Source organism: Podarcis muralis, chromosome 4, assembly GCF_964188315.1.
Source record: "Podarcis muralis chromosome 4, rPodMur119.hap1.1, whole genome shotgun sequence".
Classification (NCBI taxonomy): Eukaryota; Metazoa; Chordata; class Lepidosauria; order Squamata; family Lacertidae; genus Podarcis; species Podarcis muralis.
Window position 1 is genome coordinate 20,716,637 of NC_135658.1, and position 60,948 is coordinate 20,777,584.

Here is a 60,948-nt window from a genome sequence, read left to right on the forward strand (position 1 = left end):
GTGGCAAACAGCTGAAGGGAAATGCTGACCTTATATCCGTTAATGGCTCTTGCCACCAGGTGCTGTGAGTTACCAATCAGCCTCACCTGTGCAGCCGCGCCTTGCCTCTTCAGAACAAACTTAGGAAGGCCCCAGTCCTGTAGAGTCCTATTGGTCACAGGGCCTGGCTCCTGCACACACACCTGACATCTAGTCCAACTCCCTGCAGTGCAGGAATCTGCTGCTTTCCCTTATGGGGATCAAACCTGCAACCTTGGCGATATCAGCACCATGCTCTAACCAATTGTGCTATCAGAGAGAGATAGAGAGAGAGAAGCTCCTTAAGAGTAAAACCTGATACCAGTTACATTGAGACTAGGGAAAGGAGCCTTCTTGGTAGTTTCCCCCAGACTCCCCTGGGAGAATATCACCATTCCCCTCTCTCTCTCTCTCTCCCTGTCTTCTGTTGTCTGCTGAACGCCTCTTTTAAAAGAGCATTGGAATAAGCCCTGCTTCAAGCCGCCTGTTAATTATTCTGCTACTCTTCTTGCTGCCGTTGCTTTTATGGAATAGTGGCTATGCCCACAGCGCAATGTGATTCTACCTCTCTGTTTTAGGCTCTTTAAATTGAGCTTTGAATTTTAATTGCCTTTTATTGCTGCTGCGTGTGTGTGTGTGTGTGTGTGTGTGTGTATAAAATTTTGTGTTGTAAAGCTGTCTCGCCTTGGGAACATTTTTCAGGAAAGGCAGTTTCTAAGTAAAGCTGCAGAATTGGCTCAGCGTTCATGCTTAGCCACCCAGACATGCATAGATATCAGAAATAGGCTCGGTAACATGGTAGATTTTTAATGGTTGATGTTCTATTGCATTTATCATATTTTGGGGGGAGCTGCCCAGAGTGGCAATCAGCCCTGAGTGCTCACTGGAAGGACAGATCCTGAAGCTGAGGCTCCAATACTTTGGCCACCTCATGAGAAGAGAAGACTCCCTGGAAAAGACCCTGATGTTGGGAAAGATGGAGGGCACAAGGAGAAGGGGACGACAGAGGACGAGATGGTTGGATGGTGTTCGTGAAGCTACCAGCATGAGTTTGATCAAACTGCGGGAGGCAGTGGAGGACAGAAGTGCCTGGCGTGCTCTGGTCCATGGGGTCACGAAGAGTCGGACACGACTAAACGACTATACAACAAAGCCCAGAGTGGCTGGGGCAATCCAGTCAGATGGGTGGCATATACAGTAATTATTATTATTATCATTATTATTATTATTATTATTATTATTATTATTTATTTTGTCGAGGGAAGGAAAATTCCCAACAGGTAACAAATTGGAATTTCTCTGGATAATTCCCCAAATGGCAATATGAATGTACAATTTAAAGGAGGGGGAACACAGGAGACTGGGCAAGTGGGAGCTGTAACAAAATGTTGCAGTATAGAGTGCTCCTGTTCAGGATTCCATTCGCTCTTGACTTTGAATTCCATGGCTACTGAGCATGCTCAGTCTTCATTGGGCTTGGGGGGGGGGAGTGCTCATTTACGGTATTTATTTTTTGTACTTCTGCCAACCTGTGAGGTTCCCCAAACCTGTTGATCCCTCGTTTCTTTGATAAACATTTTGGTTCACCTTATTTGAATAGGAGCCCATTATTTTAATACGAGCCCATATTTTAATAGGAGCCCATTATTCAAACACAAAATATTGCTTTACTATGATATGAAGATTTTGAAACCAGGTTGTGTCCACGGCATACATTGAAAGCATATGGCTTTCCCCCAAATAATCCTGGGAACTCTTATTTTGTCAAGCGTGCTGGAAATTGTAGCTCTGTGAGTGGGGAAAACTACAGTTCCCATGACTTTTTTGGGGGGAGGGGAGCCATGTGGTTTAAATTAAAGGTAAATATGTGACTGAAAATACAACAAAAAAATGATCAAGAATGGTGAGCAGGAACCCAGACATCTCTTTTATTTTCTGGCAACTGGCCCAAAAGGAATTCATCCAGACTTTGTGTTGAGGTGAGGGGAGAGTTAGTTAGCAACCCTCACTAATACTACTGCCAAGGGTGCTGTGCAGACCAGGGAACTGGAGGGAGAGCAGCTGGGAGTGTCTTGCTTTGCTCCAGGCACCGTTGAACATGCTTCAAGAGCAGCTGAGACAGGGCAGCAATGCACCGTTGACAGAGAGGAGAGCCCTGTGCTCTAATAGAGTCATTCTTTTGCTGCCTGGAACTGTTGCTTTTCCTGCACGGTAGTTGCCACTGTGCCTTAGGCCTGGCACTTTAAGCCCCTCCTTGTCCTTGCAGACAGCAGAGGAGGACAGACACGGAGGAGGAGATCCTAATGGCTTGACAGATCCCAATGCTTGACTCTCCTTCTGCCTCTTCCTGCTACTCTTCCTCCCTCCCCTCTGTCAGCCCCGCCTCTTCCTCTTCCCCCAGCCCCTGTGGATGCCACAGACACTCACCCCTTCCCCTAGATTCCCCTCCAGCCCCCTCACCTCCTCTACACAACCCTCAGAGTCCTGCCTGTCCTCAACATTGGGGTGGCTTTCTACCTCATGCCACTTCTTCTGTGGACCCCAAGGCAGGCTGGATGCCTTCCTTGTCCCCACAGCCTGTTCTGACTGTCCCTCCATGGCTTGCCTGCACAGGCCATCCACCGCCTCTCATTGCGCTGCAGCTCACAGCGCCATCTTTCTGTGGCCACGCAAACTGCAGGGTGACGACACTCTTATATGCTTATTATATTGGTAAGAAAAACAGCTTGGAATAGCCAAACTTTTAATGCCTGTTTGAGTCCAACCAGAGAAGAAGCTGGACATACCTCGTGTGAGCAAATACTTTCTTTTGTCTGCCAGTCAAGCTCCATTTGCTTGATGGTGACAGCAAGTTAAGCGCATTTCCCGAGTTTGGTTTATTTTAATAGCATGTTGATATTTTCAAAGCATGTACAGTACAGATATTTCCCACAGCATGCTTCCCTGTTTCCTGTTTCAAAACCTGTGACCTTTATTCCTGAGAACCTCTTTAAATAGATTCCAGAGAAGGGTATGAGCTGATGTTTTATCATCAAGGGAAATATGTGAAGACAGCCCCCACATGACATAGGAACTGGCGGTGGAGGAGGAATGTTCCCATTACTCCAACATGATAAACAATTGCGGCATTTTCTTTTAAAGTTTGCACAGTGTTAGCTTTCATGTGAAAAGGAAGCAAATTCCTCGTTTTCACAACACTGTACGCTGCTGCATCATCTGACGTCAGTCTGCTAATATCCAGAACTAGCGTGTGTCTTTCTGGTATGCACTCATCCTCGGAGCAAAGAGCTTTCAGAAATAGATGTCAGCAGGTTAATCAAACATCACCTAGAACCAGTTGGTTTCAATCCCAGCAATGCCAGGGCTCCTAAACCATTGGACATTCCTTACTCATTGATGGAGACCATAAGTCAGGCTGGTATTTATTCTATGAAAGATGAGTCAGTGCTGGGAACTGCTGGGTTCTTTTTTAAAGCACATTTGTTTGTTGAGTATATCTGGAAAAACCAAGCCGGGGTGATCAATAAAGCCCCAAAGGGATAGACCGGTGAACCAAATAAACAATTCAACCAATAAAGCGGCCCGTGGGCCTTCCCTTGCTCACTTCCAGGCAGCAGCCCCAAGCAAGGGAAGGCCAATCGATTTATTTATTTACTTCATGGCAATCCACATAAATGCAGTCACACATGAGTGGAATGTGCATAAGGCAGGGTTGCTCGTACAGTGGTACCTCAGGTTACATATGCTTCAGGTTACAGACTCCGCTAACCCAGAAATAGTACCTCGGGTTAAGAACTTTGCTTCAGGATGAGAACAGAAATCGTGCTGCGGCAGCGGGAGGCCCCATTAGCTAAAGTGGTACCTCAGGTTAAGAACAGTTTCAGGTTAAGAACAGACCTCCGGAACGAATTAAGTTCTTAACCCAAGGTACCACTGTATTGGACATAGCAGCTATCCTCGTAGTGTTTGTTGGCATCCGTCTTTCTTGGGAGGTAATGGAAGAGTCCTCCTTTGGGGTGTGGTAGTTCGATCCACTTGTCAAGTGATACAGTGGTACCTTGGTTGTCGAACTTAATCCGTTCCAGGAGTCCGTTCGAAAACCAAGGCGCCTTCTGATTGGCTGCAGGAGCTTCCTGCACTCAATTGGAAGCTGCAGAAGCTGCGTCAGACGTTCTGCTTCTGAAAAACCTTTGCAAACCGGAACACTCACTTCTGGGTTTGCAGCGTTTGGGAGCCGATTTGTTCGGGAGCCAAGCCATTTGACAACCACTGTACTCTAGTTCCAAGCACCCACTGAAGCAGGCAGACAGTGGTTCATTGACCACTGGTTGCCCAGCTTAAGGCAGGCGGTAGCTGACCAGGGAGACACAATGAACTCTCCCACCAAGGAAGGCAACCCATAGTGCTCGTACCTGATGCCGATCAGGTTGAGTGCATATCTCATAACTGCTGGCCTCCTCGTGCTGTTTTTGCTGTGTTAGCGTCACCAAAGTGACCTCTCTGGGGCGCAAGCCTAGTCAGTGTGTATGGAGGTCCTGGGCTGCCCAGACGACAAGACCCCCCTCTGGGCCACGCTGATGTGGTCCAAAGGAAAGGAAAGCAGCACGTGTGGTGTATTTTTATTTATTTATACCCCATTTTTCCACAGAGGAGTTTTGAGATGGCATACATGGTTCTCCCCCTCCTCAATTTATCCCTGCAACAACCCTTTGAGGTAGGTTAGGTTGAGATATAGCTGCTGGCCAAAAATCACCCAGTAAGCTTCAAAACTGATTAGTCCAATACTCTAACCACTACACCATACTGTTTCTCCTTATCTCCAGTCCTAGCGTAAAGGGTATACAGGTTCTGTGAATCTCATGGGCGGCCATTTTGATAAGAGCATCAATCTCTTGTTCATTCTTGTGGTTCTAAAGTTCCCTAATAATTTTTCTTCTTGATTCTCATGAACTACCCATTTCTTAAGAAAAATAAATTGTTTAACTACACGTATTCACCCTCACAACAGAAAGCTAGAGGAAAGGGTCAAGCAAAGCCCTTGGGTTTACACAGGAAACTTCTCCTTAGCTGCCCAGATCTAAATAAGAAACATGCATTTTCCCAGCATGGATAATTTTAGACATGGCAATCTCCACTTAAGAAAACCAAATGTGATTGAAATCTTTCAGCATGCAAAACTGTACACTTGGCATGCTACGGATCTGGATAAGCTCTGTTTATCAAGGACATACATTTTTCATTGCTTGTGATAATGAGTTTTCCACTTGGCACTCCTAAGAAAAAAAGATGCCTTCTCAATCTGCTTTAAAATAATAATAATAATAATAATAATAATAATAATAATAATAATAATAATAATTAATAATAAGAAGCAATATTCCTTTTGAGTCAAAACATGGCATTCCCCATAGAATGAACAGGACCTGGCCTTGCTTGCTGATGAAGTTATGCAGCTCTTTTTAAAAGGGGAGCCATGTGGGTTTTAAAACAATGTTGTTATGATGTCTGTGCTTTGTACACTACCTTGTGAGAGCGATTGCCTTGTAAGGCGGTTTATAAATCTTTTCAGAAATAAACAAGCTGCTCTGAGCTCTTTCAAAGGAAGGCGATAAATGTACTACAATAAAATAAATAACAATAGTAAATTTTATTTTCTTCCTCCAGCCCCCCCCCCCTCTTGTTTTCCCCTCGTACCTACAGCTTTTTAGCTTTTTTTTCCCCAAGAGGTTTCCTCCACACACATTCCCCAGTTAGGATTGTTGTTTGTTATGCCCACATAATTTTTTAAAAACAAAAGCTTTAAAGCTTTCCTTCATATTCTGGAGAAAGAAGACTGCTGTAGAGTTGGCCACGAGTGCAATCAATCTACACATTTATTCTTTTCCTTTGCCTGAGCAGTTATTTTGGGTTTCGATGACGGTGTGCATGTTAGACTGGCCTTCATGAAACCCCACTTGATATATGTGCTTGTCTTTCATAAAACGCCTAAACTCCACAAATTGTCTTGTCAAAACTTATAAGCTGCCTGTCATACCTTCGACTGATTAATGTCCCAGAGACACTGTATTCATAAACCTATTCAAGGCCTTTGTGTGTGTGTCTGTGTGTGTGTGTGTGTGTGTGTGTGTGTGTGTGTGTGGACAACGTTCTGGGAAGGTGGTTTCAACACGTTGTCAACCTGCAGGCTTTGGGCTGTCTGTCTCTCGGGTTTATATCCTGCAGAGGAGGGGAAAGAAGAAAAGTCTGGCTGGAAGATGCTATGACTTCATTTCCATAGGCAATTAGGAGAAGAAAATAACGGGGACATCTCTGGCTTAAGGCTTATCACTGGCAAGTACTGCAAGGAAAAGATGTTCCTTCACTTGTTCATCCATTGAGGGCATGAAGATAATGCTATGGGAACTGAGCTTCTCATAGCCAAAGGAATTTATAAAGTCATTTTTAAAAAAGAAAAAAACAGGTAGATTTTATTTAAAAAATTATGCTGTCCTAAGCCAGGTATGGGGGAATCTATGGCCATCCAGATATTGTTCGACCACATGGAACAAGTAGCTGGGTACCCTTCTCCACTAGGTGCCCAGTGAAATTGGTTTCACTGCCCTCAAATTGCCTCTGCCCTCACCGCCATACGGTGGGCCCAGTTATGAGCCTGAACATGTACTCAGTAGGCTCCTGAGCAAGGTATACAGTGGTACCTCAGGTTACATACACTTCAGGTTACATACGCTTCAGGTTACAGACTCCGCTAACCCAGAAATAGTATCTCGGGTTAAGAACTTTGCTTCAGGATGAGAACAGAAATTGCGCAGTGGCAGCGCAGCAGCAGCAGCAGGCCCCATTAGCTAAAGTGATGCTTCAGGTTAAGAACAGTTTCAGGTCAAGAACGGACCTCCGGAATGAATTAAGTACATAACCAGAGGTACCACTGTACACCACTTACACCCAGCCCTTGCCCAGTCCATTGACCACAGATTCTCAGTATACCAAGGAGCGAAATGGACACCACAGCACTGGAGTGATTGTGTCAATGGCCCTACGAGTTCCACAGTCCCATAATGAACCTGGGGCCTCAACAAGATCACTTGCTCCATCCACTGGAAACTCCCTCCAGAGCAGATAGGGATCTGTCTGATTCCAGTCTCCAGAATATGATGACCATCCTAGCTGGTCCCTCAGCCTTTCAAGGGAAAATCATCACTACAAGTCCAAACCTCACCAGGAAGTGGTCAGACCATGCCCATGGGGTGATAGTCAACCCCACCCCATGTATGTTGAAGTAACTCCAAATCACAATTCTGGGTTCCTCCAACATCGCACTTGAGACAACCGGGTACCCAGGTGGGCAGAGATGAGTCGAATCTGACCCGCTCTGTGATGCTTGTACTTCTGCAAAATTGTCTTAGGCTGTTTTTTACTACATATTAAGCAAGATGACTCGCAGCCTGAAGTTTGGAAATTGAACAGTTGAGTGCTTATGCACATAAGGTATTTGGCTAAGCCTGCTGTAAAGTCAAATCACGTTTAAAGTTTTGCTTTGGCCCTTAGAATAAAATCCAAGCTCAATCAAATTTTTTTCTCCTGTCCTTTTCAACCTTGCAGAATAAAAATATCTACACTTGTGACTCAGATTAAGATGTAAAGATTTCCACTACTTGACATAATACAAATTGCAAAACACATTTCTATTTTTAGTTTACCATAAATAGCTTCTGAATATTATCGTTTTTTAAAAATGTCTTTATTTTCATTCTGGATCCCTTGCTACATACCTCAGCTAGAAGTGCACCCTAAATAAACTCCCTAGAACATACGTCTTGCTGAACGCAAAGAAACTAACTTTCTAGCAAACATGAAGTGAATTGCACTGTAAAAGTTAAACCCTGAATTGCTGAGACTCGGCTGGAAACAAACCTACCTAAATTTGCATTTTCTGAAGCAACACACAAACCAAAACACCACCATCCTTTGAAACTTGCTGTTACAGTAAAAAAAAACTTGCCAATGCCTTAAATGAGATTTTTTGAGGAATAAACACTCAGGGTTATTAAGGCTACAATCATAGCTTCACCTACCTGGGAGTAAACCCCTAAAGGACTGACTTTTGAGTAGGGATGGGTGAATCTATCCATTACGGTTTCTCTCAGCTTCTAATTTTTCCAATCTTAAGTCCAGTCCTGTGCATTTCCAGCTTGTGATTTTGATATATATTTTTTTAAGGTCCTTGTGAAAACTCATCTGCATTTTAGTGCAAATATCTCTTAATATACACATGTCTGTTTGCATTCTGGCCTAATATACATATTTTTGCAAAACAGTTATTCCATGATATAATGCATTTTGTACGTTATTGTCGCCAATATTTGCATTTTTATCGATACTTTGCCCAGTATATGCATTTTCGTGCACATTACTTGGCAGGAGAACTGCACGTTTCTCAGCACTGTAATGGGGGGACGGGACATCTTTTGACATTTTTTAACTCACTCAACTGAAATTAATTCTGATGGCTTGCAAATCCCCTTTACACAAATCAGAACGACAAGGCTTTGTCCGGGGACTTTGTGCTGGGGTCGTTGTGGGGAGGATGGAGAGAATCCTAGAATTGCAGAGTCGGAAGAAACTCTAAGGGTCATTCAGTCCAACCCTTTGCAAGGCAGGAGTCTCAACTAAAGAGATCCACCCCTCTGTTGGTCTTGCCCCTTTCCCCCAGGGAAACCTAAGAGCTGAATGAGAACGAACAGCAACTGGGTTTTCTGCAGGCTGCACTTTGTTCCATATTATCGCTAAAGAGTGGGTTTTCTGGGGGGAAGCAGTGGGACAAAAGCTTGGGCCCGTGTCCAGAAAGCACAGATCAAGTGGGAAACTTCCTAGACTCGCGTTTTCTAGCCACAGGGCAAGGGGAAGTGGGGACGAGATCCCAGTTTCATATACATGGGAAGCCATCTGTATGGATGTCAGCTGGTTGTTGTATTTGCTCATGGGACGTGGGTGGCGTTGTGGTCTAAACCACTGAGCCTCTTGGGCTTGCCGATTGGAAGGTTGGCAGTTCAAATCCCCGCCATGGGTGAGCTCCCGTTGCTCTGTCCCAGCTCCTGCCAACCTAGCAGTTCGAAAGCATGCCAGTGCGAGTAGATAAATAGGTACCACTGCAGCAGGAATGTAAAAGGCATTTCCATGCATTCTGGTTTCTGTCACGGTGTTCTGTTGTGCCAGAAGCTGTTTAGTCATGCTGGCCACACAACCTGGAAAGCTGTCTGTGGACAAACGTCGACAAAAGCAAGATGAGCGCCACAACCCCAGAGTCGCCTTTGACTGTAACCGTCCAGGGGTCCTTCACCTTTACCCTTTTGTATTTGCGCTTCACTCGATACTGAAATATGCCTGTGATGGTTGGAGTGACTGTTATGCGGCTCTGAAAATCTAGTGGGCAAGAACTTCAGGATACAAATATCAGAAGTGATATTGATACACATGAGAGTAATAGGATAGGGACTCCAGTGCCAGAGGGAAGAACATTCTGGCCTCTGTCACTGAGCAGAGTCACTGGGGTGCTGCACTCCCTGACTCCCTGGAAGAAGGTTATGCCAAGGGGAAGACCAATCTGGCCTCATACATTGGCCAGAGAAGGAGCAGCAGCTGGGTGAAGTGGCAGACCAGACCAGCTTCATTCATCAGCTGAAGAAGAAGGAGCAGCTGGAGGAAAGGCGAGAGCAGGCTGGCCTCATCTATCAGAGGAGGAGAAGCTGCACAAAGCTGGAGACCAGGCTGATCTCATTTGAAATATACTCATAGTCGAGAGTGGATTTCATGCTCTTTATTCAGCTCATAGTGGTGGGGAGGAATGGAAGTTCTCCCAGAATGTCTGCTTTATATACATTATTTACACAATGGGCCCCACGTGATTGGCTAATTCCAGGATTCTCCTGTAGGCCAATCAGGTTGTGGATTCACTTCCACCTGGATCTGGATTGGGTGGCTCCTGTGGACCAATCAGACTGCTGCATTCTGAATCCTATTGTTCTAGGACCAATCAGACTGCTGCCTTTTGGGTCCTATTCAACTCAGTACATAACATCATTCATCAGCCAAGATGCTCCCATTCTACACACACACACACACACACACACACACCCAACACAAACACACACACAGCTCTAAACAGGGGGCAAACCTCTATCAGGTTCCAGTGGGATGGAAAGTTTGTTTTCAAGAAACAAAAAAATTCACATCCCCCACCCCACCTTCTGCCCTGTCAGCACAACCCCAGATTTTCGGATTTCACAAGAAGGTAGAATAATTTGCTTTTTGGATTTTTTTTAAATGTTCTTTCATGCACAGCAATATCCTACATATTACAGTCTGGGAGCCAGTCCTTCTGAGCAGCTCAATGCAGCATATAAAATGTTCCCACCAATCAAAGTATTAACAGACTCCCATCCGCAAAGCTTAAGCAAAGCGGCTGCATCGTACGCCCGCAAAGCCCTCGGCCGCCGAAAACTTTGAAATCAATCCCAGTGTGCTGTGCTAGATACAAATCGCCGGAACATAGGGATGCTAACCATCAAAACTTCGATATTTCATATTTAGTGTTATTGGGAACAGCCAATTATGGTTTCCATCCAAACCCCTAAAGAGCAGCAATGATCCAGAACTCTCTGCATTGCATTTACAAAGGGTTCTTGAACAGCGCACCCTCCTGCACACTAATAAGAACTCAGGTGTGCAGATCCCTAGCCAAAGCAGCCCAATCTATATGCAAAAGGGGTGTTTGGGAAGTCACAGGGTAACCCCAAAGTTTGCAGCGCTGCAATAAGAACTCAACTTGCTTGATAGTTCTGCCAACTTCAGAAGTGCATGGAAGGGTAGCCGGACCAGGAGAAGGGGTTTCTCAGCAGCAGTCCCTAAACTGTGAGCTCCCCACACAGGTGTGTGTATCTTGCATCTCCATTGTCTAGCTTTCGGTGCCATGCGGAAGATACATCTCTTCACTCTGGCAGTTGAGCTGTGATCAATTCGTATAAAGCACTTGGTTTCTTTGCTTCGGCTGCCACCTGGTGGCTCAAATTATTACAAGCGTTTGGCAGACAACTGGAGAGGGAAGCCACGAACTCTAACTGAGATGTTAAAAGCTTGCTTCTCATATGAGGCGATTTAACCCCCAGATTTAACCCCCAAACCAGGCTTGAGAGAACTTTGCCCTGTTCTCTAGTTTACCTGTTGTAGCTGAAATGGCTATCTGGTGGCAGCTTAAAGCTAACCAGCCTGGAGAGCTCAGTTGGTTAGACTAGCATAGTGCTGCTGATGTCAAGGTTGCAGGTTTGATCCCCGTATGGGACAACTGCATATTCCTGCATTGCAGGGGGGTGGACTAGAATTCAGTGTTCCCCAACCTTGGGCCTCCAGCTGTTTTTGGACTACAATTCCCATCATCCTTGACCACTGGTCTTGCTAGCGAGGGATGATAGGAGTTGTAGTCCAAAAACAGCTGGAGGCCCAAGGTTGGGGAACACTGGACTAGATGATCCTCAGGGTCCCCTTCCAACTCTATGATATAGATGGAGACAATTTATTTTTCCGTAATTGGGCAAAACGTACTTTGGCAGCTATGGCACATTGAACTTCAGGCTTAAGACAACATTTAAAATTGCTCAGACATCTTGCTTTCTTATTTTTTTAAAAATGCCCAAGACTTTAAAATTTTGCCAGCCTTAATGAATAGGTGAAGAATCTATCCACACAACACTGGCATAAAAACCCTGCACGTAAATGAATGAAAGTTTTCTATTCCCCTTTTTTCTCCCCTATTCTCTCTCCCCACATCTCTTCTGCCCCAACATCATGCAGCCGATAACAGGAGTGTCTCCTATTGAATGTACAGTGGTACCTCGGGTTACAGACGCTTCAGGTTACAGACTCCGCTAACCCAGAAATAGTACCTCGGGTTAAGAACTTTGCTTCAGGATGAGAACAGAAATCAAGGCCCCATTAGCTAAAGTGGTACCTTAGGTTAAGTTTCAGGTTAAGAACGGACCTCCAGAACAAATTAAGTTCTTAACCCGAGGTACAACTGTAACTGATCTGTAGAAAGGACTCTATGAATTGAAAACAGAGGCATCCTGTGTACTTTTGTACACTGTTATGTACTGAGCTTGGATCCTAGAACAACAGGCAGGTAGGATCCTAGAATGCAGCAACCTGATTGGTCTGTGGGTGCCGCCCAATCCGGCTCCAGGAGGAAGTGACTCAGCCTATTACTAGAACAATAGGAAGAAGGCAGCAACCTGATTGGCCTGAAGGAGCAGCCCAGGAGGGGAGTTGAATCAGCCAATCACATGGGACCCATTGTGTAAATACTGTATATACTGCCAGAGGTTTGGGGGGGGGGGGATTCATTCGCTGTTTACTATGAGCTGAAATAAAGAGCATGAAATCAATACTCTACTCCGAGTATATTTCATACACACAACCTCTTACTGCTGTATGGCTGGAACATGTCCCACTGAACAAAGGTAAGAGTCTCATCCCTTTTGCGCATAAGGGAATGTGACTCTCTGGCTGAAAAACGTTCTCCCATTCCTGCAGCATAGGTTTGACTAATGCCGATATTCCCAGCACACGTGCCTCTCTGGTTTTGGAGCAGGAATCTCCCAAGGAAGCCTATAGACCGCTGTCCTTAACTTTATCACTCCCTGGTTATGTACTGATTCTGGATTTGGGGGAGCCAGGGGTGCCAACTTGAATAAAATAGGGGGGGAAGCAAGCCCCATCCTGCATAATTGATCACAAGATGCAGTGCACACACACCATTTAGGATCCCACAGCTAATTCCCCCCTGGTCTCCACGCTGGCCCAAATAGGACTAATTTACCCAGCTAGCCCTGGTGATCATCTAATGTTTATTGGATGGATTTCCCCCCTAAATTGATTTTTGAATTCTGAATTTATTGTTATTCACGTTTTATACTGTATTTTATGCTGTTTTTTGTTGCATCAATTAAGTGTTTTAAATTTGTTGTTAGCCGCTCTGAGCCCGGTTTTCTGAACTGGGAAGGGTGGGGTATAAATAAAAATTTATTGTTGTTATTGTTGTTGTTGTTGTTATTTGAATGGCAATGCCCATCAACTTTATGAAGGGTGTCCCCCTCCAAATATTTTTATGGAGGGGAGTCAAAGGATTTCGACCCCTAGGAGTTGGCTCCTATGGGGGGAGCATCCATTTCTTCTTTTTCTTCCAGAATTAAAATCCACCATAATGTCTAATCATCTCAGGGTCATGGGTTCGAAACCCACACAGGGAAAAAGACTACTGCATCACAGAGGGTTGGACTAGATGACCCACGAGGTTCCTTCCAACTCAACAACTCTAAGATCTATGATATCACGTATCCGCTCCTTAACCTAGTACAGTGCAAATGCACAAACAATTAAGTGTACGTCAATACATTTTACAGGGAGGAATTCAGCTAACTCTATTTATAACGCAGATGGGCACAAACACTAGTCCTTTTGAGTACATTTGCAGAGACTGTGCAGCCCAGACAAAAGGGTTTTCGGAGCAAAAAGGAAACTCGTTGGACGAAAAGACTCTGTTCTTTCCAGATGTTTAACACATTGAGTGTCTGCTGCCACGTCGGATGGAGTCTGGCTGTACACTTTCCCACTTGCTGCAGAAACAATTTTTTCCGCTGCTCAGTGACACTAAAAGACATCTTGTATCCGAGACTTTTCACATGCAAAGTTTCCAGTCTAGCATGTGTTAGGACTGAGAAAAGGCACTCGTGAAGGAGGCTGCAGGAATGGAAGATTTTCATTATATTTCATAGTTGCAGTCCTTCTGCCGCCCATTACCCACTTCTGATCCTGTGCTCACTCTACTCCAGCTACCGATGCAGGAATATATATATATATATTTACAAGAAAATACCAATTTTCACTTTCAAAAATGACTTGTGACCCCCAAATGCAGCCACCCTTCAAAATCTCCACTTCCGAAATCTGACTTTTGTGATGCGCATCTCCTAGCAAATCCATAAAAATGTGTATGTTATGGGAAATAGTGTCTAGAAATGCATATATCCCTGAAAATAAAATAGTATTCTACCAAGGAAAATGTGTGTATGGGGGGGCACAAAAATGCTGGTGAACTTTCGTGAGGACCTTTTAAAATACAGTGGTACCTCAGGTTACATACGCTTCAGGTTAGACGCTTCAGGTTACAGACTCCGCTAACCCAAAAATAGTACCTCGGGTTAAGAACTTTGCTTCAGGATGAGAACAGAAATCGTGCTCTGGCGGCGCGGCAGCAGCGGGAGGCCCCATTAGCTAAAGTGGTGCTTCAGGTTAAGAACAGTCTCAGGTTAAGAACAGACCTCCGGAATGAATTAAGCACTTAACCGAGGTACCACTGTAATAATAATCACAAACTGATGTGGAAATGTGGAGAACTAAAATGATTAGAAAAATGAGAAACTGCGACAGATTTATCTGTTCCTACATCCAGTCATCTTTCTCCTTAATCTTCCTCTATGCCACGGGTGTCAAACACAAGGCCCGCGGGCCGAATCCGGCCCACCAGACCTCGTCATGTGGCCCGTGTAGCCGCCAGCGGCCGCCAGCCTTCACCTTTTATTCTCACTTTTGTTTTTGACACAAGAAAGCCACCTCTTCAGCGCATGGGCTGCAGCCTACAAGCCAGAGAACGTCTGCCCTCTAGCGGCGCCGGCCGTTCTACACAGGAAACCTCCACTTTACATGCATTCAGGAAACCTCCACTTGTTTTTATATTGAGCGCATATTGAGTCCTATAGATACAACCGGCCCTTTGAGGGTGACCAAACTGCTGATGCGGCCCCCGATGAATTTGAGTTTGACACCCCTGCTCTATGCCATGAAAGAAGTGGTAATTTTGATATATTTAGTATTTTGACTTTCGTGTGTTTTAAAATACAGCTGTGAATTTTTCTGAGTTTTACTGTTTTGTCTTCTTGTAACCCACTTGTGTGTGTGTGTGTGTGTGTGTGTGTGTGTGTGTAATCAAGCAGCATATAAATTTCTCCAGCTAAGTCATACTCAGAGTATAACTAATGATATAAATGGGCTTAAGTTATGACTAATCTGGGATATTGGCCACAGTTCCTGCTAACAATCAAGTGATTGCGTAAGCAAGAAAACAGATCCTGCTCTCCCTAAACAAGAAAGCCAGGTTACCCACCACTGTGATGGTAGCAAATTACACGCAGGTTGTTGGCATCTGTCTGTCTTGAGAGACAATGAAGTGCACCTCCGGGTGTGAAGTTAAACTGGTAGAGAATCACAGCGTCTGCCGTGGCTGCAGAGACTGGTACCTTGTAACTGTTACCTCCTGCATTGTTTTTGCTGCACTTGCAGCACCCAAGTGACCTCTCTGGGGTGCAAGCCTAGGCAGTGTGTATGGAGGGACTGGGCTACCCAGACGAAAATAACCTGCTCTCTGCCTTGCTGGTGTGGTCCAAAGGAAAGCCGAGCAATACGTTTGGCTGGAGTTGCCAGAAGGAGGCATACATGGCGCCATCCAGTTGTCAGGGACTGCACTCCGGAATTGTGTATGGTTTACTCCTTAGCCTTTTCTTCTCCCAAAGATGTCCAGCAAGGCAGAGGGTACATAGTTTTCCCATAGCCTTTTCTTCTCCAGAAGATATATCCCACAAGGCAGCAGAGGTTGAGGATCAGAGTTTTCCTTCTCCTAGATGGGATACCTTCCCAGGTTAATGAGCCCCATCTGCCCCGCATTTCTCTCTACAGAATGTGCAGAAACTGCCTTCTTGACCATTGGACCCACTATTGGTCTTGTCCGCTCAATTCACCTGTCTTTGCATGCAGGGGAAGTCCCTAACTCATGGAGGGTCTGAGACCCATCTGCTACCCTCACCTGGTTTAGCCGGCCAGCCAAAGCCATTTCAGAGGGTGTGTCTGCTGTCTCATGCTGACAGCATCTAAGAGCCACAGGTGAGAGCTGAGTGGCAGGATGGGGACCAAGGGTGGACAAGCTACCCCTGAAGGAGCACAATGTGTTCCCCACCAGAGGTACTACCCCTCTGTTAACACCCCATACCCACAGAGAAAGTCAGGAAATCCCCCCCACAAAAAATTTGCTCAAACGTGGGTTGTGTGACTCAACACTGCCCAGAGAGTGGGGGAAGAGAAGAAAAAGGAACATATGCTATATTACTTTATTATTATTATTAAGATTTCCACAAAACAGAAGTTTCAAACACACACAAAACATTTTTTTAAAAAAAGAAAGACATTGGGAACAATGTTAATATTCCTTCCTGCTGGGAAACATTCAATCAAACCGCAGCAAGTTGTTTTATACTTCAGAAAATAATGATGTGAAAAGCAAGCCCTATCATTTTGCATAATTATATAAAATAACAGTGTGGTGGCTTAGCACTGTGCATGAACCCTATCAGTGCTCCTAACTTCAATGATTTTTTTTAAAAAAACAACCATCTGTTTTATTCATATATCTCGGGGGCAAAAATCCTAAACAAATTGGTGGTACCTTTTGGAAGATAAGAGACATAATTTTTTGGATATAAGCGAGTACCTGGGCATTTTAAACAATGAAATAATATTCATGTTCTGTCAACACTCAGAAAAAGTGTGCCCATTTTAGCCGTATATCTTTGAAAAGTAAGTGCTTCAGAAATCTTTGGGAAGGAAATTTTATGATGCACAATAAAAAATACCCTCCACCACCCCTTAAGTGATTCCTTTTTATTTTCTTTCCAGAAGAGAGAAATAGCCTTGTTGGTTTCCTTTCCTGGGGCTGAAATTAGCCCCAAAGGGGCCAATTAAAGCACATTTCCTATTATCTGAGTCTATCTGGCACAATGGTCAAACAAGTGTGGTACCAGCGAACAGATTTCTTTTCTGTGAATAAATATGCATGTACCTGATATGCCATCTCAGAAGAAAAGCGGCTTCTACCCAACTCACACCACCTTCTCCCTGTTGCCTCACTGCCTGAGGAAAACAGGCACATATCACTCTTCAGTGGGTAAGATTCCCTTCCAAATCAGATCCCCAAATGCAAGCAGTCAGGTATGGATATACCAAGAACACAGGAAGCTGCATTATAACCCAGTCAGGGCACTGGTCCATGCCGTTCAGTATTGTCTAAACTTCCTGGCAGTAGCTCTCCAGGGTTTCAGACAGAGGCTTTTCCAGTCCCACCTGAGATGGCAAGGATTGAACAGGGGACCTTCTGCATGCAAAGCAGATGCTCTCCTTCTGCCTCCCCCTTTCTTCCAAACCTTTTCCCTTAGGATGACATCCTAGATGTTAAGTTATGTTGACTCATTTTAAAGATAAAGAAGGCTCAATTGGCAACGCCGACCAAGCTGGAATTGTAGAGATCGATGCTTAAGGCATTGTGATTAAGCCAATAATGGCATCCAGGTATTTAGTGAAAATATTAGAAAAGAAGCTACAACATAGTGGGATTATAATTATGTTGTGCTGGAAAGTGCTGTTGCAAAGTAAGGTGTGCAAAATGCCTCTAACATTTCTAGAAATGGACTGCTAAACTAAAACTTTGCGTGCTACAGTCTGAAATGAGCTACCAGACAGCCTAATTTCAGAAAGTCAGGCATTGTTCCGTTATTTGAAATATGTTCTTCTGATTTTCATTGAAACCGATCTAATTTTGACTGGTTTGTCATTCACCGTCCAGGTTTCCCACCGAATCCCCGTTGCCAGCATCCTCCTTGTGACCCGGTGAACACCATTGAGATTTGCAAGGCCGCACTGGCTGAACCACCAGCCTGTTTTCTCACTAAAGTTACTGCAGCTCTTCACGGGCTGCTCCTGGAGAGAGCAGGCTGGATTGCAGCCATCATTGTCCATATCAAATGTACTAAAAGGTGACGTGTTCTGGTTGTCTTGTTTTCTGTATCCCCGAAATGCATCACCTAAATTATAGGAACAAAGAAATAGGGGAAAGTAATTGAACACATCTGAATTAAGCATTTAACAGTGCAGGTCCTGACTAACCTGGGCCCTACATACTTACTAGCTAGTAACCACGAAGGCAGTAATGCTTCTGAATACCAATTGCTGGAAACTGCAGGTGGGCAGAGTGCTGTTGCGCCCAGGTCCTGCTTATGAGCTTCCCCTAGGCATCTTGGCCACTGTGAGAGCAGGATGATGGACTAGATGGGCCATTGGCCCAGTCCAGAACACTCTTATGATGATCTTGAGTGATGTTCTTACATAAATTGTCATTCTCCTGCACTTCCTCTGCACGTCACAGATTCAGGCAGAGGATGGGAAAGTCTCTGCTAATCTATATTACACTTAAATAGACACAATAGGAAGTGCTTCATTCATGAATTGCTCCTAGCAGCAATATCTGGAAGCAGATTTATAGGGCAACTTTCTTTTCTGTGGCCTGTTGAATTATCTAACACTGACTTTTACTTCTGCTGTGAGCGAAGTATGTGTGATGTCACCGAAAAGCTCTTTGTGCCTATGAAACATCTACCAAATACTCTTCTACTGGAGGACTCCCACAGCCTAAGCAGGAACTTTTTCCAGAATTCACACACTACCCTTGTAGTATGAGCTGGCTTTCTGTGGCTAAGTATCAAAATATACACAGCTTGACTTTGACTGCCTCAACTTGTTTGCTCTAGTCTCCCAGCAACACCTATGGCTTCTAGACTGGCCAAAAAACATCATCAGTGGAGTCTTAAAGAAGACTTTAAGTAAACTCTTCACTTGCCTTGAAATCATTCTGCCTATTAACTAAACTGTGTGTAAGGTTTTGACTTAGATTATTCTGAAATAGCTGGCCTAATACATTGCCTTACCACCTAGCTCCGTGCTATCAGTAAAATCTCAGTTATCTTTTCCTCTAAGAAACAAACAAGGGATTAGTAATGGTGGCTGAATCCTAGTTTTAGCAACTGCTTGCAACACAGCTTGCTCCAATTCTTGGCCTATATTAGCTTTCCACAACCTGGCACCCTATAAATGCTAACTCCCATCAGCCCCAGCCACGTGGCCAATGATCAGCAGAAATGATGAAAACTGTAGTCCAAAACATCTGGATAACGTCAGGTTGGCAAAGGCTGTCCTACATTATGGATGCTCACATTCGTCTATATACACATGTAGTCTTACATTACTAGAAAGACATACAGTAAACTGTGTGGGGGTTCTCATGCAATCCCTTCCAGTGTCCCCAGTGTCGATTAAATTATTCCCTTTCCAGATTTACACACCATCTCTCAGCAAAAGGTTCCCGAGGCAGTTCACATAAGCAGCCATAATGTGTAATATGGGAGCTGAGTACCTTGGCCATGACAATGTCGGTGATCTCAGAGTTTGGAAAATGTGCCTCTGAAATCATGATACTTGCTCCAGCCAAGACACAGGAGCTCCTGGCAGATGTTCTATAGTTTATTGTCTATATTTGTTGACTTGCCACCCTATTTTCACATTTGCAGAGCCTATCATTTTAAAGTTAGACTGCTGCTCCCGTCTGAGTCTTACCGGCATTTCCAGAGTAACGTCCTAAATGTATTTTAAAAGAGCACGCTTCATCCTCTAACCAAAAACTGTCATACGATGCATATGCATACGTGTCATCTTCAGCCTCCAAGCCCACATAAAGCATGAAGCTGGCTGTTTTCTGGTTTGCTATGTGGAAAATATTTCGGAGGCCGAGCCAAAATTCCCCTGTAAACAGAATTAAAATAAAACTCTAAAAGAACAGAAGTGAAGATTTATCCCTCCCCCCCACACACACACACCTTCAATCTGTTTGCTATTAATCCTGAACCAGTTAAAGGAAGCTATGTTTAATTATTGATTTATACCCCGGCTTTTTCCTCTGACACACACACAAGGCAGCTTACAGATAAAAATGAGAACCGTTAAAAACACAGAAAAAACTATTATTAAAACAATCGTTAAAAAACAATTATATATTGATAGAATTAAACTAGCTACATAATCAATCTGATCTATTTAGTTTTTCTACCATAACAAAACAATGATCTGAAACTTCAGCTGAACAACAATCTGCTCCCTCAGTCACCCCGGAAGTGGGAAATGCTCAGTACACACAGTGGGAAATATCAGTGTATTGTGCTTGATATGGTTCCATTAGGATGCTCTGCCCTTGGAGGCCAATGGATCCATTGAGTTTCTAAGCAGCTTGCGGGGGGGGCGTATTTTCCAGGTGATATGACAAGCGTTCCTCTCGGAGGCCTGGCTCCCGCCCATTATAAATCATACCCCACTTCCCACAGGTATACAGCTCAGGACCTCCGCTCTTATTAACTCTCAGATGTGTTGGGTTTCTATTCCTCTCACTGTACAGATATTGTGTAGGATTGATTCATCACATGTCTGTGTTATGCATTCCAGCACCGACTGTTGGAATCACGGGAGTGGATGTTTACTGTACTCTGTTTCCGTTTGTTGTTGCTTTCATTTCTGACTTCTCTCCGAGGAAGATCAGAGAGAGGAGACATGTTTTCTTTGGTTCTGCCTTATGCTTAATAAAGGAGCTTCGTGTTCACAACCCCAGCCTAGCTCTGACTGCGTTTTATCTCTGCTGGACTCTGGATGTGTGCTCAATGTCTCCAAGATGTGAGTCACTATAAATCGCTGGGGAAGGCTGTCGGAACTCCCTAGAGCTGCATGTTGATGGGAGGGACAGGCTGGATAAGACCCAATAAGAAGAATCAACCTCACAGGGTTGTTGAAAGGATAAAATGGGAAGGGGACAACCAAGTGTGTCACCTTGAGCTACTTGGAGGAAAGGGAGTGATATAAATATAATGACAAAAACAAACATGGACACACCAAATTTGTATGCCCCTAGCTGGAGTAACCAGAAAAAAGTCCTAACAAATAACAAATTGCTACCTTCAAGGTCACCAAATCCAGTCAAATAGTCAGACCATGTCCTTTGAAATTCAACGAGCCCCTCAGTTCTCTTCTGGATCACTGTCCATCCCCCTCCTCGAAAATCCATCTCACACAATACCTGAAACGTATATAGATGATGGTGGTGAAATCTTTTTGTAAAGAAGCTGGCAAATTCCCACCGCACACACACACACCCGGCCAAATTAAGCAAACACTAACATTTGTACACAATATGGATTTCTACAAAGATTGGCTTTCAGTTTTTCACAGTGAGTTCACTAATTCTTCTCATTTCCCCTTCCCTTTAAAGAGGTCTTGGAAAAATTATTGGAAATAATTTGTTCAAGCTAGGTGCAGCAATGTTATCAACACAGGGCACACACACACACACATATATGTATGTATATGTATATGTATATGTATATGTATATGTATATGTATGAAATAAAGAAGCTTTTCTGAAGCTTGCAGGGATTGCACCTTTGGCATGCATACCTGGGGCTTAGAGTCAAATATTAGTCAATGAGTGTATAGATTCAAAGCTAATTTCTTTATTTTCTTTTTTAGATGTCGATAACATTGCTATAGTTATATATAAACGGAGCAAGGGTATTTTAACAGTGTGTGAGAGAAAGAGAAAAAGAAAAAGAAAGAGAGAGATGTTTGGACCAAATCCAGCCCTCTCCCAAACAGCTTAGTGGGTGGATATCAGCTTTTGCAAAGGTACACAGTCCTGATAACTAGACCAACCAGAAATGAGGGACATACATGTGGCACCCATTTGTGTATGCTGTTTCCAATTGAATTAGGTGTGCTTTCCATGTGAATGGCCTCTAGCAGGCAACTGCTTTTCCTTTTCTGCAATTTAACATCTATTCAAGAGTGAGCCGTCAGACTTTTCTGCACCTCTCCCTTCTCTGTTCTGAAGTGTCTTCATCTGGCCCCCTCCAAAATTCAAAATCCTAATTTTATTTTCAGTTTTAACCTCCTCCTTAGTTGCTACACATCCTATAACCATGTTTTTCCATTAGTTCTTGATCTCCGGCCAGTGTCATAAGCAAACATTTTTACTTATTTGATGACTTCAACTTCTGTAGACATTGGCAGTCATTCCTAAACACTGGAAAGGTTTTTATTTTTTTTAACAAAGGAAATATGGAAGTTAATTATCTTAGTTATTTCAAAAGTATCCTCCAGTGCATGCTAAACTATTTCATGATTTATATATTTAACTCCTGCAAGCACAAAATTGAAGTAAGGATTTAAAAAAACAAAACACCATGGGAATGATACTGTGAATGTTAAGCATTTTCTTTTCAGGCCACAATGTTAGACTGAATCGGGGGTGAGGAACCAAGCCTGGGAGCCAGATGTGGGACTCCTCTTAGTCTAAACCCTCTCCTTACCCACACCCGCTCTTCCCAGGCCATGCCCTTTATCATCTCTGTTCACACCCTCCTTGAATGTTTTTCCTGGCTGTAATGTACCCTTGTAGTCCAATAGTGCCTCTTGCTTCCCTGGATGGAAGATAAAGAGATGTGTGTGTATATATGTGTGTGTGTAAAACTAGTCTACTGTACCAAAGTAAAATTTACATTTGTCGCTCTGTCCACTTTTGCTTCTTGAGTGCAACACGCCTACAAAGTTGGGAGGGAGTAAGACTGGTTTGACAACCTTTCGCTCACTCAACGTGTCCTGACTGCAGCCTAGGTGGCAAAGCGAGGGGTGTGGGGGTGAGCTCCCCGCTTCTCCCCACCTTGCTTCTTCCAGGATACCCACAATGGCAATATCACCAATATCAGGGCACCATAATTTGCCCTATGATGCAGTTGCGAGAGAAGAACTCTGCCCCCCCCCCGACAGCTCTCTTAGTATCTGCTTCAAAAAGCTTTAGATTGGTTGTGACTAGGGATGGAGGAGAAATTTGATTCAGTATACATTTAAACCCAAATCTACCAAATCTGCACTTTCTGAAATAATATGTGAATCAAAACACAGCTATCATTCAAAATTTGCACTTATCCAAATTTTGCAATTCAGCCAAGCAATGTGAATAAAAATTATACCATATTTTTCACTCTATAAGACACACTTTTTCCCTCCTAAAAAGTAAGGGGAAATGTGTGTGCGTCTTATGGAGTGAATGCAGGCTGCACAGCTATCCCAGAAGCCAGAACAGCCCCTTCTATTTCTCCTCCCGCTTTGCTGGAGAGGCGCTGCGCAGAGAGGGAGAGAATTTTTTTTCCCTTGTTCTCCTCTAAAACTAGGTGCATCTTATGGTCGGGTGCATCTTATAGAGCGAAAAATACGGTCTATGGATATGTTAACTATAGTGTGCATTTGATTGACATCCTATGCTCTTTTAAAATGAATTTAGGGGGGGTTATTAGGTTGTTGTTTTTATTTTGATTATGTATTTTGTGGTTTTATATCTTGATTTTATTCCGTGAACCACCCTGAGACCTCCGGGTATAAGGCGGTATATAAATTCAATAAATAATAGTATATCACTGAAAATAACATACTAAAATACATTGCTTGCAAAAATGTGTACATTAGTCAAAACTGAATATAAATGTTAGGAGAAATTCACACTAAAAAGCTGGATTTAAGATTGGAAAAATGAGAAATTGAGAGAACCAGAATTGACAGAACCTTCCATATCCGACTGTGACACTGCCACTACAATGGCCATGGGAAAGAGACCACCTCCATTCTTGTGGCAGGACTTTCTTTCCAACCTGTCCTTTATAGTGCCAGGTTTGTACCAATGAGAAGTTAGCTAGAGTTTCTGTAAAGAGGCCTTTTAAAAGTTCAGTTAATTGTGAGTTCTGAATAACAGTTGTAACTCTGCAAGTACTCCTTTAGCCTGTAAACACTTGCCCACCTTTTATTCCTTGTGTTCTCGCTACATAGTCCTCCAATTAAAGATCTGGAGTGCACAATCAAAAGCACATTTTCTTAAGTCTTTATTAGTCACACAAGGCTGATCTGGCAAAAGCAACGATACCAAGACTGATCCCAAGAGGGAGCGTTTGTTTGGCAGGCCAGTTCAGATCTCTGGAACAGTATTCTGTGCACTGCTGTGACAGCATTCTTGGTTTTCAAAATCATAGTGCAGCTAAGAAGCAAAGCCCCATGTTAAACCCTTTTTTCTCTCTCCCATAGGGGTTGAGGAGAAATTCGATTCTGTTAATTCGCACTTTCCAAAACGCTATGAGAAGTGAAACACGGTTATCCTTCAAAATCTGAACATCTTGGAATTTTGCAATGCAGTTCTCCTGCCAAGTAATCTGTACAAAAATTCATATGTGCATATAAATGCATATATAAGTGAAAACAAAATACAAAAACACATATTAAGGGAAATTGCTTTGCAAAAACGTGTGTATTAAGCAAAGCTGCAGGCAAAAATGTGTGTATTAGGCAAAGCTGCAGATAGAAATGTGCATATCAGCAGAAATCCACACTAAAATGCTGGTGAATTTCCATGAGAACTTTTTTGGGGGGAGGGGGATCAAAAAACTGATGTGTAAATTTGGAGAAGCAAATTTAAGAATGGAAAAATGAGAAACCGAAACTGACATGTTTATCCATCCAGGGGCTGTGAATGCAGCCTTGGCAGCCACTTTGTCTTTACTGTTAAAGTGTCATATAAAAAATATGTCACATTGGTATTTATGATTTTTCTTGTCGGCTACACAAAAGGAGAGACAGAGCTTTGCGCTGTGACAAATAGGTATTCTATCTTGTTGGCATTTGTAAATGAATTCAGCGTTTTCTTACAAGCATCACTACTATTTCATTTACTGTTATTCTGCAATTCAGCAAAAGATCAGCAAGCTTATATAAAACATAGTTAAATAATTAAGCCCCCTCAATTTCAAAGAGACAAATTTACACAATGCATTTCTTGCTCCCATAAGCAGACCTAGTCTTCCCCTATATTTGTGTGGGCAAATGAGATAGGGTCATACAGTAAAAGGCTGGAGTTCTGTGGCAGAACACCTGCTTTGCATGCAAAAGTTCAATCCTGCACATCTCCAGGAAGGACTTGGAAAGACTCCTGTCTGAAACCCTGCAAAACCAATACCAACTGGATAGTCACTCAGGACTAAACTACATGGCCTAATGATTCAGTATAAGTCAGTTAGTGAACAGCAGAGGAAGTCAAAGACTGCTCCTTGGGGTAGTTGTGTGCTACTCCTAGGTAATCCTGGGACCCCTATATCTGCTCTTCCACCTACTGCTAGTGATAGCTCTGAGCCCTTGGAATACTGCTCAAAGAAAAACAAATTGGCATAGCTAATGAGCTGTCAGTCTCACAAGGTAAGCTTTTCGTCTGTAGGAAAGTGGCAGTTCTCCCTTCGCCCAGGCTAAACCATGATGCTCAAATGGTACAGCCATCTAAGCTTCCCAAGAGCCGTAGTCTCTCAGGGTGTTTGCTAGCTGGGAAAAATTACAAGCAAGAGGATTGCCTAAGACTTCGAAGATTGCTGGCATGCTATAAAAATTATACGTAGTGCCAACATTGCTATTCTTTCCTATGGGAGTTGAACCACACCTGCTAGATTTTAGTTTGGAAAAAAGGGTACTTGAAATGCCTATGAAAAATAGTGAATCAGCCGCATTGTACTCATCTGTTTCCCAATGTTTCATGCTACAGTCAGTACATTTCAATGACTATGTTTCCTCTCCTCTAAGTTACAGTACTTCCAGTTGAACAAACTGACCCCCCATATCAGATTTAAAATATTGGCAGTTGGCGGCGGCTTGGAAAGTGTTAAAACCACTGCTAAAGCGACAGGGACTGCTTTAATGCAGCCATAAGAAGAGGGGGGAAACAACAATCTAAGCAAACAGTAAAAATGAAAAATCTGTATTACCTCAAAGGGATAACTTGATCCTTCTGGATGGATTATGTAGAGACCGCTTGGAGTTTTTGTAACAGAGCCAATGGTATCTTTAATATCGCTGCAATCCAAACCTGGCAGACAACATTACCAGAGGAAGTTCAGGTTCAACTTTGTAAAAAGGAAACAGAGTTAACCTTTTCTCTGACAGTCACTTTCCCCCTGAACTGCCTCCCCCTGGCTTTGACTCTCTGCCAAGGTTTCCGACCCATATGAATATAAACAAGAACAGGGAACGCAGGCTTTTAGGCAAAGTGACTGGTAGGTAAAGGTTAAGCATGCACACACATACACACATTAGTTGCACCCATAGATTATTGTACCATTCCAAAGAATTAGTTTACCCACATTTGAGCATAATGTAGCTGTTAATCTGCATTTTCCCATTTGCATTAGACTTGAGTAGTCCACATTGGCATGTATTTGAATACAAGGAGCGACTTCTGTCTTTCCCCTTCATATCCAATCAGATGGATGGCAAAGAAAAATAATTTATTACTTCTTATTAATTATTATTACTGCTATTATTTCATAAAATTTATATACCGCTTATTAAAAAAAACTCTCAAAGCAACTTACAAAAAGAATTCAACAATGAAATGATCAATAAACACTTTTGTTTTTGCAAAATCAGTAATGGCAAACCACTCCCCCACCCCCAATCTTTCTTATTTCTACCACTGCCATACTAGGAGGAGTTACGGAGCAAGAAGAGAAATGGAAAAAGTCAGGAAGCAAAAAGTATTTACCGTGAGACTGAACAGCTCGATGAGGAAATACATCAATTGGTTTTCTAGATAGTTCTGTGTTTAAAATCATAACCCGACTCATCAGTTCATTGACCTGTGTGATCACAAGAAAAACTTTAAACCATTCTTAATGTTCAGGGAAGCCCAGCATTGCCTCTTTTCTTTTCTTTTATTCATAACCTTGAAACAAACATTAACATGGGATGTAATTCAGCCCAAATTAGGTACTTCTAACAATCCCAAGAAAAATTACTAAATGGGGCTTAATTCTAAGTAAATATACTGAATATACTGAATATACATCTGGTGGCACACCCCATTGATTTTGGTCAATTAAGCATGTTTTATATAGAGCAATCCTAAGAAAAACTTCTCAGAAGGAAGTAACACTGAGCTCAGCAGGAGTTAGAAATTAAGCTGAGGACAATAGCCTAAGTATCTCCTAGTAAAATCAATATGACTGAAGAATGCTTAACTGCAGCTAGCTCATACACACGGTTTATAATTCATATTTTTAAGAATACAGTTGCCATTTCCCACCTATTCACTGACTCATACAGAATAAATCTGAGGAGGGTCCTACATAAAAAGCTAACAATATATTTGCTGACCTTAATGGCTCCCTCATATCTACCCAAAATGGTGTTTGTGGCACTGTAAGAAATCAAGTAGTTTCTTCCCAGTGCAGAAAACAATAACCAAATACTTGCTGTTGCAAGACAAACTGTTCTTATGACATGCGCTCACTATGTTTGTAAACTGGATTTTGACATTAAGATCATTCAGTAGAATTAGTCCTATACAGAAAGAAATGCATTCTGCAAATAATAACTGATACCTGATCGGAAAGATAATCGAGAGAAGACTGGTGATCATCCATCATGTTCCGTATCATCTTCTTGGTACTTCTTGCATATTCAACTAGAGAATTCTGCAAGTTCCCTTTAAGCAAACAGACCGTCAGTCATTTAAAAAGTTACGTACTAAAATAATGCAATGACCCATAACAGAGCTTTCTTCAGCAATTAGCGTTGTGTGGTAATATTTCAAGCAGGGTAAAAGCCTGACTACATGTGATGCTAACAACTGTGGTGCTAACTATCTGTGTGATTAGCAATCAGGTTGTTGGTTTCTTTTTAATTAAATGCCAGGCACAGGGGACAAACAGCAATCAGCACTGCAGTGCTGGGGCAGGTTTAAACCTTCCCTCCCCAGCTGTGGACTTCCTCAAACTCGCTGCTATAGTAATTGACAGTAGGTTGGAACTCCCATTCACATCAGTGGGAACTTTCCTCTTTCTAAAGATAATGGTGGTATGAAGACATTTACTGAGATCACAGCTGGGGAGAGAAACCTCAAACCACCTCTCCTTGCACATTGCGAAGTTGAAAACAATCTCTGCTTCTCCATGTTTGTTTCTTTGTTTTCTAAGCCAACATGATTACTCAGCACTTCGTTAGCGTCACACACAGTTAGGCCCTAAATCAGCTTCTTTGTAAAAGTGAGATTTGGATGATTTGTGGGTTTGAATCAAATTGCTTAGTGTTTTAAGGTGCTGGGGGAGACGATGATACCTCAGTCCCTTGTATCTCCAGTTCAAAGGATTGCAATAAGCAGGGCTAAGAAAGTAATCTGTCAGGATAACCTGAAGAACTACTGTCAGAGCAGACAGGACTGAGCTGGGTGGATCAACAACTGGAATAAGGCAAGTTTTGCATGTTCATACCACTTAACATCAATGTCTGCATTTGTAGATGCAGAAAATTCCTGAAACAAACCAGAGTTGCAGCAGGAAATGAAGTATTTATATTACAAATGTGGAAATGTTCAGCCTACTAGGTTTAGAACTGTTTCACCCTGTGCTCATCCAACCCCACCAAGCTTTAGATATATTACACCTGTGTTGAGTGAATGATCTGCACTAGCTCCCTATTGACAACCAAATCAAGTTCTGGGTTTTGCTACTGATATTTAAATCCTAAACAACTTGGGATCAGGATATCTAGCAGTCCCAGTATGGACCAAGGCAATCATTAAGAACAGGCATTGGCAAACTCGGCCCTCCAGATGTTTTGGGACTACAACTCCCATCATCCCTGACCACTGGTCCTGTTAGCTAGGGATGATGGGAGTTGTAGTCCCAAAACATCTGGAGGGCCGAGTTTGCCTATGCCTGGTAAGATTTTTCAAAGATCCATAACCAGTGCATTGCCACTTAGCAACAACATGGAAGTAGGCATTCTCAGTGTAGCACCCACCCTCTGAAATGCCTTCCCTCAGGTTACTCATGAGGTGGAGATATTAATGATATTTAACCAATGCTTTAAAATGTGTATGTTCACAGTTTCCCTTAGTTTTAAATTTTTAGTTTTGCACTCTGCTCAGTTTTAATTGTGATTTACACTTATGATGTATTTTTATCTTATTTTTATCTACTTTTTAGGAAGCTTTGCTGAGTGTTGTTGCATTTTAATTGCATTTATGTAAATTTCTTAATATAGTGAAAATAGGTAAGTAGTATATTTATTTTTAATAAATAAACTTAACATACTGTGAGCGAAATACAAATAAGTTCAATATCGTATCATTCGTATCATTTTAGCAATAACCCAAGTTAGCTTGCAACAGTGAATGAAAGGAAAGAGTTTCTAAAATACAAAAGTACATACTACACATGTAATGTTTTTCTTCTCTTAACACTTTAGCTTGAAAATCACAGGGCACGTGGCATTTTTTCTTCTCCTGTGGATTTTCTGAAGATTTATTTTTTGTTCCTGGACTGGCTACCTCTTCCACAGTGGTTGTGGCAAAAGTACCCTGGAATACCAAACAGAAGGGGGAAAAGATCTCTACAGAATGTAGATAAAGCAGGCTCTTGATTATCAGTAATTTTAAAAGACGGCAAACATTTTCATCTCAGAATAAGATGGTTCAGAAGTTGTGAAATCTAGGCTGTTAAGTGGGGCAGCATAGAGGAGCACATGGAGCCAAAAAGCTGCACTGGCTGCCAGTATTACCAAGCCAAATTCAGGGTGATATATACTGACTAAAGTACTGTCACATTTATGCTTATTTAATATGTGATCAGCTTAGAAAAGAGCCGGCAAATCTCTGCAGCAGTTATATAATTGGGTATTACCCAGTTTGACCCAGGTGATTTCCAGGAATATGTAACCCAGCCACAGAGCACAAGGCGTAATACAGTGCCCCTTGACAAAGTAAAAAAGGGGGCTTTTTCCTCCTCATTGAATGATGAGAAAACCCACAGCCAACCCTCAGGTGTTGAATTAAGGGTACAGAGCTTAAAAGCACAGGGTGTGACTTTTCAGTCACAGGGCTGTATGGCCAGTACCTTCCAGTTTACAAATTAAATGCTGATGTTTTAATGCTCCCATTTTAGCATAAAAATGAGAAGTTAAGAGAGAGGTTTTAAAAATGGAAATATTGAACTGTTGAACTTCCTGAAGCAATGAAGAAAATGCCATTGGCTTTCCAAATATTTCCTTCAAATTCCTCTCCTTCCCCATATAAAGAAATATTCTGTTAGCACAGCTCATAGTTCTGATTAGACTGTATTCTTTGCAGCTCTCCTGCAGCCCCAACAAAATATACTTATTTATTGCTTTAAGGCCACAATCCTAAACACTCTAGGGAGTAAAACCTATAAAGTTGCCTTATACTGAGTTAGCCCATTTTTCTAGATAGCTTAGTAGTGTATACACCAGGGGTCAGCAAACCTTTTCAGCAAGGGGCTGGTCCACTGTCCCTCAGACCTTGTGCGGGGCCAGACTATATTTTGGAAAGGGGGGGGGGGGGAGAGTGAATTTGTATGCCCCACAAATAACCCAGAGATGCATTTTAAATAAAAGCACACATTCTACTCATGTAAAAACAGGCTGATTCCCATACCGTCAGTGGGATGGATTTAGAAGGTAATTGGGCCAGATCCGGCCCCCGGGCCTTAGTTTGCCTACCCATGGTCTACACAGTGTCTAACAGCAGCTCTCCAGAATTTTCAGGCTTGTTTTTCCCCCTCAGTGCTACATAGAGGTGACAGGGACCTTTTGAGACCTTTTGTATACAAGGTATGAACAAACTGAGCTACAGCTCTTTCCCACAGTATCTTCCCCTTCTGGCAGGAGCAACATCATAAGAATAAAGCAATTACTAAGGGCAAAGAACTGTAAGCAGCCAACTATGCAGATTTTAAACAGTGTTAAGTAATTAGAGAACTGAGGTGAGAATGAAGCTCAAGAAATTGCCTTACATGCAATCCTATTATACATGTATACTCAGAAATAACTCACATTAAGTGAAATGGGGCTTACTCCCAGGTAAGTGGGTATAAGATTTTAGCATCAATTACAAACTGACCCTCGACAAAATAGCAATAACATAACCAGATGTTGGTTAAGTAACCTAGAGCTGTAGGGTTTTACACACACACACACACACACACACACGGCCAGAAACATTATAACAATGATATGTAATCCTCCCTTAAAAATGTTTTTCAAAACTTTCTACAAAAACCCATTGAGAACCTCTAGATGTATTGCAATAAAGGATCAGAATGCCCCATGACACAAGTAAAATAAATACAAATGATGTTATTTTGTATTTACAGTAGTGTATGTGTGTTTAGAAGACGATCCAAAAATTGCAAAGGCCATTTACTATTTGTGAAGAGGTATGCCTCCAAGTTCAACTTTTATTATAAAAAGCCTTGCCTTCACAGACGTTAATGAAAAAACTCTCAGTAACTTTAGTGGGGACTTCAGTCTATCTTTTCAACTAGGCAAGCCACTGCATTTACTATGTTAGTTGCATTAATATAGTTTCAGCAGGGTCTTTTCAATAGAAATACAACTGCACTCTACAGACACACAATAGCCCTCCGTAGCAAAAACATGTTGAAAGCAGGATTTCCTTCATCTTATCAAGGCAATACATTGCAAACCTTACCATTGCAGAACATGGCTTGGCATTACCAAACACAGTATCAGCCCCAATGAAAAATATGATATTTAGGAAGATCAGTGAGGATGCACTGAGATGGATCATCTCTGAGTTGAAGAAAGGAAAAGGTTTCGAAGAATTTCAAACTGCCTTGGAAAAGACTGTCCACTAACTGATGAAGTCTTGAGTTAAGAATTCAGGAATGTGTACAGCATAAACATTAGCCAGAAAGCCAACCCTTTTATGCCCGGACTTCAGAAAACTTACACAAAATTTTATGTAACCCATGTCTGCTTTAATCCCCCAAGCCATTGTAAAGCATAAAATCATTTGATCCTAAAAGCAAATATTGCTGACATAAAGCAGTTGCTACTTAATTAAGATCTGAAAATAACTGTTCTGGGAGGGTTGGATCAGTGCCAATGTTCTGCAGGACGAAGTGCAGGGCTCCTTTTTTATATGGCTTGCCAGTGTCATCAGATCTTTGCCCAGGCCATAGCATCTAGCCACCTGGAGCAGACCACATTGAAGGGGTTTCTGGAGACCCCCCATCCCCAAAACGGCTTGCCAGAAAGCCCACCCTCCCCCTCCACCATTCCTCTCTTCATCTCTTCTTCACACTATCTGAATTGCTACGGATCTTCCTCCCCTCTACCTTCTCTACGTTCCATCCTCGCACATGCTCAGGTCTTCCTCTTTCCCTTTCTCCATGCTGTTTCAAGAAGTGTAGAGAGAAAGAGAAGGCTGCCAGGGAAAATTCAGCCCACAGGATGCCAGCTACCAATCCCTGTTCTTGGGGAGAAAACAGCACAAAATCCTAACTACTGATTTCAGACTCTGACCATCTGGAAATAATATACAGATCAGCTTGCACTAACTCACAGGAACAAAAAACGCCACTGACCTCAATAAGAAATGGCTTAGGTCCCTGGTACCTCAGGGCAGCCTTCACCAACCTGACGCCCTCCAGATGTCTTGGGACTGCAGTGCCCATCAGCCAGCACCAGCACTCATGCTGGCTGGGGCTGATGGGAGTTGTAGTCCAAAACTTCTGGAGGGCTCCAGGCTGATGAAGGCTGCCTTAGCGGAGCACTTCTGTATATCAGAGGCTCAATGAGGGTGGGGACATCTTGCCTACCCACAGTCACACCTGAGAGCCAGTGTATCATAGTGGTTAGTCTTAAACTAAGACCTGGGAGAGAACAGGGTTCAAATCCCCACTCCTCCATGGAGCTCACTGGGTGAACCTTGGTCCAGTCACTGCCTCCCAGCCTAACCACCTAACAGGGTTGCTGTTGGGATTAAATGAGCAGGGAGAATAATAGAATTGAAGGGACCGGAAGCCCAACTCCCTCCAAGGCAGGAATCTCAGCAAACAACTGCCCCTTTTTGTTTAGGCAGGTTTTTCCCTTTCTGAGTTGGAAACTATTACTATATTAACCCCCCCCACTCCTTTTGATAATATCGTATTTCTGCAATACGTATTACTGTACCTTGCAAGTTTTCACTTAGAATCACAGAATTGTAGAGTTGCAAGGGACCCCTGAGGGTCATCTAGTCCAACACGCAGGTGAGCTGCCCTGGAGTACTAGAAGGACTATATAGTATAAATAGTACTATAAATATAAAAACGTGGTGACATAGCCAAAAAAAATCAAGACAAATACTTAAGTAACTAATGTTCTGCCCCCCTAACATGAAGCCTGCCCCTCCCCAACATAAATCCTGGTTACGCCCATGCATATAAATGTGACAATGATATATGTATATGTATTTATTTTTACACACACACAAAAGAAGGGTAGGGGCCAGTCAAGCCTTACCTGATTTATTTTTAAAAATTATTCCACAGCTGATCCATTACATTTCTATATCCCTCCCTTCTCTAAGGAGCACAAGGTGGCATACCAGGTTTTCTCTCCCTGTTCTTTTAATCCCCACAGCAACCCTATATATCAGCCTAACCTCAAATGAGGTGGTTAGGCTCATTGCTTTTTTCTTCTCTGGGGGGACGCAGGGGTACGCATACCCCTAAACATTTTGTGAATCTTTGTACTTTTGTCCATTTACTGTATTTGTTTTTGCTGATTTGAACTATAAAATGGTGATTTTCTTGAGTCAAAATGAGAGTGCCCCTAAACAATTTTTTTTAAGAAAAAAAGCACTGGTTAGGCTTATATATATACATATGTATGTGTGTGAGTATACACAAACACATATACAAACGTATATGCAGTATATGTGCGTGTGTTTGCCTATATATATGGGCAAAAACAGAACCCACAACATTCCCCCCCCCCGCATAAATGATAAAATATTCGAGGAATATATACATACACACACACACACACATATATATACATATATACACACATATACACACACACACACACACACACACATATATATATATATATATATATATATATATATATATATATATATTTGCTTTCGTAGATTTTCACGGGTACAGGAATGCAGGTTTTGGTGTCCTCGGGTGTCTTCCCGTGTAAAAGTTGGGGTGTCTAGGCGACGTTTCGACGAGGTCTCACTCGTCATCTTCAGGCTGGTGCTTTCGGCTTCTTGTTACTGGAACAGAGCAGGATCTCAGTGTTTGAGTTCCTATAAATACTGTTGAAGGTGTGGTGTATAGCCTCCATGTTCTGGGCAGAGAGGAGGTTCCCAGGCTAGTGTGCCTTTTCTTCTTTTGTTCCTTATTTATAAGGAACTCAAACACTGAGATCCTGCTCTGTTCCAGTAACAAGAAGCCGAAAGCACCAGCCTGAAGATGACGAGTGAGACCTCGTCGAAACGTCGCCTAGACACCCCAACTTTTACACGGGAAGACACCCGAGGACACCAAAAACATATATATATATATATATATATATATATATATATATATATATATATATATATATACATACACACACACACATACACACACACACACACACATATATATATATATATATATATTATTATTATTATTTTTTTCCGAGGGCGGGTAAGAAACTAAACGGCCAGCAGTATATACACATGTACACATATTCGACGGCGGGGAAGAGGCTAAACGGCCAGCCCGGAAAGGCCTCTCCCCCTCAGAGTCTCCGCCTCGGCGCGGCCCTTGTCTCCGAGCCGGCCCCTGCGCATGGCGCTCCGCCCCTTCTCCTCCTCCGTCTCCCTTGGTTTCCGTTGCGAAGGAAGCGGCGTCGCCGGTTGCTAAGATGGCGGCTGGGCGGCGGCGCCCTGGAGCCGGGCGAGGGGCTTCGGCGGGCGCTTCTGAGGCGGCGGGGAGGGCTCGCTGGAGCCCCCCCGCTGGGCGCTGACGGGGATCCCGCGAGCGAGACGAAGGGCGGAGAGCGAGAGACGGAGAGAGAAGCCGGAGAGCCGCTGGGTGTGAAGATGGCGGCGGCGGAGGGCGGCTGAAGGTTCGGGGGCGCGTGGATGGAGCCTGGCGGAGGCGCCAACGGCAACGTGATCGGCGGCAACGGCAGCTTCTACTACTACTCCAGCTACGGGCGGGCGCCGGCGGCAGCGGGCGGGAGCCAGGCCGCCTCGGCGTGGGAGGCCGAAGGCGCCGCCGAGCCCGCTGCCCCCGGCGCGAGGAGGGGCGTCTCGGAAAGCGCCCTGCCGCGGGGCCTCGGCCGCCGGGCCCTGAGCGCCTTGGGCCCCTCCACGTATCCTCCTCTCAGGGCTGGAGAGGCCGGGGCTCCTGTGGGGCAGGAGGAGAGAGGGCGGGAAAGAGGCGATTGTTGAGGGAACAGGTGGGGCGCTCAGACCAGGGAGGACAAAATTTGGCGAGCCGGCCCCCTAAATAGTTCTTATTTTCACAATAATTCATTTTGGTACAGTTGCTTCTCAGGGGTCTTGTCAATAGGCTCGCTGAAACTTCACTGAAATGCCATAATAATAATAACAACAACCAAACAACAACAAAATAATAATAATAGCCATCTCCAGGTACAGGGTATATAAAGGTAAAGGTACCCCTGCCCGTACGGGCCAGTCTTGCCAGACTCTAGGGTTGTGCGCCCATCTCACTCAAGAGGCCGGGGGCCAGCGCTGTCCGGAGACACTTCCGGGTCACGTGGCCAGCGTGACATCGCTGCTCTGGCGAGCCAGAGCCGCACACGGAAACGCCGTTTACCTTCCCGCTGGTAAGCGGTCCCTATTTATCTACTTGCACCCGGAGGTGCTTTCGAACTGCTAGGTTGGCAGGCGCTGGGACTGAGCAGCAGGAGCGCACCCTGCCACGGGGATTCGAACCGCCGACCTTTTGATCGGCAAGCCCTAGGCGCTGAGGCTGTTACCCACAGCGCCACCCGTGTCCCACAGGGTATATAAAGGCAATAAATAATAAAATTAAAAAACAAGTTGGTTTATTATTATAGTTATTATAACAAAAACAGAAGTTGATTTTGTTGTTGTTGTTGTTATCATTATCATTGGTGCTTTTTTCCTGAAAAATAGGTGCCAGTACTCAACACCATGAAGTTGTTACAGTAAGTACCACACTTTTTAACAACAACAACAACAAGAGATGTCGGTGCTGTGTACCCTTGAGCACCCTGGGGGGTGGGGGGGAGCACTGAAATGAAAAACAAAAAAAGCACCTTCAAGAAATTAAATGTGGGCTGGGTGTCTAGGGTTTTCGCTACAGTTTCTGTTATCTTTAATGTCAAGATCAGAAATCTAAAGATTCTCCTTGAAAGAGACTTATCCAAAGAGCGTCACGAGTTGCTAAAGGATCAAAGACTGTTTCGTAACCGAGCGCGAAAACATTTTCTAGAAACAAATAAAAGGAGGAGGTATGTAAATATAAGGCATGCTTGATATTTTAGTTGTGGTGGTAAATAATTGTTTGTGGGACGGAGTGGTTCAAGTTATTTTGAAAGGGCAGTTGGTACAGCCCCTCAAGAAACCCTTTTGCGACAGCTACCTGCTTGGAGCATGGTACTTGAGAGGGTCATGGCAGATGGGCTTCAGGTGTAATTGGGGAGACATACTATTTAGACCCATTTCAATCTGGCTTCAGGTCCATTTGGGGCATGGTTGGTTCTTTTCATTTATCAGCTGTATCAGAAGATATACAGAGGGAGCAGAGTCTTGTTAGTCCTACTGAATCAGCAGATTTTGATAGTTGGACCACAGTTTTCTCCTTCATTGGCTCTGGTGGGCTAGCAGAAGAGGCACTGTGAAATTCTTGATTCTGCTTCTGGCTGAAAGACTGCTTCCAGGTAGAGGCAAAGGGGAGACTTCAGCTTAGCCTGATGGCAGTTAGGTTGTGGGAGCCTGCAGGGATCTGTTTTTTCCCCATCTACATAATGCTGCTGAGTGAGCTCATCAGGCGATATGGAGCATACATAAGTATGCTAAGGATACTCATCTTGTGTCTCTTCCTACCATCTAAATCTGGAGAGGTTCTGCTGGTGTTAGATCAATGACTGAAGGCAGTAATGGGCTTGATAAGGGCCCATAAACTGAAAGTGAATCATAACAAGTCAGAAGTCAGTATTTAAAAGGTGTAAAACTGTCTGCGGACAAACGTTGGCTCCCTTGGCCAGTAAAGCAAGATGAGCGCCGCAACCCCAGAGTCATTCGCAACTGGACTTAACTGTCAGGGATCCTTTACCTTTAATGTCCAGTAATTGAATAGATTGCCTGTTCTGACTGGGGTTACATTTGCTGTGAGGAAACAGGTGCGCATTCTGGAGTTGCTGTAAAATTAATCTCTGTCACTGGAAGCCCAAGTGGCTTGGAGCTCTGATACCAGCTATGGTCATTCCTGGACAGCGATAGTGTGTATAGTGTGTATCCCGCTACCCAGGCCTTACGATCAGCCGAAGCCCTGCTGCTTGTTTCATTGCTGTGTGTGATTCATGCCTCTGTGACTTATGAAAAGGCCTATTTGATGGTGGCTCCCTGGCTGTGGAATGCTCTTTCACTTAAAATTTGACTGGTGCCTATATTGATTGAATTTTGTTGACAAGTAGAAACTACCTCTTTAGCCAGGCTTTTAATGATGTAGGATATGTTAGGCCACAGGAAAAAGTAGTAGTTGTAACATTTATGGATTTTATATCATTTGAATGTTTTATTGCTATTTGTTTTATTTGCTACTTGTTTTATAATTGCAATACCCTGCCCTGGGATCATTTGGTTTGCTAGAGTAGAATAAAAATGAAGCAAATGAATAAAATATGGTAATGTTCAAATGATACTCTTTAAACTTAGAATTTATAAAATGCTGCAGATTAACTGAGGTCCTAATCTAATTATGAGTTTCCAGTGTGGCCATGAAAATCAAAGAAGTAGGAAACCATGGCTTAAAGTTTAAATTAAATATAAATTTCTTTCAGGATAGGCAGTGTGGCTACAATAAAGGTGATCATGCCTAACACTTTAAGTGGTGGCCTTTTGAGATAAGTGCTAAACTAAATCATACCTGGAAGATTGAGTATCTTGTTTACTTCTTGTTACACTCCTGCTTTGCCCTGCTGCAGTCAAGAAATGTTCAGAGTTCATTAGTTTGCACAATGCGAAATAGTATACGTTCATGTAACAATAGATTCCTTGAGTCAGTGTCTGTGTTATGAACTGCTACTAGTATTACTTTCTGACATGATACTATTAGTACAAGAGGCACTTGGTACAGATTTCAACAAGCAGGAACTTGCGATAAATCACAGATTTAGAGAGGGAGTTAAAGAATAGGGGCAATGCAGCGGACTTATTTTTATTAATTAAAATAGTTATATCCTGCCTTTCCTCAAAGGAGCTAAATTAAAGTGATAAACACATGAGAACAATAACACCCCCAAAAACAGTAATGAATCCCATCCTGGGACCACTTGATTTAATGAAAAAAGTTGTAGCTTATCCTCAACACAGACCCTATGTCCAAACAGTCACCAAGAAGCTGAAGAATAGGGAGGCACAGTCTACCTGATAGGAGGTTGATGGGAAACTAGTCTCCACTTTGTTGGGATTATTTGTACATAGAATAATTTATAGTTTTCAGGTATTATATTCTTTCACTGTTAGAAATCAAGCTTCTATGCCAAACAAAGAAGTAAATCTCCCCTGGATTCACAAAGCCCCGAAGGAACAGAATATACACTTTAAAGTATATATGTTATCCCTTGCTTGATGTGCCAAGAAAATGAATAAATTTTTCTAAGAGTACTTTTTATTATAACAGTAAATCTTTATACATTTTGAATGCAGCTTTTCACTCATTAATACAGACTTTTCTGCTAAAAATATGAAAGATTATTTGTTCTTTATCCTGGGGGTGCCACATATGCTAGCAATCAGATCTAGTTACTCCATGGTAGCTTATTACTTCATTTCCCAGTGCTCAAAGGTGATCACAATCAGTGGATCACTGATGTATTTGGATAAAGAAGGATTTGAGCAAAATGGTGCGAGCCACTTACCATGGTGATTATTTTTATTGAAAGTTGTTGTTGTTTTTACACAGAGCACTTGAAGAAAAATGGAAAGACGTTGAAGAAAAAGAACAAAAATTCAGAGAACAAATTTTGCTGCAAAGGAAACTGAAACATCAGGAAGCAACTGAAAGGTTCCAGCGTGGTCATATTCCACTTTCGCAACGGAAGAAAGTAGAAGGTTTGCATATTGCAAATGCAGCTATATCTATAATGCTTGCATTATAATGCGTGTTAGAAATAGATTTCATTCCAGATTAGTATCTGTCAAAAAAACAAATATTGCAATACCTTAGGGCCATTCCATAAAAGTGTATTAAATGAACAAATTATTTTTTCCTTTTAAAAAATAGATAAATAGTTTAAAAAGTGAAATAATGTTATAAAAAAAACAACCATGCCCACAATTATGTTGATCCTGCAGAATCCTATATTGTAAGCTTAACTTAGCCATCTGAATAGCCAAAAAGGTCAGGAACAACATGTGCTAGACAATGAGAAGTATATATAAACCGGAGGAAGTCTATAATTTTCATAATACTGTTTTAGTGTGTTGACTGACCCTTGAATTGTTGAGGTTTTGAGAAGTGGCTTCCTTACTGCTACTTCTGTTTAATCCCATGTATGTTCTTGATGGACCCAATGCAATGCTCTTCATTCTGTGCCCACCAGCAATGCATGGTGTTGGGTAGCCAGGAGAACAAAGCGGCTGCATCTTACCAGCTCCTTCTGCCTACCATTATGCACTTGCCTATCCAGGTCTTGGTCTCTGCTCCAGCAGTGTAGCAACCCCTACCTGGGGCAGACCAAAGTTGTTGAGTTTGGGTTTTTTAGGAAAATTGTTGAGCTTTCAGGACAAGGGGAAAGGTGGCAGAAAGAAGTAAGAAGTGCTCTGGCCATTTTTAGCTCTGGCCACAGCCTCTGCTTTCTGGTGGGGTTTTCCCATAGATCAAAACAGCTGGCAATCCCTGATCTAGTAACATGGTTGTGAGCACAGAAATAGTTTCCAAAGGCAGATCTACACTACTGACAGTGTAAAAGGCTACTGTGCTTTGGGAGCACTGCATCTGTGATGCAAGTTTGGCTCTCTAGCCTAAGATTAGCTCTGTCAAAACTGACAATTTTGCTTGAGCTTTAATTTTGGGAGGGTGCAGTGCCTCTTCAATGTTAACTGCAGCAAAGAGCAGTAATTTTAGGGGTGAAGAGACTGTGCAACGTGGAAGACTTTGAATCTTGTGATAATATAACCACTGGCACATGTATTACATAATGCTGACTTTGATTCTATGATTCAGCCTGCAATCGATTTCATTTCAGTTTTTCTGTATTTTTGTATGTGATTCTTTGCCTTGGAAACCTGGGTAGGGGTGTGTGTAGAATGATGCTGAGCCTTTACTGTTAGTGACCAGGATTGCAAAAAGGTTTAAACTCAATAATTTCAAATTACTTTATGTATCATTGAAGTTGGTTTCATACGTGAACAAACTTCATACTTCATTACTGGGCAGTCCTATGAGATGTAATACGGTAATTTTGTATATTTCAGGGGGGTTTTAGTATTTAAATACAGGATCCCTATTTCAAACTTGTTTTTGATGACACAGCATAACAGTTGTGAAGGATTCAGAAACACACGTTTGGTTCTGCTCCAGTCTTTATAATTCTCATGAATTATAAAGTACTCTCTCAGGGACATCTAACAGTTGTAAGCACAGACAGTCTGATGTCTCAGTCAACTTTCCAAGGTTGAAACTATGTGATATGGTATTTCACTTAAATATTCTTCTCCACTCAGGAAGTCATGAGTGCATCACCTCCGATTCTCAGTGGATGTTTCCTATCCACTAATCAAATGAAAGACAAAAAAACCAGCATTGGTAACTTTTGATGGTTAACGAATTAATTTCACTGTGTGTGCCTGTTTCATCATAATTAATTATTGAATTAAAGGAAGCCACCCATGAATAATATTATTGATATAAATATCAATCAATACCAGGCCATAGCTCTGTGGCAGAATGTCTGCTTTGAGTGCAGAAATGAACTGGGAGCCAGAGATTTTCTCCTTTGCGTGGCCTGTTGGGTGCAGAAATTATTTAACTGCTGCATTTTATTTATATTACTTTTCAAAACAAGGATGTACTTTCATATATATATATATATATTCTGCTTTTTTATTTCATTACTAATATTTTTATGAATTGTTAAGCCACCTTTAATGTCATTTATGGCAGAAAGTTAGCAAGCAATCTAGAAAATAATAATTTTGACCAGACATTTCTTATAGTCACTGCCCTCCTTTCCTACCTTTATCAGGGCTTTCTATTTCCGCCTACCAAAAAAATCTACTGGCACAATCTACCAGGAAGTTTTTTTTATATGGACCCCATTAAAATGAACTGGACTGAAATAAATAGCACAAGAAGGCTATCGTAGATTGTGCTCTTTTTTTGTCCCTTATACTGAATACTCCTTGTTGCAATCACTTATGCTTAATTTAGGGTCCAGTATCATTTGTAAATTTAGCCTTAGTTGTAAATACACTAACATTATTGGATGCCTCAAAAATTCAAAAAACAGTTTAGGAATTGCAGTAATTGTTGGTGCATTTAAATAAGTCAGAGTGTGCCGAGTTTGCAAAGCCATGCTGTATGGGAACAACAAGGCAGAAGAAGAAGTTAAGGACTGTAGTAGTAGAGGGCTGATGTGGGCACAGTTTTAGAACTGTAGGAGCTTTCTAGGGGTGGGGAACTATTCTAGAGTTTTTGTGTTTAAAAGCTTGACATTTTATTCAATATTTCTAAATGCTGTCCTTCTTTTTAATTCCTAGTGCAGAGAAAACCAGAACCTAAATTAGATGAGGCTTTAAAGAAAATTCAAGTAACAGGATTACATTTGTCACCATCCAAAGTCATTGGAAGGTAGATATTTTATTTGTTTAATTCAATCATAAAATTGCTGCAGTACTTGTGGGCGGAAGCTAAATGCAAGATCATATAAAATAGGCTTTTCCTCATTCCCTAGTGAACAGTATTGGGTGAGGGGAGGTCATGGGAAATTTTCCTTCCATTAACTTCAGTAAATTAACGTATTAGAATCCAGGCCCAATTTTGGGTGAGCCTTCCTTCATTCAACAACTGCCACATCGAATCCCATGTTGTCCAGGGTCCCCACAACTCTCCTAAGAAGCTTTTCAGAGGTGCAGGTAGCTGCAGGAAGGGGCAGAAAACTTGCTTTCTATGACGAGGTCACATATTTACCCCAGAAATATGCATTTAGCAAAGCAAAGTAAGAACTTAATGGAGTATATAAAATGCAGCTAAATGCAACACCAGCAGAATCACTTTATTCCTAGTTTGGGGCAAATTTTTACTGAAATATGTTTTTCACAAGTACCTTCTATAGTACATTGTAGCTACTAAATTAATTTTAGTGTGCAGAATGTTTCACTTTAGATGTAATTTTTTCCTGTGAAACTTTTCGTGAAAGTAGTAAAAATGTAGCTGGAAGTGACTATAATGTTTCTTCTCTGCAAGAGCTGCTGACACAACTTCCTCAGCTACTAGAAATGATCCCTTTTCCTGGAAACAGAGCTCAGTGAAAGCTGGCTGTGATAGGATAATGCAGGAAAACAGTGGTTCAAACCCGGACAATTCCCAGCTTCTCTTCCAACAAAATCTGAATGAAATGCAGCAGCAACTACAAGAACAACATTTCAGCAACCTTCAGGTATGATGTCCTGGCAGTTATTTACATCCTCTTAAAGGTGCAATTCATAAACCATCTAAGTAGGAGTACCTAATGTACCAACTTTTTAGACCCATTGCACCTGCTTCAGTGCCAATTTAAGGATCTAGAAGCCCAGGACTTCTCTCACCTTGAAAGGTAAAACAGCATGATAACCCCCCACACAAGTAGAACTTCACATGAAAGGACATTAAGGTGTTAACAGAGTCTTCCTTATCCTAGGCATGTCACCCCTGTGAAGGTGCACATCACTGCTGAGCCGGGTGTGTTGCAGTATCCTCAGCTGAAGTTGCTGTTGCAGTTGCTTTATCAGTCAAAGAGCATCAAAATCCATTCACTGCTTATGTTTAGGTTTCTTTCAAGCAACTGTATTCAGTTTGGTCTGCTGCTGGAATTGCAGAGCAGTACTATAAACAACTTATTTTTCTTTTGCATAGTTAAATTGCCACTAGGGGCCGCTGGGGGTTTTCTGGCAAAGCAGATACAATTTTCCAACTGTTGAAGATAATTAGCAGAAAGGGGAGTTGCTTATACAGTCAGACCTCAATTGTCGAACGTAATCCATTCAGAAAGCCCGTTTGGCTTCCGAAATGTCCGACGACCGAGGCGCGGCTTCCAGTTGGTTGCAGGAGCTTCCTGCACTCAAGTGGAAGCCGCGTTGGACGTTCGACTTCCAAAAAACGTTTGAAAACTGGAGCATTTACTTCTGGGTTTTTTGGCATTTGGGAGCCAAAACATTCCAAAACAGAGGTGTTTGGGAGCCGAGGTTTGACTGTAAATATGTAAGAGTTTAAACATACAGACAAACAAATGCTACAGAGTAACCACTGACATTGTTTCACTGTGGTGCATGGCTCTGAAACTCACTTTTAATAAGCAAGGGTGAGTGGAAAGCAATAGTTGAATAGGCTGCTGTAGTCAGTCAAAATCATTGCAATCGACTGTACACCATATCTGTATACATTGTGGTCATTTGAACTCTCACGTTGCGGTTTTACAGGTCTGGTAGGATTACAAAGATTCCTAAAATCCCCCCCTTTAGGGCATATAAAAAGGTCACTATGCCAGTATGAATATTGTTTCCTATTAATATATCCCTTTAAAATCAAACAAAATTTCAGTTCTAAACCTAATTCATTTCTAAACCAGAATATTGCTGTAATATAGTCACCACAGGGTTTGTATGTACTTTTTTGTGATTTTTGAGTTATAGCGCCTGCTTTCAAATAAAATTCAAGGGCCTGCAATAAAAATTACTGGGCTGATATCCAGTAATATTTTTTATCCCAAAGAAACAAGCTTCACAGGTTCTTAATTATAAGCAAGGAAGAGATAAGGTAAACTATTTTTATAAGACTTAAGCTGAAAACAATGAAGCAAAATCATCATTAGTTTGGATGCTATTGTGGTTTCCAACTATCTGATAAAAAAAAATTAACACATTTCTATACCTCCCTTCATTTCTCAAAGTGGTTCACAACAAATTTTAAAATACCTTTAAAATACCTTAAAGCAACAAATGCAGCAGCATACAGAAACCAGGGCAAATACAACAAGATGGTATTAATGGCTAGCAAAAGCCTGGAAGAACAAGTGAGCTTTTAACAAGCACACATTAGCACTGGCGGTTAACTTATTTTATTCCTGCCAGGTTGTGTATCCCAGGGGCTTTCATAGGTAATTTCTGTCTAAACTTGCAGCACCAGACATTTGAAAAAACATTCAGCTAAATAGACTGAAATTAGAGCTAGAAAAATCTCTGGCATGTGGCTCCCTATAAATTCGATATACAACTGAAATGAGTTCATCCCTGTGCAGAAGTGGCACCCAAAATGTGCGGTGTATGAGAACTTGCAATATTTTTCTAGCACTGAAAATCAGTGACCAAATAGAAGCTCCAGTTAAGAATACTGGCTGTTTGTGACATTTTTAGCACACTTCATCCTGTATTCAGAATGATATTCTTACTTGCAGAGATGACTTGAAAAAAGATCTTTGAAATGTATTCTTGAAAAATTCTACAGTTTTCTATCAAATTATTCCCAACTTTTTCCTTTGGTAGCGTGTCCACAAGGACATATTGATGTTTATTTGAAATGCAAACCTGAAAATCTTACTACTTTTCACACACAAAAACCTAAGGACCTCTCTGATTTCCCTAATTTTCTCTTAAACTTTACCAAGAAGATGTGTCTTAGTGATATTTATAAGCTGTTTGCTTTTCTGTCTTAGGATTTTCATCAAGAAGTGAATGAAATAGCCCATACAGAAAGTGTTTGCAGCGTGGACAGTCTTGAGGCTGCAGAACCAAATGAAGGTTGCACAACACCCAGTGAAACATCTTCTTTATCTGCACAGTTGGACTCCTCAGTCCACAATTCAGAGGAATTACAGACTAGAAATAAAAGTTTCTCTGATGAAACTGACATGACACTTTCTAAAAATCAGCATGTAAATAATTGGCTTACAAATTTAAATACCTCAAATTTCCAGACAACCTCCCCCTTTCGTGATATTTTAATAAAATACAATGTCATACCTTCTGACGAGGACACATGCAGTCCTGATCAGAAATCATTTGTTCAAAGTAGGTCTGAACAAAGAGAGACTGCAAGAGATGCTTCTGATGAGAATCTAACCTTTGCACAAAATGAAAGAGAAGAGAAAAGTTTTCTGTCAAAACGTCCGTCTTCAGGCACAGAGGGTCCTGTAGCTACTGACAGCCCAGTACACGAAATAAACAAAGCTTGGGCTGTCCCTGATCCTACAGTTGTTTCACTACAAGAGAGAAATTCTCAGCTTCCCCAGAACAGAACCTCATCAGCTCAAGTCTCCTGTCAACAAACAGCAACCCCTGTGGTATTTCCTACTGCCCCTTACAATAACAGCTTCTCAATTAATTGCATGGAGAAGGGAAATGATCATTCAGCAAGATGTACTGAAGATATAGACTGTGTGACAAATGCTAAACATGAAAAGGTTGTAGCATCTTTGTTTGAAGAGATGTGTAAAGGCTGTATAAATCAACAGAACGCTAATGGAGATAATGAAATGACTAAAAATAGTTTATCTATGTCTCATGAAGATTCCACTGCTAATTTATCTGATCTTGACCAACAAGGGAACAACTCCAATGAAGAAAAAGTAGTGAAATTTCCAAAAAGCATATTGAAAAAAGAATCTAAGTATGAACTTAGCAATTTCAAGGCAGTGGTTGTCAACAGGGGGGTCAGATTTGGGACTCAGCCTGTGATTCCTAGAGACAGTATTGAATTGGCAAAAATGAAAGGGAAAGATGCAGAGCAAAAGAACTATAAAAAACTTAGGTGGTTTGATGAAATTAACAGAGCAGTGGGTGATGAAAAGCATTCAGAACAGAATATCATTGAAATACCTCATGCACAGCCCAGATCACCTGGTTCTCAAATTAGAGCTGCCACTTCTAGAACTAATGTTAGAAGCATTCCCGCTTGCACTCTCAATTCTGTTTTTCCAGAATATCTCCAGGAGAATTCTCAGGCATCTGCAAAAATTGCTAGTGTTAAAGACTCAGATAACGGGATGCAGAATGCTTTTGTATCTAAAGGATATCATGTTGCTAGACAAGCATGGATGGCGCCAAGAGGTGAAGAAATACCCCTAATATATAATTGTGAACTAAAAAATCCCAAAAGCAATCCATGTAAAAGTAGAACGAAACTGATCAAAAGACCAAAATCTGCCAAAGCCACATCAACTTTCACAACTAAAAACCGAAAGGGCACCATTATCCGACCACAGTCTGCTAGCGAAGCCACAAAGGTTATGAAAACTCAGGGCAAAATCATGGCACCTCACCCACCAAGTAAGCCCATACCAGGCAAAAAAATGGATGAAAATCCAGCAGACAGTGTGTCTCAGTCAGGAAATCTTTGGAAAGCTCACACAGATACTGAAAACAGTCATTTCTTGCCTGAAGGTCAAGATTTATGTTCAGATACTACAGATTCGCCATCTTCAGGTACTGCTTGCAATTCACAGGTGGCCACTATGCGACCTTCGTATAGCATATTTACCTATGAGCTGTTGAGGAAGAAAAAGGCTACTGGTCAAGCAGTTGCCCGGTGCAACAGCTTTCCAAAAGGAAACTCTGTGTACTCAGAAAATGGATTATGTCGAGATCGCACACCAACCGATGAAGAAATCACAGTTTTGTGGCAAGGAGTGCATCGTGCACTGGCTCAAAAGGATGGTGCTGCTGGTAAGATTTATGTGTTTTCACTGAATTAGAAGGATTTATAAAATTATATATTTGATAAAATCAGAACTAATAACAGAGGGCCCATTCAGAGGGACTTTGAAAGAAGTTTAATTTCAGGCATATTGTGCTAATCTCACATTATCGTCAGAAATAACAAAAGGGCAGGAGTGTACTGAAAGAGAAAGACATACTTCCTTTCAAAACCAAGACAAAAATTGTTTCTAACAAGTGGTATTCTGCCCATTACTGGTTTTAGTCAGTCCCTGACCATGACAGTTACAAATAGGTGTGACTAGCTCAGCCCTGATGAATGTGGATAAAACCACGGTGCCTTTTCTGACTGGAGGATAAAAGCTCCTTTAGAATTTTTAGCAGAGCTGAATCAAGCCATCCCTGATGCGTTTTCATATATAAACAAGCCCAGCTCTGGGTTTGGAGGAGCCATGAGCAGGCTGCCCTCACCCAACCCAGCACCTCCCACTGTTTGGGCTCCCTGGTGCTATAAATACTGCAGCCACCTCCTTCCCCCTCACAAGCAGGCTTATTTGGCAGTGGGCCTGCAGCCAAGTAGGTTATCAGCTTTGCTCGACACCTGGTGGCTGCCATATTTATCTCCCACAGTGTTGCTGACCTTGACTTGCCAAATGGAATGAAGTAGCCATTTCCTCCCAATACTTTTTAGCACCAACATCACCAGATTAGCCCATTTGCAAGGGGAAGGAGAGGCTGACAACTACAGGAGTTCTCAGTGGCAGCAGGTACTAGAGGCAGTCCAGGCAGGATCAGTGGCGGAGCTTCATGCTCTGGCACTGGGGGGGTGGGGCAGAGAGCAGGCAGGGCTGGCGTGCTTCCCAGGCATGGCACCCAGCACGGGCGGGGCGGGCATCTGCAATGGCACCCCACCAGGATCACGCTGCCGGGGCTGTGCGCTCCCCCCGCTCCCCTCTTCCTCCGCCAGTGGGCAGGATATCAGCCCTGGTAACGCAAGCAGATTTCCCAGTATGTTGTAAATCTCAGCTCATCTGTAATTTCAAGGTTGGATTACTGCAATGAACTCTTTGTGGGGATGTTGAGGATGGTCCCGAGGCTACAGCCAGCACGCAACATGATGCCTAGGTTGCTTATGGAAGCAAACTGCCACCAGCATATAACACATTGGTAGCCTGTGCAGATCCCACAAGCAATCTGCTACAGAGCCAAGTTCAAGGTTTTGGTATGAACATATAGTGGTACCTTGGTTTGCAACCGTTTTGGATGACAACCATTTTGGATTACAACCACGTCAAACCCGGAAGTGTGTGTCCCTTTTTTTGGATTACAACCCCCCCCTTTTTTTTGGGAGGCCCCATTGGCAAAAGTGCACCTTGGGTTACGACCTGTTTTGGTTTACAACCGGACCTCTGGAACAGATTATTGTTGTAAACTAAGGTACCACTGTATAAGGCCCTATGCAGCTTAGGACTAGGTTACTTGAGAGACTGCCTCACTTACTACATACCTAGTAGCCACTGCATTTTGCAGGAGGATGTCTCCCTGAAGTTCCTAAAATATCAGAATCCCACTACACAGTAATTTGAAGCAGGTGTAGCTGTCATTGTTAAGTGAAAAGCATCCCTGTTGAGATACAACAGGTGCCCACTATCTGGAGATTCCAGAAACAACTGAATATGCTTTTGCTTCACTTTGCCTTTCCAGCTGGATGGCAGGTGGCGGGGGGAACATGTCTCTGCCTTATGTATTGTATTGTATTGTATTATATTGTATTTAAATTTATTTTTACTTGTTTCACTTGTTTTGTTTTATGATTGTAAATTGCCTGTAAATTTATCTGAAAGGTGATTTATTAATTCAACAACAATAATAATATTAGTAGCATCATCATCAACCTTTTATTCGACCGTCAGTCAGAAAAAAGTACATTTGTCAATACACAGTTAAAACATCCAGGAAGATTTTAGAACTTAGCCAACACTAAAATGGGCTAAACAGATAGCCCCATATCAATACAGTCAATTATAGTCTTGCGACGCTTAAAAGCTAAAAAAAGAAATTTGGCCACCAAGGAAGGTATAGCTGTAGTGACATTATTCAGCAAGTGTAAAACCTGGTTTTCTCCGGGTAGGAAGCTAAATTGACATAGGAGTGGGTCTATAAAATTTTGTCTAAGCTCTGCATAAGAAGGGCAAGTCAAGAGAATGTGTTCGGTGGACTCAACCACACCCATGGCACAATGACAGGTTCTCTGGGCGTATGGTACTCCCCTGTACCTTCCCCACAATATCGCAGAGTCAAGGACATTTAATCTAGCCGCTGTAAGAAGTCTGTGGTATTCCACATAGTGGATTTCTGCAAGGTAGGGGGCTGGTATGGTCCGATAAATCTGGTCCCCTAGGAACATCCCTGGTTTTACCTGGGCTATGTCCTCTTGTCTGGCAATGTCACTCAGTCTCCGGGAGATCACAGCTCTAGCTTGATTGTACGTCATAGACTCAAAGTAAAGGTGAGACAATCCGCAGGATTGAACCTCGTTAATGACCTCCCTTTCCCACGATGATTGGAAATCGTCCCTCAATATCAAGGGGGCAATACCCACTGGTTTAAAACAAAGCTTGAGCCATAGCCAGAGCTTCGTCTTCAAGGCCACATACCGTAGAGCTTGCCAGCCGACCTCTAATCTCATAACCGCACCCGCTACCGAGGGGGGAATCCTAAGGATGGCTCTAAGGAATCGCGTTTGAATAGAATCCAGTTTCAAAAAATCCCTACAGGAGCCTAAAGAGATGCCCACCAAAAAAAGGGGGAGGACTTTCATTTGAAACAGTCTCAAAGCTATCTTCACTGATTGAGCCTGATTCTTAGCATATAGAGATCTAATCTGGATGGCTGCTTTAGACAATAATAATAATATTAGTAGCTGTTATCTGATATAACAGTTTGCTACTAATGAAGTGAAAGTTCATTTTTGTGAATGACTGAGTGCTTTGGCTGTCATCTAACAGAGTCCTGGACAGTGTGCTTAAACCTGTGGTGCTTCAGTAATGAAGGGAGATTGGATGCGCCTTGAGTGAATGTTTAACTTACACATTCATACATTGATTTGGTCTAATCATCTGCTGGTAAATTAGGTCTTGCTGCAACTTCACCCCACATGCCTTAAAACAATTGGGTGAAATAATACAGTTGTTTGTAAAACACACACTCATTCCTAGCTAATTTCTGAACTGCTGAGTGAAGTTAGGCTGACAATATAATTTTTTAAATCTTCTTGTGTTTTTCTTTTCTTTCAGGAGATTCACAACATGGTGTTACACTCTGTAATAATTCAAATAATGGTGACTTGCAACCCACTAGAACTAATGTGGCTCACATCACAATTGATGGTGGCAATCTGATGGGCAGTATTAAATCAGGTGTCAGAGTGAATCCAATATTTGCTTCTCCACCAAGCAGTAAGGTTCTTCCTTTACCAATTTTGTTGGGGGGGGGTGGAGAAAACGAGAATATATATAGGCCAAATTTAATGAATCTTGAATAATAAAGCTTATACAGTAATATATGTATAGTTAAGGAATATATTTATCCAATGAGCCATGTATGAAGTTTGGATTGAGTCTGTACCCTAGTTTCAATTCTGTATTTTCCGCACTGGCAACTTTTTGAGAGTAAATACAGTCATACCTCATGTTATATCCACTTCATGTTACGTTCTTTCAGGTTACGTCCCGCGACGACTTGGAAGTACTGGAAAGGGTTACTTCCGGGTTTTGCCGCATGCGCAGAAGCACAAAATGATGCGGTGAATCACAACCCACACATGTGCAGACATGCCGCTGCGGGTTGCGTTCTTTTCATGTTGCGAACGGGCCTCCAGAACAGATCCCGTTCGCAACCAGAGGTACCACTGTAATGCAGAAGGGTACCTGGGATAGGCATGTATGGTTGTGGAACTTTCCTAAGTACTGAGATAAATTAGAGTATGCTGGTATATTCTGAAGTGGTTTATTCTATAGCTCACATGCTAATCGAGGGCTTTATTCATGAAAATTCTTTTGCATTTGTCTTTTCCAAACATTCCTTTATACTATCAGCACTAGTATAATTTTTAGTATTTTTACCACAAGAGGAAAATTAGAGAATTTGAAAATAAGCTAAATTAACAAATATATCCTTAACTTTTAACTTCATTGATTTGAATTTGCTCCCGTCAATAAACTAAAGCTCTATTTAATTAATCTACCAATAAAAGTTTGCAGCTCTAGTTATAAACTACTCCAAATGTTGACCCATAGCTCAGTGATAGAGCACATTCTTGCCTGCAAAAGATTCCAGGTTCAGTCGCCATCATCTCCTGCTAAAGGAATCTCAGATAGTTGGACTAGGAAAGCCCTCTGCTGGAGACCTAAGGCCCAAACTAGATGCGATGGTGGGAGATCTATAATTGGATTGTCGTTTTGTAAAGAGTAAATAGAAGTGGTTTGGAATAGAGCCATGGTACAGGAGGAAGTTTTTGTTGTTTTCCTCACACGGGTTTTCTGATCCACAACTCTCTCAAACAACACACACCCAGAATTGTACATTTGCTCCATGAGGCGAAGCATATATGTACCATACAAGCAGGTTTGCCATCTATCTTGCTCAACACTACTGATATAATCCAAAAGTTAACCATCTGTATTCCTTTTTTCTGCATATTTATTTATTTGTTACTATGTTTTCCCTGGATGTGTTCAAAGTGGCTTATAGACAAAAGATAACATTGAAACTATAATTATAATTTAAGTATAAAACAATATAACAAGGTGTGTGTTTTGTGGTGCTTTTTTATCCTTTTCAGCTACTTTTGCCATGACAAGACGAAAACAAAGTATTGAAAATAATGAAAATAAACGCAAGGCTCTTTTAGAACAGAGGAGACAGAAGGCAGCCTCTGCAGTATGGAAGCCCACTAGTGTCGTACAGGTATATCTGATAAATTTCTGACGGAAAAATGCCAAAAATTGCTGTCCCAGGGAAATGGATTCTGTATCGTGCAGTTTAAAAATTAAAGAAAATTAAAGAAAATTACAATGTTACTTCCAGTAGAAAATAGATTCTACAGTTATCTCTAGACCTCTTGCTTCCACTTCTCTGATAAGGCAGAATATAGAGAGAGGGTATTCTGTACGTTATAAAGGAAACTCTCCGGTGGAGTCATTTCACAAATAACTGTTCAGGTTTACTATATCCTGAATATACTTGCATATGTAACCTGTTCATGGGTTATCATAGAGCACTATGTGGGAATCGCAGTCTATTACATTTTTCTGCTGTAGTTCAGTATCACCACTATCACAGGTTAATGTCCTCCATAATACAGCAGCATATGTTATAGATCTCTCTTTCTGTGTGTGTGTGTGTGTGTGTGTGTGTGTGTGTGTGTGTGTGTTTTAAGGTTTTTTTCGTTATTTGATTTTCATTTCAGAGTAATGTTAGCACTTCTGGACCATGAAATGCCAGGATTTATTTTTTCAAGCAGTTTGATAATAAAATTCTTTTTTTATAGAATACGACACAAACTGTGAAGCGAGGACCACCTCATTGTGCAAATGATATAGTGCAAGCCATGGGTGGCATCAGTAATTCTGATGAAGGTAATACAGCATGTTTCAATCTGACTGTTGCTATGAATTATTATTTTAAGGTTTTTATTATAAACCTATTCGTTGCTAAGTATCGTGTCCTTCCTAATTAAGGAATATCTTTGAAATTTGCATATAAACTCCCATTTGTAGCTTGTAACAACAAGCTGTTTTACGTAAGTCAAAGAAAAAGACACAGTCTTAACACACAAGAGGGTTCCGGGTAGTGAGAAATGGTAAAAGGTTTAAGAGCAGTTGAAGAAAACGACAGAAAAAGGCAATTTTTTTAAAAGATCGCGTATCTGTCACGTCTCCATTTCTCACAGAAACATTATAGGAAAGTGATGATAGTCTTATGTCATTTGCTTTCTAAATCAAAAGTGGGGGAAATATTTGGATGCACAGAAAAGGCGTATAAAAAAAGGTAAAGGACCCCTGACAGTTAAGTCCAGTCGCGAACGACTCTGGGGTTGTGATGCTCATCTCGCTTTACTGGCCGAGGGAGCCAATGTTTGTCCACAGATAGTTTTGCCAGGTCATGTGGCCAGCATGACTAAGCTGCTTCTGGCGAAACCAGAGCAGCGCATGGAAACACCATTTACCTTCCTGCCGGAGCGGTACCTATTTATCTACTTGCACTTGGACATGCTTTCGAACTGCTAGGTTGGCAGGAGCTGGGACCGAGCAACGGGAGCTCACCCCCTTGCGGGGATTCGAACCGCTGACCTTCCAATCAGGAAGCCCAAGAGGCTCAGACCACAGGGCATCCTCAAAAACAATTCTAATGTTGCTCGGATAGGGTCATGATGCTCTGTGGGAACAAATATAAATAAAATTATTTGTGAAAGATGCACAAATACATGTTGTTAGCAATGGAGAAAGGCTGTAAAAGGTGGATATTAAAACAAATTGACCCCAGGAGCAAATCCAGTTTTTTGTTTGTTTTCTTTCTAACCTTTTCTACAATACACATTTCTGTTATTAGTTTCAGACAGTACTACACAGTTTATGCTGGCAGAAAACTTAGCAAACACATCAGCTACAGAAAGTGACATCTTGATTGATTTGGACACAGTTCAACCATACAAACAGACTACAGTGCTAAACAGACCTGCACGGCAAGGAATGAGTGCATTGTCATTTGAAGAGCACAAAGTTCTTCAGTCACTCGACCGCATTAATCAAAAGCTACTTAGTAAGTAGTCAGCAGATCATGCTATGAAATTCACCAGGGTAGTCAACTCTATCAATGCAACTCTCTGCCTGTCTTCTTGGTAGTAGGTTCCACTGAGATCAGTGGGCCTTCCAGTAAGTGCACATTGGTTTGCAGTTTAAATGTAAATAAGCAATACTGCCAGAATAATCATTTCAGCTTCCAACTATGTTGTCTCCCAGTTTTCTAACAAATATACCATGCAGTGCCATAATAATTATTTAGTTATAAGGTTATGTGATAGTGGAACTGCTGTTCCTAGATGCTTTATTTAGCTTACAGTACAGAAGATGGGAATGTGACAAGCTACCTTTCATTTCCCTAGTCAAATAGTTGCCCCCATTTGCAGCCATATGGTATGTATGCAAGAATCGCATAGCAAGGCCAGTTTTTGCACATAAGCACTTTAAAGCAGATTGGAGCCTCTGTGAAGATGGTAGATATAGGGGAGGTCTCTAGGCATGAGGACTCCCATACAGCTATAATTGGGGTATTTGTTTGGTCAAGCAAAAGTCCATTCTTTTCAAAGACCGAGAACATCCAAAGTTGCTTCAAACCTTACAACTTATCCAATAATAGGTATGATCTCAACAATTTTCTATCCTTCCTGCTTCTCTCTCATGCTTTAGGACCAGAATGTTTTGCTACTCACACTCTATTTTGATTTATGACAAATCTGAGATTAGGCGGGGGGGGGGGTATTGATGGAAGGAGGAGATAAGAAGTTCAGAATCCTTTGTCGTTTGCTTTTGAACACACCCCTGTCAGAGGACAAGCTACCTCATTCCACAGGGTAGCCCATCAAATGATGGCCGCCAGACTTAATTCTGAAAGGGGTGCCTACCAAGTGGAATTGGTGGCAGGGTGCCCCTGGCTACAGTGCCACCTTGTTCATGGATCCCAAAGTACTACATGCCTGCAAACTGAATAGCCAGAAAAAGCTGAGCTGAACGCTTGAGAACATAAAAGAGCTTTGTACTAGGAAGAGTTCCTATCTCGTTTCCCACGGTGGCCATTCAACTGCCTTTTGGAAGCCCACAAGCAGGGGTTATTGCTCTGCAGCAACTGGCACTTAATGCCCCACCACTTCTGAGGATAGTTTCATATACCGCCATGAACTGGAGACATTTATAGACCTTCTCTCTACAAATTTGAAATAAAAAAATGAAATAAAATTAATGCTTCTGCAGCCCTGCAAAGGGAGCAAAAACTGTAGGTAGCATAGAGTCTGAATTATTTACAATCTGAAGGAAGAATAAATTATTGTACACCTTGTTTTTCCCCACCATAAACTTGAAATTTCTTATTTTATACCATTTTAGATGTCCATGAGACCATGAAAAAAATCCCATCCTCCACAAATGTTTTACAGACTCTTTCCCCTTTGGTAAGCATACCTATTTGCTCTTCCATTGTAAAATGCATATGAACAATATGTTGTTTGTTTAGGATAAAGATGCAGCAGAGATAATCATCCACTTGTACTCTTTCAAAGACATATGGTTGCCTGCTGTCTGAACCAAAATTCTGGACTACATGGATTTTAATCTGATCCAGCAAGATGTGTTCGTCTAATATCCTGTAATAACTGTGTGTTAATGCATGTAACAGTGTCCTGGATGCCTTTTAAAAGAAAAAAGAAAAAGAAAAGAAACAAAGCTGTTTCAGGATGATATGCAAGAATTTAAGGCAGAGAATAGACAGGAGAGATTACTTAATACTTTTCCCATCTGCCATTTCCCCATTCCAATTTCCCCCCAGCTTAGTGGCTCATCTGCAAAGGAGGCAACTGGAGATCCATCTCAGATCTGCAGTATGTGAACAGACCCAAGCCTGGTCTCTGTACCTCGAGACTGAGTCCCTGTAAATCTGGGCAGAGTCCATCCTGCTGTTGGTCTCAACATGCATAAAGGCCTCAACCCAACTGCCTATTTCTTTAGCTATTAATGAAACCCCAGAGAGTGATGCTTGTCTCAGCCAGCATTCAACATCCTCCAGTAGCACTTCAGCACCTCTTTCCTAGAACTATTTGCAACCCCTCTAAATGTAAAGTACTCCATGCCAAGATTCATTTTGAACAGGGTGGAGGAATTCGATCCAGGCCACTTGCCCTAGATGAAAGGCTTCCTTTAATTAAGCCTTTCCTCTGGTCCCTCTCCATTCAAGACTCTTGAGAAGGATAAGTGGGGAAGAAGCCTCGGTCATCCTCATAGCCTCTCAATGGAATGGACTCCCTCGGGAGGTTGTGGACTCCCCTTCATTGGAGGTTTTCAAGCAGAGGTTGGATGGCCATCTGTCATGGATGCGTCTCCACCCCCATTATTCAGCCCAGACACTGAGGTCCAGCTCTGAGGGCCTTCTGGTGGTTCCCTCGTTGCAAGAAGTGAAGCTACAGGGAACCAGGCAGAGGGCCTTCTCAGTGGTGGCGCCCACCCTGTGGAACACCCTCCCATCAGATGTCAAGGAAATAAACAACTATCTGATTTATAGAAGACATCTGAAGGCAGCCCTGTTTAGGGAAGTCTTTAATGTTTGAAGTTTTATTCTCTTTTTAAAGTTCTGTTGGGAGCTGCCCTGAGTGGCTGGGGAAACAGCCAGATGGGCGGGGTATAAAAAATAAAATATTGTTATTGTTATTACTACTATTATTAGTTGAGATTCCTGCATTACAGGAGGTTGGACTAGATGACCCTCATGATCGCTTCCAACTCTCCAATTCTATGATTCAGTGGCCCAGAAGATAGGTCGGCCACTTGTCAAATCTCAAAGACCCACTAAGAGCCTAGTCCCTCAACCTACCAGACATTTTGTCTCTAATAATAATAATAATAATAAATTTTATTTATATCCCGCCCTCCCCAGCCGAAGCCGGGCTCAGGGCGGCTAACAACAGTCAAATAGTCAAACAGTCAAATTCTAAAAACATTCTAAAAACATTTCATTATAAAATTAATTAAAATCAAATTGTTGGCAACCGATTAGGCAAAATTCTGTGCAGGTTGCCAGAGGAGGGAGTCAGGCTGCGCCCTGACCAAAGGCCTGGTCGAACAACTCTGTCTTGCAGGCCCTGCGGAAAGATGTCAGGTCCCGCAGGGCCCTAGTCTCTTGTGACAGAGCATTCCACCAGATTGGAGCCGCAGCCGAGAAGGCCCTGGCTCTAGTTGAGGCCAGCCTAACCTCTCTGAGGCCTGGGACCTTGAGGATGTTGTTATTTGCAGACCGTAGGTTTCTCTGTGGGGCATACCAGGAGAGGCGGTCCCGTAGGTACGAGGGTCCTAGGCCGTATAGGGCTTTAAAGGTTAAAACCAGCACCTTAAACCTGATCCTTTTACTCCACCGGGAGCCAGTGCAGCTGGTATAGTACCGGATGAATGTGATCTCGCAGCGAAGACCCCATAAGGAGTCTCGCCGCGGCATTCTGCACCCACTGGAGTTTCTGGGTCAGTTTCAAGGGCAGCCCCACGTAGAGCGAGTTACAATAATCCAGTCTGGAGGTGACCGTCGCATGGATCACAGTGGCTAGATCAGGGCGAGAGAGATAAGGGGCCAACTGCTTAGCTTGGCGGAGATGAAAAAATGCCGCCTTTGTTATAGCTGTAATCTGCGCCTCCATAGAGAGGGAGGTATCGAAGATTACACCCAAACTCTTAACGGACGGTGCTGGCACTAATTGCACCCCCGCAAGAGATGGGAGTTGCCCCCTCGATCCCATATCGTCCCGCCCCAGCCAGAGGACCTCTGTCTTCGAAGGATTTAACTTCAACCGGCTCCCACATAACCATCCAGCCACAGCTTCCAGACATCTGGTCAGTGTGTCTGGGGCCGAGTCAGGATGGCCATCCATCAACAGATAGAGTTGGGTGTCATCAGCATACTGATGGCAACCCAGCCCAAAACTCCGGACAAGCTGGGCGAGGGGGCGCATAAAGATGTTAAAAAGCATTGGGGAGAGAATCGCACCCTGAGGCACTCCACACACCAAGGAGTGACGCGATGACAATTCCCCCCCAAGCGCCACCCTCTGTCCCCGACCAGAGAGAAACGAGCGCAGCCATTGAAGGACTGTGCCCTGGATCCCCACATCTAGGTCTGTTGCATCCCTCTAGGTCTGTTGCACCCAGATTCTGTTTGGCTACACTTGGTGACTGACTGTACTCAAACTGGCTGTACTCAAACAAGGTGCCTGCTACAGTATTGAAACCCAGTTCCCTGTGTCACCGGGTCTTGGCTCTGGTATCCAGCATCTCAAAAAAAGAACATACACCTATCCTTATCTCCATCAGTTCCGGAGTGGAGCCACCATCCTTAGCCTCTTCAACTGCAGGCTGCAGTTATGAAGACCATGAAGACCACTGTTAAGGATAAATAACAGTGGTTCTTCTTTCAGTGGCTATAAAAGGGTGAGGCGGTGAGAGCCTTGAGAACTCTACATAGTTATTCCAGAACAGAGAACCTGTGCCTTATCAGCAAGCTAAGGTGGAGATAAGGATAGGTTCGCAAGAGCTATCAATGCTTTTTTATATGGTTAGAGTCACTACACAGAGATCTAACCTTCGTTCAGAAAGCGAACTCAGTCTCCTATCCATCACAGCAAGGTAGTCTATTATTGTTGGCTGATTAATATCCTACAGCCTTTTAAATATGTCTGTAGGAAGAGGGGGTTGTTGTTTTGTTTTGTTTTGATTTAATTATTTACTTGTGTTTTATTTTGTATTCTGTGAAGTGCCCTGATATCTTTTGATGAATGGTGGTATATAATAATAATAATAATAATGTATTGTCAGAATATTTAAGCTGCTTGTGTTGTGTTTTCTCTTGGTCTTCCAGGTCGCATCTCCCTCATACATGGACATCATCCCTACCATGCAGAGATACAAGAGCACATCAGGTGACCCTCGAAACCTAACGCAGAGAAGATACTGATTTGGTCTAACAGAGGCTATTGAACTGGGATCTATTTTAATATATTCTCAGCTGCTATCTTTGTAACATAATTATTTGCAACATGCCTTAAATGCTATTAAAAACAACTCAAACAAAATAAAAGATGTAACGCAAGTATTGATTGCTTGTTACCTAGTTTACCTTTAGGGCAAAATATAAAAATTTTTATATGCACTTTATTGTAAAATATATTGTATTTTTTTTTAAAGAATGGAATACCTCACTTTTAAATGAGTGCTGTTGTTTATAAATTTACTGTACATTTTTAATTAAAAAGAAATTATTTTGCTATTGATTAAAAATTATGTATAAGTTCATCTCCCAACTTTATTGCTTTCATTAACTGCTAATAAATTTCTACTACATTTGTAAAAGGTATGTTGTAGAAAATGATAATCAATTATCTGCAGAGCTAACCAGGTTAATAGTTTCATAATGGTTCTACTCCTAGATTCAGAAAACAATACTTTAAAGTCATAATAATGATAGTTTGCTCAAGCAGCTACTTACTGCATCTCTCTACTCAGTGTCCTAAAAGAAAAATGATATGGCTCACTGAATAACTTGAAGATAACTGAACAATGGTGAAAGGTTTTGGAACATCACTTGTTTCAACTCCCATAAATTTTACTGCTGAAATTTACCCTACATTTTCAATCACTTTTTAAAACTTGTTTTTATTTCGACATGCCATTTTTTACATGTAAGTATATTCCTGAATGAAACAAACATATATCTGTAGAGTCAGAATGGATGTACCAGTCTGTGAGAGGTTTTATCCCAATACAGGAAAGGATTGCAATTGGGAATCCAGGACTCTGCATGACAAAGTGAGAAGCCCTGACGGCTTAAGGGTTTTCATGAAAGTACTGGCATTTCTGTGGCAATTGAAGACTATGGAGAGACTGGTGGTAATCTTCAAAGATACAAGTGTTTCCTAAGAGGGAATGTGGATTGGTTGTCCTGGTCTTCTGTAAACAATGTGAGAAATAATTAGAACGAATGGAACCACTCCCATTTAGGATTTGTGTGTGTTTAAACTTTAGACTAAGTAAACCCCATTTTATGGCCCTGAAAGGCTCCCAAAATGACTTACAAATTGGGAGGATATTTCTAGCTTTCCAAGAAAGATTTGTGGAGACCCTGGACAAAGTGCCCTCTTGTGGAGCTCCTAATCTATCGGTGAGCCCTGGCAGCAGTGTCATGTAACAATGCTTCAAACACCACCTGACAGCTGCCATCTCAGTTTTCTACAATGCTGCATGCTGATGATACATTGGGGAAAATTAAAATGGTAACTGGACCCAGCCACTCAGAGCACTAGACCAGGAAAACAAATTCAAGGATACCATAGGTCAGGCAACCCCCTGCAGCTGCCCAAGAATGTCTGGTGCTGTTGCCAACCGTGTGTCCGAGCAAAATAAGGAGGCAGATAGACTGCAAGTATGACATTATAGTTTACAGCATAATGTAAGAGCACACATACGTTCCAAATACAATACAGTTCTGTAAAATTGTCTCCTATTAGGAAAAACGGATATCTTTGCAGATGATCGATTACTCTCCTTTCTCCAGTCCGCAACTCAAAAGAGTGAGAAACCATTGCTCCCTTCCAAAACACATCCTCTAGATCTAACATACAGAATAAACGTTTCCCCTTTTCTCAAGAAAAAATCTCATATTTGCCTTTTTTTGCCATATAAGTCAATTTTGCCAGAACTCGCAAGTCTTTACCACACTTCCAGCATCTTCACTGAATAGTTCTTACTGCTTTTTTTGTATTCTGCAACCTACTTGTGCTCTTTTTTCTAAAAATAATATTTAGGGGTACGCTTCTTTTGACTCAAGAAAATGACTATTTTAGGGTACGGATCGGGGAAAATAAATGCAGTAAATGGACCAAAGTACAAAGATTCACAAAATGTATGCGCATCCCCATGTCCCCCCAGAAAAAAGCACTGCACCTACTCATCAATTTATAACACTTTTTTCTTACTGTCATATTCAGTGAAGAGACCTTATAGCTTGCTCTCTGAGAATATTGTCTGAGACGTCAAAAATACTACAGCTTTTTGTTTCTTCAACATTTCTGGACTTTCCTCTGCTAATGCCATTATTTCATGTTCTTGTATTTCAGCAGTTTTCTGAGGGGAAAATAGATTGAAAGC

The 60,948-nt window shown here is 42.1% G+C and overlaps 2 protein-coding genes across 4 annotated transcripts; one reads left to right on the forward strand and one right to left on the reverse strand.

Annotated features, from left to right (window-relative positions):
- Positions 1-16,292: 16,292 nt before the first annotated feature.
- On the reverse strand, positions 16,293-33,834 carry ANGPTL5 (angiopoietin like 5). The gene is made up of 8 exons (XM_028726137.2): positions 31,571-33,834; positions 29,275-29,422; positions 27,444-27,547; positions 26,606-26,699; positions 25,830-25,930; positions 20,941-21,061; positions 19,558-19,743; positions 16,293-17,972 (listed from the first exon to the last, which is right to left on the reverse strand). Exons 1-8 carry the CDS (start codon positions 31,667-31,669, stop codon positions 17,662-17,664), a joined length of 1,164 nt encoding a protein of 387 aa, XP_028581970.2. The 5' UTR covers positions 31,670-33,834; the 3' UTR covers positions 16,293-17,661.
- An 894-nt stretch (positions 33,835-34,728) lies between these two features.
- CEP126 (centrosomal protein 126) lies at positions 34,729-58,983 on the forward strand. Of its 3 annotated transcripts, XM_028726134.2 has the most exons (12): positions 34,729-35,244; positions 36,256-36,375; positions 39,051-39,199; positions 41,849-41,939; positions 42,555-42,747; positions 44,998-47,005; positions 50,293-50,454; positions 51,840-51,964; positions 52,548-52,635; positions 53,609-53,818; positions 55,159-55,223; positions 58,664-58,983. In XM_028726134.2, exons 1-12 carry the CDS (start codon positions 35,012-35,014, stop codon positions 58,757-58,759), a joined length of 3,540 nt encoding a protein of 1,179 aa, XP_028581967.2. In that variant the 5' UTR covers positions 34,729-35,011; the 3' UTR covers positions 58,760-58,983. The 3 variants fall into 3 exon arrangements, with proteins under 3 accessions (XP_028581967.2, XP_028581968.2, XP_028581969.2); XM_028726135.2 differs by lacking the exon at positions 53,609-53,818; XM_028726136.2 differs by lacking the exons at positions 34,729-35,244; positions 36,256-36,375; positions 39,051-39,199 and having other exon boundaries at positions 41,854-41,939; positions 42,557-42,747.
- Positions 58,984-60,948: the final 1,965 nt, after the last annotated feature.

What these genes read in the sequence shown, in the direction of transcription:
- CEP126 (XM_028726134.2), top strand. Translation starts at nt 35,012, where the DNA reads ATGGAGCCTGGCGGAGGCGCCAACGGCAACGTGATCGGCGGCAACGGC. An exon ending in ATTTGCTTCTCCACCAAGCA is followed by an intron (nt 50,455 to 51,839) that starts GTAAGGTTCTTC and finishes TATCCTTTTCAG; the next exon opens with CTACTTTTGCCATGACAAGA. An exon ending in CATCAGTAATTCTGATGAAG is followed by an intron (nt 52,636 to 53,608) that starts GTAATACAGCAT and finishes TTCTGTTATTAG; the next exon opens with TTTCAGACAGTACTACACAG.
- ANGPTL5 (XM_028726137.2), bottom strand. Translation starts at nt 31,669, where the DNA reads ATGATCCATCTCAGTGCATCCTCACTGATCTTCCTAAATATCATATTT. An exon ending in TCGAGCTGTTCAGTCTCACG is followed by an intron (nt 25,931 to 26,605) that starts GTAAATACTTTT and finishes GTTGTCTGCCAG; the next exon opens with GTTTGGATTGCAGCGATATT. An exon ending in ACGTTACTCTGGAAATGCCG is followed by an intron (nt 17,973 to 19,557) that starts GTAAGACTCAGA and finishes CCTATAATTTAG; the next exon opens with GTGATGCATTTCGGGGATAC.